This window comes from Bidens hawaiensis, unplaced genomic scaffold (genome assembly GCF_021521415.1).
Source record: "Bidens hawaiensis isolate Kalapana, Puna unplaced genomic scaffold, B.hawaiensis_p1.1 tig00009196_1, whole genome shotgun sequence".
Classification (NCBI taxonomy): domain Eukaryota; kingdom Viridiplantae; phylum Streptophyta; class Magnoliopsida; order Asterales; family Asteraceae; genus Bidens; species Bidens hawaiensis.
The window spans coordinates 91494-163582 of NW_027491680.1; the positions used below are offsets into that span (position 1 = coordinate 91494).

The window sequence follows — 72089 nt, forward strand, 5'->3', positions numbered from 1 at the left end:
AATTTAATAATATACTTAGGATTTGATGAAGAAAGGGTTACACAATTAAATAAGATGTTATAACTCGGTTTAAAAGTTATCTGGGTTTGGTGAGATACATGACCTGTTTTTTTTAACTATTTTCTCCGTCCAATTATAAGTGTCATGGTTTAAAAAACATAAAGTTTTAGGTAGACTGAATGGTTACTTTTTTTGCTTACCAAATGACAATAATGTCATTGAAAATTGGGTCCATCAATATTGTTTATTAATGTTAGTTGTGTGTGTTTAAATGTAAACTTTGAAATTGACTAATAAATTCTGAAAGTGAATTTTTGGGACAAATAAAAAAAGAAATATGTACACTTTTAATGGGACGGAGAGAGTATAAAGTTGTTTCTTAATTATAAATAATTTTTTAATAAGATATTAATTTTTAGTATATTATTATTTTATTGGATTTTCATATCAAATATTTGATGATATTATATTTTAATATAACGAGATGTTGTAACCCATTTAAGGGTTATCTGGGTTTGGTGAGACACATACCTGTAAATGCATGAGAAACAAACAATTTGGTGGTTTGAGAGAATTTAGAGATGTTTCGTTCACACACACACACACACACACACATATATATATATATATATATATATATGATTAAGATTAATTAAATAAGGGCTAGATCTTTGATGTTATAATTAAATTATTTAAAAATGGCTTGACGTTTGAAAATCTTTCATCAGACTAATATTGAAGTGAGGGAGATATGCTAGCCATTGTCTATAGTTACAACTTAAAAACTGATGGAAATACTTCAGTCGACACAACATAGATTAGTTGGATGTTCAACATACGAGGAACCTTATTTCCTTTTTTAAAGAGCTACCCGGTGTAGTGTACAGGGAAATTTTCAAATATTGTATTAGCCTTTGCTGGAAAATCCTAAATCTACTTAAAGCAATGATAGTGAGAGAGATCTTTACTGGAAAAAATGACACTTCATGATGCAAAAGGTAAAGCAAAACTGACTGCGCATGAAGATGAACAAGGGAGGGAGGGAGGACGGACTGCTGGTCCAGACCCTCTTCTTCAAATGGCGAAGGAGATGCAAGCATAGTGTTGATGATGATTTCACGCAAGTTTCAATAATGAAAACGCTCAAGGACTGACTGACTCACTCACACGTTCGGAATCCGAACGTTTCACTGTAAATAGTGGAACCGCTTTGGTCCTTTATTGGTTAATGTACTCCTTTGATCCTAAATTTCTTGATAATCATATATTAGTTGCTATCAATCTTAGTTGAATTCAAGTCGGTTAGCTTGTTATGTTCTAAGGGAATATTTCTTGTTATGATTTACCATGGATATTGATTATGTTTTGGGATCGGGTCTCGTGATTGAGTTGCATTTTTAATTGAAAAATAGACAGAATTACAGAAATTGCCATTTATGTTCGTATTCAATTTCATTCACTGTTCTTTATTTTAAAAATTGATTTGTTTTTATACTTTATGTTTAAAAATCCAACGATGTTTGTCCTTTGATATTAAAATATACGTGTTATATTCATCTTTTGGTATTTTGGTTGGTTGTAAATGTGTATTCAGTTAGAGGCTTTTCTCTTTTATTTAAGCTACCAACCTTAATTGCAACTAATTATCTGCTAAGATTTTTGTGGGTCAATTACAAAAACCCATCAAGGTAAGCATCAAAACATATGACCGCCCAAAGGGTCAATAGACTCCCTTGACTCACTTGTAGTTTTGCCCCTGCTCTTAATAAAACATGAAATATTCTAAATAGGTACCGAGTATTGAAATACCCGTATATGTAAGTACCGAATTCCCAAATCTTACCTTTACCCGGTCAAATACCCGAAATCATTTTCTACCTGACCCGATTTTTAATTTTATTGACCATTAAAAATCCTACACATCTAACCCAAATAACCCACTTTAGTTTTTATTTTTACATGACTCCAACACATGAGCCCAAAACGTCCACCACTCAACCCCTTTATTTAGATATTGACTACCCTATATATACACATAGGGTATGTTTGGTAAAACTAGCTGGTGGTTGTTAGCTAAAAGCTGGAAGCTGATGGCTGGAAACTGGAAACTGGTAGCTATTAGCTGTAACTTTTTAAATATTTTTAGATGTTTGGCAGAGTAGCAGAAACTTTTAATAAAACTTGTTGGGTATCCACGTGGTGCGGCGGAATGGTGTAACATCCTACTTTCAGTTATTATAATAAAAATAAATTTCGTTATTTCATACTGGGTCGTTATAGGTTTAGATACATAGAATACGAGTTGGGCCAGTGCTGGGTAAATGAATATGGGTTATGGACTTGGGTTAGGAAAGAAAGAAGGAAAGACCATGGGCTTAAGCCCATGATCCATAAATATATAAACCCTTAATATCCATTTAATCCCCATTCACACATATTCCATACACCACCCAAAACACACACTTAAGATTTCTCTCTAGTTCTTCCTTATCTCTATCCGAAATCAAGAAGGAAACCGAGCACCGATCCGAGGTAACGATAGTTTAATATTGTATGAGCTTAACCCGTTAGATAAAGTTGCGAAACAACGAGCCGACACCGTTAAACCGTTTAAATCACGAGATCCGGGTGGAATCGGGTATAAACCGAACCTATGATGAGCTTAGGGATCACCCTAGCTCAGATCCTTGATCGAACGGGGCGAAAAACGGTGAAAAACGAGTTAAGAATCGTTTTTCCGGTGAGTTCGCGTTTTTCCGGCGGCTTTCCGGCAATGACGGCGCCGGAAAGGCGGCGCCGGAAAAGTAATACGAGGTTAAGGGTAAGTCAGGGAATGTTCTGACATTCCCTGACCTAACCCTAGTTCGCTAACGGGAATTTAGCGAATTAAGGGTGATTCGTTAAGTAGATTCGCTGAGGAAAGATAACGAACTAGCCTTAGTTCGTGTCCTGATTCGTTAAGTAGATTCGCTGAGGAAAGATAAAGAACTAGCCTTAGTTCGTGTCCTGATTCGTTAAGGAAAAGATAACGAATTAACCCCCCCCCCATTTCGTTATAGCCATTCGTTAAAGGAGATAACGAATTAAAAGGTCCAATTCGTTACTTGAACTGATTCGCTATGTGGACTGGTTCGTACAAGGACGGATTCGTCAGAGGTCCAGTTCGTTAGAGGGTTCAGTTCGTTACAAATGACCAGTTCGCTAAGATAAGTCAATTCGTTAAAGACTGAATAACGAACTAGAAAGTTTAATAAAATGACAGAACAGTCCCTGGACTTAGAAAAAGAATGAATTAATTACAATTCATCCCTTGAACTTTTAAGTAACATATTATTCAATGATTCAAAATGCTAATGGAAAATGTGTTAAGACAGTTAATGGAAATAAAATTTTTCCAAGCTGACCTGGTAGCTCGACCCTAGCCAGGGGCTCTGCCCCTTGGACCCTGCTAGGGTCTGCCGCCCCTAGACCCCGCTGCCAGGGGCGCTGCCCCCAGACCCCCGTTCGTTGTGGGTTATATAAAAATAGATATACAACATGAGTAGTAGTAGTTAATTGATACATGTAAATATTATACAGTTAGCCTGCACAGCTCAAGAAGGGAATAACGATTAACGGAGAGCGTAACAGGATTCAGGTGAGTTTCTAGCCCTATTTATGTGTTATGTTTTTGGGGCTGTGTGCATACTCAATATGTTTGTTAATACGCTTATCCTAAGAGATAAGTGTATTTCTTATGTGAATAATGTGAAATGTATGAATGATTGCTTGATGGTACGTGAACGATCTTCGGATATTGCACGTACTATCGGGTTGTAACGCTATGTATGAGGTAAGTATGATATGTATGTTTATATGTATGAACGTGATAAAGTTAATAAAAGAAGGAAATGATGGCTGTATGGTTGTATGGTTACGAAAAGGGTACCGAGCCCTAATAATGCTCGAGGTATGATGTATGGTTGTATGGTAACGAAGAGGGAATCGAACCCTACTAATATTCGAGAACTAGGGAACCGAACCCTACTAATATTCGAGGAAAGAGGGTACCGAGCCCTAATAATACTCGAGGAAAGAGGGTACCGAACCCTAATAATACTCGAGGAAGGAGGGTACCGAGCCCTAATAATACTCGAGGAAGGAGGTACCGAGCCCTAATAATACTCGAGGAATGTAGGGCGTAATGCTCTTTATAACGTAAGATATGAAAGTAAGTTAATATAAAAGAAAGTATGAAAGTATGAAAGTATGAATGAAAAAATATAAGTTTATGTGTATTGTATAATGTATGATTAACTAGAACTCACTCAGCGTAGCTGACTTTTAGTATGCACGCAGGTGAGTAGGATGAGGCAGCTCGCTTAAGGAGACACGTGGCATTGAATAAGAGGCTGGCATCGGAAGACTCAAGACGTTTAAGTTTAATGTTTTGTTTATTTTGAAAGACAAGATGATGTTTTAAGACAAGATGTGTTTTGTTATGAAATGTTTTATGAAAGCTTTTATATTCCGCGAATGTTTTAATTAACTCTGATATTTAGAACTGCGTTTATGAGTAAATCCAACAGGAAAGTTGGGCTACCGGTAACGGGGCCTTACAAGTTGGTATCAGAGCAAAGTTCGAGAGATTTAAGCATCCTACATGCTTAGACTCGAATAGAGAATGGGATTTAAGTAAGAAAAGAAAGAAGATGCCAGTTCAAGAATGTCATGTGTCGCTCAAGCAAGATCAGTAAAGGTAAAGTGTATGATTAAATGATATATGTTAATGAGAAAGAAAAGAATATGTGAATGATAGGGATAGGATTAATTGATCATCTTGATTGACTAACTGTTTAAGTAGAACCAGCACAAATAGACTCATAAAGGGGAGTGTATAGGACACGGAAAGTAACGTGATCAGCTAATCACAGTTGGCCACTGTTATTACCTGTTAGCCTTACTATCCTTGTACTAAATAGTTCCTTGAGTGATGATGTTTGTGTTTTCCCTTTTAGAATACGATGGCTGGAGCTGGAGACATTGCTGGAGCTGGAGGTCGCACTGGACGACGCGGCAGGCCTCGTCGTGTCCAGCAACCTTCGGTTGAGACAGCTTCCAACACCGAAGATGAGGGGAGTGCAGCTAGAGGAGGTCCGGTCAACAACGAAGGGGTTCAACTGGATCCCGCAATTCAAGCAGCTATTGTTCAAGCTGTAGCCACTGCTGTGAAGAATATTAATCCGGGAGGGTCTGCTGGGAGCCGTGAAAGAACTGCTGGAGGGGAAAAAGGTGAGGGTAGGAGAGATGAGGAAGAAGAGAGGGAGGCCTCGAGTGTGGTTAAGTCTGGGAAAGCTGGTGACAGGAAGAGAAGCCGAGGTGGGTGCAACTATAAGTCCTTCAAAGGATGCGACCCACCGAAGCTGACTGGGTTGGAAGACGCAATCGCTACTCTTCAGTGGATAACCGCCATGGATAAAATTATCCGCATTAGCGAGTGCCGTCCCGATCAAGCTATCGGTTATGCCACCCAATCGTTAGAAGATGAGGCGATGTATTGGTTGGAATCGATTGAGCAAAGAAGGAGTCGAGAGGAAATCAAGGTCTTGAAGTGGGAGGATCTGAAGGAATTAGTGATGAAGAGGTTCTGTGCTGAAGCAGAAGTTGAAAGGGCGGAGATGAAGTTCCTGAACTTGAAAGCTGGGACGATGACACATCGTGAGTACACCACTGAGTTCAACCGAATGTCTAGGTTGGTGCCCGATATGGTCAACACTGAGGCTAAGAGAATCAAGTGTTACGTGAGGGGATTACCACAGAGAGTCCGCATGTTAGTCAGGACAAGTAAACCTGCTACTTTTGATTCTGCAGTCGAACTCGCAGAGATGGTCTATGCAGACCTGGCTGCAGATGATGTGGTGGTGGTAGACGAGAAGAAAGAGAAGAAATGAGTCGCTCCTGCTAAGCGACCCGGTACCCAGATGTGGAACCCTGTAAGGCCCCGTTACCGGTAACCCTACTTTCGTGTTGGATTTACTCATAAACACAGTTCTAAATATCAGAGTTAATTAAAACATTTATGCGGAATATAAAACTTTCATAAAACATTACAATATTTATAACTTGTCTCAAAACATTTATTGTCTTTCACATTAAAGCATTAAAATTAACACATCAGGGGTCTTCAGATGCCAGATTCTTCTTCAGTGCCATTGTCTCCTCAAGCGAGTTGCCTCATCCTACTCACCTGCGTGCATACTAAAAGTCAGCTACGCTGAGTGAGTTCTAGTTAATCACATAATCATACAATACATTCTTACATTCCATACTTAATCTCTTAACTTTCTTTCATATACACCTAAGTGCTTTTACTTTCATTTTTACTCTCATACTTTCTTTACATACATAATCATACGTTCATTCTTACCTTCATACTTTCCTTACATACATAATCATACTTCTTAAAGAGCCTTTCGCCCTATAACCTCACAGATATTATAAGGGTCTGGTCCCTAGTTTTCGAATATTAGAAGGGTTCGATTCCCTAACATCACAGATATTATAAGGGTCTGGTCCCTATCATCACAGATATTATAAGGGTCTGGTCCCTAGTTTTCGAATATTAGAAGGGTTCGATTCCCTAACATCACAGATATTATAAGGGTCTGGTCCCTATCATCACAGATATTATAAGGGTCTGGTCCCTAGTTTTCGAATATTAGAAGGGTTCGATTCCCTAACATCACAGATATTATAAGGGTCTGGTCCCTATCGTCACAGATATTATAAGGGTCTGGTCCCTAGTTTTCGAATATTAGAAGGGTTCGATTCCCTCTTCGTTACCATACAACCATACATCATACCTCGAGTATTAGTAGGGCTCGGTACCCTTTTCGTAACCATACATTATCATTTCTTTCTTCTATTATCTCTATCATATTCATACACATAAACATACATAACATACTTACCTTATACATAGCGTTACAACCTGACAGTACGTGCAATATCCGAAGATCGTTCACGTACTATCAAGCAATCATTCATACATTTCACATTATCCACATAAGGCATACACTTATCTTTTAGGATAAGTGCATTAACAAACATATTGAGTATGCACACAGCCCCGAAAACGTAACACATAAATGGGGCTAGAAACTCACCTGAACACGGTTACGTTCTCCGTTGATCGTAATCCCTTTCTTCAGTTGTGCACGGCTGACTGTATAACAAGTATACATATCAATTTAACTATCACTACTTATAATGTATTTCTATCTTTATATGACCCACAACGAACGGGGGTCCGGGGGCAGCGCCCCTGGCAGCGGGGTCTAGGGGCGGCAGCCCCTAGCAGGGTCCAAGGGGCAGAGCCCCTGGCTGGGGTCGAGCTGCCAGGTCAGCTTGGAAAAATTTTATTTCCATTAACTGTCTTAACACATTTTTCATTAGATTTTTAATTTATTTTCTAAACGAACTTGGCTTTAGGCGAAGTTAAACCTCAGGCGAACTTGTCATCAGGCGAAGTTAAACCTCAGGCGAACTTAGCTTTAGGCGAAGTTAAACCTCAGGCGAACTTAGCTTTAGGCGAAGTTAAACCTCAGGCGAACTTGTCATCAGGCGAACTTAAACCTCAGGCGAACTTGTCATCAGGCGAACTTAGCTTGCAGGCGAAGTTCATCTGGCGAACTTAGCTTGCAGGCGAAGTTTATCGCTTGAAGGCGAAGTTGCCCAGATGAAGGCGAAGTTGCCCAGACAGCCTGCTGTTTGGTTTCTGTCCAACATTTCGAGCGATTTTAACACCCCCGCTATGGTTCAATATCACTCACTACGCTTCCCGACCATTTCCGGTCACTTAACACTAAAAAGCTTGGATCTTTAAACTTCAAAGTTCAAGAATCTTACCTTTTTGAGCTTGTTGGATCTTGTTTCCTTGCTTAATCACAACCAACCGCTCTCTCTTCTCTCTCGGATCTTGGTCTCTCTCTCTACGGCTCTCGGCCTCTCTCTCTCTCTCTTCGAATCTCAGCCGCCGGTCGGCTTGTGTATGGGGTGTGTGTGTGTTTTGGAAGTGTGAAGGAATAGAAGTAAATGAAGACATTTTTGGGTTTAGGGGATATTTATATCCCTTAAATCCCATTCTCATTTAACCCATCTCAATTAATCCAAGTCCCTGATCCACTCCTACTCGATATTAATAATTAAAAACGCGAAATCACTAACATAACTTTCTTTATTCAACATTATAAATTTTAGGATGTTACAAACCCCAAGAACAAGCAGCCGAGAGTTTGGGAGAACAGGTCGTGCAAGACTTGTGGCAAGGCACACAGTGGTGAGTGTAGGTGGGGAAAGGGTTCGGATACATGTCATAAGTGTGGAAAGATGCATGCTGGAGAGTGTAGAGTTGGGTCGAATGTTTGCTACAAGTGTGGGAAGGAAAGTCATTATGCTCATGAGTGCAGTTCTAAGCCTGCATGCTACAAGTGTGGTAAGACATGTCACTTTGCTAGAGAATGCACCGAGGGTGAAGCTGGAGGTAGTGGAAGGAAGGATGCCGATCAAGCTAGGCCAAGAACTAGAGCCTACATGCTGACCCAAGAACAAGCCAAGCAGATTCCGGATGTCGTCACAGGTACGTTTCTAGTGAACGGTGTTTCCGCTTCTGTATTATTTGATTCGGGCGCAAACAAAAGTTTCGTAGCCACACCATTTAGTAAACTAGCTAAAATGAAATGTTGCCGAGTGTCTGAAACTCTTATAGTAGAAACCGCTAGCGACACTTCGGTTGAAATAATAAAAATGGTTAACAACGCTAAGATAGAACTAGAGGGACATGAGTTCCCTGTTACCTTGTACGTTATGACCTTGGGAGGGTTCGATGTGGTTTTGGGGATGGATTGGTTGTCTGAGTTTGAGGCTCAGATAGTATGTAAGAGTAGGATAATAAGGTTAAAGTCCTTGGATGGTAGTGCAGTGACGGTTTATGGTGATAAGGAAAGTTCTGGGCTTAATGTCATTTCGATGATAAAAGCCGAGGGTTTGCTAAGGCAAGGGTGTTGTGCCTACCTGGCGTATGTCGTCAACGCTACAGCCGAGACGAAAGAAATGAAAGATGTTCCTATTGTGTGTGACTACCCAGAAGTGTTCCCTGAGGATCTTCCGGGGTTGCCACCAGAGCGAGAGATAGAATTTCAGATAGATTTAGTACCAGGAGCCCAACCTGTCGCGAAAGCACCTTACCGTCTAGCACCGTCCGAAATGAAAGAATTGATGTCCCAACTGCAAGAACTCCTCGACAAAGGTTTCATAAGACCAAGTGTTTCCCCGTGGGGCGCACCAGTGTTGTTCGTGAAGAAAAATGATGGAAGTATGAGAATGTGCATAGACTATCGTGAGTTGAATAAGCTTACGGTGAAGAATAGATATCCTTTGCCAAGGATTGATGATCTGTTTGACCAACTGCAAGGTTCAAGTTGGTTCTCACGGATAGATCTCAGATCAGGCTATCATCAACTTAAGGTGAAAGAGGCAGACATCCCTAAAACAGCGTTCCGAACGTGGTATGGACACTACGAGTTCCTCGTAATGTCATTCGGTCTAACGAATGCTCCCGCAGCATTTATGGACATGATGAATAGGGTTGTCGGCCAATGTTGGATAAGTCGGTTATCGTCTTCATTGATGATATATTGATTTATTCAAAGAGCGAGTCTGACCATGCTGAGCATCTGAAAGAGGTATTGGAGACTCTGAAGAAAGAGAAATTGTATGCTAAGTTCTCGAAGTGCGCGTTCTGGTTAAGAGAAGTGCAATTTCTAGGTCACGTGATTAATCCGGAAGGGATTACCGTGGACCCAGCTAAGATTGAAGCGATAACGAATTGGAAGACTCCACAGAATCTGACTGATATACGAAGCTTCCTAGGGTTAGCTGGCTACTATAGGAGATTCATCGAAGGTTTCTTCAGGATAGCCGCACCGCTGACCGGTATGACCCGAAAATCGATAGTATTCAATTGGGAAAAGTTTCAAGAAGAATCCTTTGAGGAATTAAAGAAGAGACTCACGCAAGCTCCAATCCTTGCTCTACCTGATGGTGACGAGGATTTAGTTGTTTGTGCTGATGCCTCGCATCAAGGGCTGGGTTGCGTTTTGATGCAACGAGGGAAGGTTATAGCATATGCGTCCAGACAGTTGAAAGTCCATGAGAGTACTTATCCGACGCATGATCTAGAACTAGCAACTGTAGTGCACGCTCTCAAGATATGGAGACATTATCTATATGTACTAAGTGTACTATCTATACAGATCATAAGAGTTTAAAGTACTTCTTCGAGCAGAAAGAATTGAACATGAGGCAGAGAAGATGGTTGGAGTTGATTAAGGATTATGACTGCGACATTAAGTACTATCCCGGTAAAGCTAATGTAGTCGCTGACGCGTTAAGTCGTAAGAATGAGGAAGTCCTTGCAACAGTGAAGTCATACAAGTTGATCATGAACCCAAGTCTTTTTGAAGAAATCGTCAAGGTGCAGTCAGAGGTGTTAGTAGATGAAGGGTTAGTAAAGAAAGAAAGGATTTATGGCCAGCAAGATGAGTTGATGGAAAACACTCATGGAGTTAAGACTAGGTTCGACCGTATGTGGATCCCACGCCATGGTGATATTAGAAGTCGAATCTTAGACGAAGCTCATAAGTCAAGGTACTTAATCCATCCTGGAGCTACAAAGATGTATCAAGATTTGAAAAGAGACTACTGGTGGCCTGGAATGAAGAATGGTGTAGTGGATTATGTTAGTAAGTGCTTAACTTGTTTACAAGTCAAAGCCGAACATCAAAAGCCTTATGGGAAGATGCAACCGCTAGAGATACCTGAGTGGAAATGGGAATACATCACCATGGATTTCATAACTAAGCTACCTCGTACAGCTAAGCATCATGATACCATCTGGGTGATAGTGGACCGTTTGACCAAGAGTGCTCACTTTCTGCTTATACGAGAGGCCATCTCGTCAGAAACGTTAGCAAGCTTGTTCATTAAAGAAGTTGTAACCAAGCATGGAGTACCGTTATCGATCGTGTCTGATAGAGATACACGGTTTACTTCGAGGTTCTGGAAGAAGTTCCATGAAGCTATGGGGACGAGGTTGAACATCAGTACGGCGTATCATCCTCAAACCGATGGACAGTCTGAAAGAACGATCCAAACCCTTGAGGATATGCTGCGTGCTTGTGTTTTAGATTTTGGTGGGAATTGGGATGATCATCTGCACCTGGCAGAGTTCTCCTATAACAACAGTTACCATTAAAGTATTGGTATGCCACCGTTTGAGATGCTTTACGGTAGACGATGTAGAACCCCGGTGTGTTGGGGTGAGATTGGTCAGAAAGAAATGGGAAGCCTAGAAGTGGTTCAAGAAATGTCTTCAAGGTTCGATCAGATCAAAGCAAGAATGAAAGCCGCTCAAGACAGACAGAATTCGTATGCGGATAAGCGGCGACGACCAATTGAGTTTAACGTTGGCGACAATGTGATGCTTAAGGTCTCGCCTTGGAAAGGGATTATCCGTTTTAGGAAAAGAGGGAAGTTGAGTCCAATGTAAATTGGACCGTTTAAGATTGTAGATCGTGTGGGTGAAGTGGCTTATAAACTAGACTTGCCAGAAGAGTTAGAAGGAATTCATTCAACCTTCCATGTTTCGCATCTGAGAAAATGTCTAGCTGATGACACGTCCCACGTGCCATTAATGGACATTGAGGTTGATGAACAGTTGAACTACATTGAGCAACCGATCGAGATAGTTGACCGCAAGGAGAAGCAGCTTCGTCACAAGGTTATACCTTTAGTGAAGGTGATATGGAAGCATCGCAAGGGTTCAGATGCTACTTGGGAAGCGGAGGATGAGATGCGCAAGTTTTACCCAAATTTGTTTATGTAATAGTTAGGTTTCGGGGACGAAACCTCTTTAAGGAGGGAAGACTTGTAACATCCTACTTTCAGTTATTATAATAAAAATAAATTTCGTTATTTCATAGTGGGTCGTTATCGGTTTAGATAAATAGAATACGAGTTGGGCCAGTGCTGGGTAAATGAATATGGGTTATGGACTTGGGTTAGGAAAGAAAGAAGGAAAGACCATGGGCTTAAGCCCATGATCCATAAATATATAAACCCTTAATATCCATTTAATCCTCATTCACACATATTCCATACACCACCCAAAATACACACTTAAGATTTCTCTCTAGTTCTTCCTTATCTCTATCCGAAATCAAGAAGGAAACCGAGCACCGATCCGAGGTAACGATAGTTTAATATTGTATGAGCTTAACCCGTTAGATAAAGTTGCGAAACAACGAGCCGACACCGTTAAACCGTTTAAATCACGAGATCCGGGTGGAATCGGGTATAAATCGAACCTATGATGAGCTTAGGGATCACCCTAGCTCAGATCCGGATCGAACGGGGCGAAAAACAGTGAAAAACGAGTTAAGAATCGTTTTTCCGGTGAGTTCGCGTTTTTCCGGTGGCTTTCCGGCAATGACGGCGCCGGAAAGGCGGCGCCGGAAAAGTAATACGAGGTTAAGGGTATGTCAGGGAATGTTCTGACATTCCCTGACCTAACCCTAGTTCGCTAACGGGAATTTAGCGAATTAAGGGTGATTCGTTAAGTAGATTCGCTGAGGAAAGATAACGAACTAGCCTTAGTTCGTGTCCTGATTCGTTAAGTAGATTCGCTGAGGAAAGATAACGAACTAGCCTTAGTTCGTGTCCTGATTCGTTAAGGAAAAGATAACGAATTAACCCCCCCCCATTTCGTTATAGCCATTCGTTAAAGGAGATAACGAATTAGAAGGTTCAATTCGTTACTTGAACTGATTCGCTATGTGGACTGGTTCGTACAAGGACGGATTCGTCAGAGGTCCAGTTCGTTAGAGGGTTCAGTTCGTTACAAATGACCAGTTCGCTAAGATAAGTCAATTCGTAAAAGACTGAATAACGAACTAGAAAGTTTAATAAAATGACAGAACAGTCCCTGGACTTAGAAAAAGAATGAATTAATTACAATTCATCCCTTGAACTTTTAAGTAACATATTATTCAATGATTCAAAATGCTAATGGAAAATGTGTTAAGACAGTTAATGGAAATAAAATTTTTCCAAGCTGACCTGGTAGCTCGACCCCAGCCAGGGGCTCTGCCCCTTGGACCCTGCTAGGGGCTGCCGCCCCTAGACCCCGCTGCCAGGGGCGCTGCCCCCAGACCCCCGTTCGTTGTGGGTTATATAAAGATAGATATACAACATAAGTAGTAGTAGTTAATTGATACATGTAAATATTATACAGTTAGCCGTGCACAGCTCAAGAAGGGAATAACGATTAACGGAGAGCGTAACAGGTTTCAGGTGAGTTTCTAGCCCCATTTATGTGTTATGTTTTTGGGGCTGTGTGCATACTCAATATGTTTGTTAATACGCTTATCCTAAGAGATAAGTGTATGTCTTATGTGAATAATGTGAAATGTATGAATGATTGCTTGATGGTACGTGAACGATCTTCGGATATTGCACGTACTGTCGGGTTGTAACGCTATGTATGAGGTAAGTATGATATGTATGCTTATATGTATGAACGTGATAAAGTTAATAAAAGAAGGAAATGATGGTTGTATGGTTGTATGGTTACGAAAAGGGTACCGAGCCCTAATAATGCTCGAGGTATGATGTATGGTTGTATGGTAACGAAGAGGGAATCGAACCCTACTAATATTCGAGAACTAGGGAACCGAACCCTACTAATATTCGAGGAAAGAAGGTACCGAGCCCTAATAATACTCGAGGAATGTAGGGCGTAATGCTCTTTATAACGTAAGATATGAAAGTAAGTTAATATAAAAGAAAGTATGAAAGTATGAATGAAAGAATATAAGTTTATGTGTATTGTATAATGTATGATTAACTAGAACTCACTCAGCGTAGCTGACTTTTAGTATGCACGCAAGTGAGTAGGATGAGGCAGCTCGCTTGAGGAGACACGTGGCATTGAATAAGAGGCTGGCATCGGAAGACTCAAGACGTTTAAGTTTAATGTTTTGTTTATTTTGAAAGACAAGATGACGTTTTAAGACAAGATGTGTTTTGTTATGAAATGTTTTATGAAAGCTTTTATATTCCGCGAATGTTTTAATTAACTCTGATATTTAGAACTGCGTTTATGAGTAAATCCAACAGGAAAGTAGGGCTACCGGTAACGGGGCCTTACAAATGGGCTCACAACCTAACATCAACCGCATAATCAGTGTTGATACATGATTCACTTGATGACAGTGCATACATAACCCGAATGTAGACGTGTAATTCATGGAAAGGCAGTAAGCGTGTAACTGATGTCGAAAATCAAGAAACAAAGCTGAAATATACAGTAATTTCAAATAGATAATTTTTTAAACCAACCTATTTTGATCTGAATCTCATTCTAAACAGACAACAGACACTGTTTCAATCTAAAACATGTTTTGACATGACCTCTTTCGACTCAAAGGCGCACCGACATGAACCGAACTAATTTAACCCTTTTTGTATTAACTCGTTCTGACCCTAATTTGGTCTTACACATGACTCGAGCTCACCTGACTCGACTTGTTACCGATCCTAACCGATAATCACGTAGTATGTTAATTTTTTAAAGTTAAAGAAGTATAACAATATCATACTCAAATTAAAGAGAATAAAATGCTCGTTTTTATGATGTAATTTGTTTAAAATATTGTTAGCGTGTGAAAAAGTTACGACCCCTAAAAAAGTCGTGGGGGTAGTTAGTTTTGAATAAGGGTTAAATGTGTAACTATTATATAAATTAACAAAAGTTGATAGAAGTTCAAGTACCAATCTTGTAAATTCAAATGTAAAAGCTTGTAGCTAGCTTTTTCTCAAACGCTAGTAATAGTAGCGTTCAAATGTGGAGCTTTTTCTATCAACCTAAAAGCTTGAAGCTACCTTAACCAAACAAAGTTTTTTATTAAATATGAGTTTTTTTCTTAAAAGCTTGAAGCTTTTAAAAGCTCCTAAAAACTCCTTGCCAAACATACCCTATTTTAACCATCTATCTTCTATTATTATATTTTGAACTTAGCGTCGGCCAGTTACGAATTCAATTGAAGTCATTATATGTATAATTCATATTTATACAACACTGTTTGTAATTCATATTCAGTTGAAGTCATTATATTTATAGCTAATTGGGCTTGGATATTATTAAGCAGCCTTGGGCTTACATGGATAATGGTTTTGATTTGGGAACACAAACTTCAAAAACCGTATTATTAAGCAGCCTTGGGCTTACATGGATAATGGTTTTGATTTGGGAACACAAACTTCAAAAACCGGCCAACCGTAGACGTGCACAGATCGGGTACACTTGGAAAACCTGAATCGGTCGGAACCGGTTTTTTTCTCACCGGGTAGGAAATGGCACCGGTTCCAGTCAGGAACCGGTTCGGTTCCCGACCCGAACTGATGCCCCGAAATGCCAACTTTTAGGAACCGGGACCGGTTATTACATAAAAACCGGTTCCACCGGTTTTTTTTGAATTTCAAATAATATAGCCGTTACAAACCGGTTCCAATTGCTATATAGCCGTTTTTGACCGTTGGAACCAGTTTTTTTTACTAAAAATAGGTTATTTACCTTCTATAAATAGCAAGGTATGATGTGTACTTGTTAAACCACTTCCAAAACTATAAAAACACACTCCAAAACACAATTAAGCTTAAACCGACAACAAATGGCAACTAACGACGACGTTGTTATGGTGATCGAAACAACACGATGCCCCGATGTTTGGGTTCATTACGATTTGTGTCTTATGACCGACTCACAAGAGATGGCTCGTTGCAAATATTGCTCGAAGTTTCTTAAAGCAGGGTCCAACTCGACATTACGAAAACATACGAATAAGTATTGTCGAGAGAAAAGAAGTTTGGATGCTAAAAAAGCGGAAGTGGGAGAGTCGTCCAGCTCTACAACCCAAGCATCTACCGCCGGTGACAACGCTTAATCGTTGTAGAACGTCGGATTAAAACGACGGACTTTTTTTTAGTTTAAGTTGTTATGTTTAGTATCGTTTATGTTTTAATAATGTTTGTAGTAGTTATAGTTTGAATAAATAAAATGTTCTTCGTTATTAAAAAAGTAACAAAAAAATTAATCATGACTAACAAAAGTAGTTATTATTAAACAAATCATAACTAAATATCTGTTGAACTTGTTACAAATAATTTTACTAAAACAAATACCAAACACAAATTACTACTCTTCTTCGTCTTCACCCCCGTCTTCATTCTCGTCTTCACCCTTATCTTCGTTATCGGAAGAAAGGCCGTCCTCCGCCTCCTCATCATGAATATGACGCTCTATTGGTATTTCGTCTTCAAAGTTCGCCTTGTGTTGTACCTGATCCACCGCATCCAAATGGTCCTTTAGGCAAATGCAAACCTCTAAAGACTCGGGAGTTAATTTTGTTCTTCGCATTGATAATACCCTCCCACTAAGAGAAAAACCGATTCAGAAGCAACCGTTGAGGCTTGTACGGCAAGCAAATCACGAGCCATGGCGGATAGAATAGGAAATTCGTTTTGTTTTCCTTTCCACCAAGCCAACAAATCAATATTGCGAACATCGTCGACCGTTGCACCCTCAACATAGTTTGCTCCACTATATCGACCAAGTTCGCTAGTTGGTATGTTTCCTCTTTGCCTCTTAGATGCCGATTCACGAATCCCATTCATCAAGTTTATAAGTAGGTCCTTGCTCGGCCTACTAGTCGTTGTTTTTTTTAATAAAAGACGATCTCGTGCTTGGACCATATAGTTGAAAATAATGGTCATAAAGGTCTTGAAGGTTTTTGTTAAACTTTTCACACGCTTCCGTCGACAACTTCGGGTCGATCTCGTGCATACCCATGTTGTCGAGTATTTCTTCGATCGTTCTCTCAACCCCATTAACATTCCAATATGGGTTTAAAGCGGCGGCACAAGTGAAGACCGGCGGTATGTTTTCAAAATATTTTAAGAACTTTTCCTTCATACCCCCAACAATATTCTTGAATAGTGTGTTCTTCTCCTCAAACTCTTTAAAAGTACAAGACATGTAGTATAATTCTTGCAAAACCCAACAACTAGTAGGGTAATAGACTCCCGATAACTTTGTTGTTGAGTTTTTGAACACGTCAAGATACCCCAACAAATAACCGACATTGACCCAAACACTTTCCGGAAGCATATTGGCCTCTCGAACGTCAACAAGATTGTTATGAAAACTTTGTAGAGTTTGCCGTTGGGCGAAAGCACACTTGAGTATATGACAAGTTGAGTTCCAACGGGTTGGAACATCCCAATTCGGCCCCAAATACTTTCTTTCAACCGACTTGTAATAATTCTTATATTCAAGATGTCTTCTTTTATCACTTTTGAAGACATCTTGTAACATAAGTCTAAAAAATTTTTAATCGTCACAAATGTTTTCATTTTCGAGACCTTTTTGAACAACCAAGTTGATGATATGTGCAACACATCGAACATGAAAAAAATCCCCAAAACAAGGTGGTGAATAGTTAATGATAAATTTTTTGGCCGCCTTAGTATTGTTTGATGCGTTGTCAAACGAAATCGAAAATATTTTCTCTCTCAAATTGTAAGTCGTTATAACTTCATCAAGCAAGTCAAACAATTTTTCGGCGGTATGTGGGTACGGGAAGTTTTCAAAAGCTATGGTTCGTTTCTTCAATTGCCATGTCACCGGATCAACCCAATGAGCGGTGACACATATGTATGATTCGGGCAACCCGTGTGGTGCCGACCAAACATCGTAGTTAAACTAACCATCGCTAGTAAAGAATGAAAAAACTCGATTAACTCTTTTTTAGCACACTCCCACAACTTGATAAAATGACGTCTTAAGGTAGTACGACTTACATGTGTGTATCGCGGTTGTAGAGTTTCTCGAATCAACGACGTCAAATCCGGGTCATCAAAGTGGTTAAACGACAAACCTCGTTGAATAACGAACTTTGCCATTCTATCTTGAACATGAGTCGTGTTGTAACGAAATAGCGTACCATCTTTACCCATGTCAACTTGATCGGCCGCGCCAATCCCTTTCAAGGCCGGGCAATATGAATTCTCGATGTGCTTTCTCAAAGTCGAGTTGGAATCGTGTTTTAATTGTTTTCCACATAGTTTGCAACGAGCCTTTTGATCACCTTCGGCATTGACAACCAAATCCCAATTCTTCCATACGTCTTGGTTTCGGGTATGGGTGACGACCACAAGAACATTTGGGTCCTCCATAGCACGAACGGGTTCAATAAAAACATTCTTCTTAGCCTTCTTGTTAGTTTTTTTATGGGTGCCATAATAATATTTAGTTGAATGGTCGGGTTTGCTAAATGAGAAGTTTTTTTGTTTGTTTTTGAGTTTGATGGTGAAACAAGTAATGGAAAACAACTTATATATAGGTTTTGGGCTACAAGAACCGGTTCCAACGGCTATATTACCGTTGGAACCGGTTACAACGGCTCTTTTGTTTCTCAAAAACCGGTTCCAACGGCTATATTACCGTTGGAACCGGTTCCAACGGCTAGTTTGACCAGTGTTTGACCTTTTTAAGAAAAACCCGCCGGAACCGGGTATTTCGGGTAGGAACCGGACCGGGTACACTTAGGAACCGGGTTGGAACCGACTGGGAAATACAAATAGGGGAACCGGGTATGATATTCGAGTACAATAATACCCAAACCGGGTATTTGCTCCATCGGGTAGGCACGGTTCCACCGGTTCGGTTCCGAAACCGGTTTTTTTGTGCACGTCTAGCCAACCGTGGACCCAACCAGTGACGGATCAAGAAAATTCAGCCAATGGGTGCAAAAAAAAGTTACCTAGAACTCGTCAATTCAAACTAACACAAGTCAAACCAAAATGGGTCGGGTCAAACCGAAGCAGGTCAAGTAAAAAATTTATATTAAACAAACTACGTATAGAAATGTAAACAATAAATTTCATTAAAGATAAACAAATCACATATTACAATTGACCACTACGTGATTTCATCTTTTGAAAAAATTACAGCTTCATTCGTAACACTTAAAAGTATTTCATTTCAACACTACAAATTACACAAGCATTTACCATAAGACAACAAAGATCACATGCCTTTTGAATTTGAAGAAAAGCGCATTATTTTTTTTAAAAGTATATCGAAACTGGTTACCGTACTTGTAGTTGCATAATTCAAATACAAAAGAAATAAATTAACAAGTGATGAACTACGAATCATGAATGGTTGTTTTATATTAGAATAAAATCAAGAATTCAAATCACAATTTACAAAATAAATATAACCTTAGATGTCACATGTGAAGCCGCCATACCCTAATCTGGTCGTCTCCCCTAATTCCAAATTTTCAATTAAAGTGGTTGAGCAATTAACTAATACGTGCTTAATTGTTAATGTTCATGAAACTAAATTTGGGCTTAAAATTTTTTGCTTAATATTTAAAAACTTAAGTCTGGGGCACTAAAAAAACTATGAATGAGTCACTAAATTTGTTTTGGATGAGTCACTTGGGTCTTTGGACCAAATATATAACATTTTTATAAAGGAAACTATGAACTTGAGTCGGTGAAACGCTCCCTAACTGACCGAACACTAGACCGCCACCGGATCCAACATAAACAAACGGTTTTAAGATAAAAACCGCCAACGCAAGACTTCCGACCGCCACACACTGTCGTGGCGATGGCAATGGGTATCATCAACTGCAACCACCATGCGCTTGACGCGTCCTATGTGAAACGCGCTGCCGATTTATCCGACAAGTCCGCGTGTTTCACCTTGCCGCACCCTAACTTCGGTTGCGTGATAGCCACCACCACCTGTAACAACGGTAAGGTGTTCGGAGAAGGATACCTTTACGCGCAAGGTACGAAGGCGGCGGAGGTTCAGGCGGTGGAGGCTGCCGGAGAGTATTGCCGTGGCGCCACTGCGTATGTTAATATGGAACCTGGAGACTGCCATGGCGATTACACTGCTGTATCGGCTTTTATAAAGGTTTGCATTCATTACTTTTGTTATAATCATAGCTTTGCTTTGTAATACATTTTAGAAATTGTTAATTGGATCTCAACTATATATACTCTATGCAGTCACTTGAACCACCTGGAATTTATTCTAAATGATTTTTATTATTCTTGCTTATATTCTGAATATGATCTTGAATTTGAGGAATCATTTCTTAATAATTTTAGGTGTTGTAATGTTAATGAAACTTTGCCTTCTAAAGTGTAATAAATGATTTTTCAGTTTTAAGTTGAAGTAGAAAGTTAAATCCACAGAAATAATTGATTATACACAAGTTATTATGGTTTGAAAGTTGAAACAGGGCCTTTTCATGGCTTGTATTATCATTCTGGAATAACCTTAACTTTGGCAATGTGAAATAGCATATTAGTTCTTTTACTTAATAGATGTATGACTGTATGATGATTATTGTTACCTGATTGATATCTTTGCTTTCTTTCTATTATAAAATGAAATCATACTTAATTTTAAACAACAATTTTATTTCAAGTTTACATGGATCTGAGGCTTAATCCTTAGGCAGGAATCACTAGAGTTGTTATCGGGATCAGACATCCTTTACAACATCTTCGGGGAAAAGCTATTCAGACATTAAGAACTGAAGGACTGCAGGTTGATGTTCTTGGGGAAGATATACGAAGTGTTTCCATCGAGGTATGCTTAGGTGGCAAGATGGGTAGGCCAGTTACCCTGGGTAACTGGTCCAAACCGGTTCAGGTTGAAACATGTGAAAATTTAGCAAGGGCTAAAACTTATCACTCGGGTTGACTTTTTTTTATATTTTTCTAGGAAGCTCTAAAATCATGTCTCGCTGTCAATGCACCTTTGCTATACAGATCAGCTTGTCGGGTTCCATTCTCGGTTCTCAAATATGCAATGACCCTTGACGGTTAGTAATATTACCACTCGTTTATAAAAATATTAAATTTCACCTTAAACTAAAAATATTTATCATTTTTTTAATATTCCATCAGGTAAAATTGCTGCTAGTAGCGGGCACGCATCATGGATAAGTAGCAAAGAGTTAAGATCCCGTGTTTTTGAATTACGTGGTAGAAGTGATGCAGTTATTGTAGGCGGAAATACTGTACGCAAAGATAGTATGCAACTTTATTATCTACTAACTTTATAGTATGATTAATATCTGCATGTTCTCTATTTATTTTTTAATGAATTTTGTTTAATTTTTAACATAGACCCGCGTTTAACTCCAAGACATGGATGCGGACATTTACCTATGAGAATTGTCATGTCACAAACTCTCGATCTTCCCGAGGTTGCAAATCTATGGGATGTGAGAGAAGTGCCTACGATAGTGGCCACTCAGAGAGGTGCAAGAAAACGCTTCCAGAAGTTTCTAGCATCTAAAGGTGTTGAAGTGGTGGAGTTTGATATCTTGAATCCCAAAGATGTGGTGGATTACCTTTATGATCGTGGGTATCTATCACTTTTATGGGAGTGTGGCGGGACATTATCTGCATCTGCTATTTCCTCGGGCGTGATACATAACTTTTGTTGCTCCTAAAATAATTGGTGGAAAAAGCGCGCCTTCGCCAGTTGGAGAACTTGGAATGGTGGAAATGACACAGGCTTTGGAGTTGAGTGATGTTTCTTATGAGCAGGTTGGTATTAAGATAATTATTATTAGAAAAAGTTACACTTTTGATCTTTATGGTTTTGGCCTGTTTAACCCTTTCAGTTGAAAGTAATCTTTTGACATATCATGCCCTGAGGCTTAAATTTTGTAACCCTTTCAGCCCCTTGTGCTAAGTCATCCATTTTTTCCGGTTAATTTTGATCAGAGCGTAGCCGAACTTGAACCAAGCCGATAGTTCATTTTTTTATATATGTAAAGGCTTATCTTTTATATAAACCACAGGGACCAAAAGCATAATTTACTCTTATTATTATTTATTATGATTATTATTATCAATTCAGTTTATATTCATGTCTTAAATGTAAACTAAAATGCAGATAGGTTCTGATGTGCTAATAAGTGGTTATCTGCAACCTATTCCTGATATGACACCTGTCATTCCATCGGTTGATGAAACCTCAGCCATTGACCCATCCTTATCTCCTTACGATTCACCAATCATATTCTTCTATAAGACGTGGGACCCGTACGGGAGTTTTTCCAACTTTTCTCCTCATCCAATTAAACTTCCTGACGAAAACGGTGATTATGTTACGTGGTCGAGTGTAGAGCACTATTATCAGGTGATTATATAATCATTTAAATATTTTATCAGCCTTGTTCGTGTTCGTTCATTTAACTTTTACTGAACGACTGAACGAGTGTGAACACTTAAGCGAACGAAATTTATTGTCTGTGTTTGTTCGTTAAAAAAAAATAAACATATTCGTGTCCCTTTATGTTTGTTTGCTAATATTCTGAACGAGCGGTTCACGGACATAAGCGAACACAAACGGACATAAATGAACATAAACAAACATAAATGAACGACTATAAACAAGCATGAGTTAAAATTAAAAAATGTGAATATCCAAATTAAGGTCTAATGTATCTTCATCATGACATGTAACATTTGAAAATTAAACAAATACATTTAAGCTAATTTCAAATATAGTAGTAATAAATAAATTTGAATGATTATGTAAATGAACATAAACGAATGAACAAAATATAAAGGAACGTAAGTGAACAAACATAAACGTATGGAGACAAATGAATAAACGAGGCATTTGTTCATGTTCGTCCATGTAATTAAATGAAGACAAAGTTATGTTCATGTTCGTTTGTTTATCAAGTAAACAAACATAAACAAACTTCCCGTCAAACAGCTCATGAACCATTCACCAGTGCACGCACACAAGTTTGTTGGCTCAAGCAATCCTAATGCAAAAGGTTACATTGAAGCCATACATGCTGCAAAAAGCCCCGAAGAAGCCGCACGTATGGGAAGAAGAGCACAAAGGGAGCACCCGGATATGGTATACCCTTTACTTAATAATGTTATATGAGTTTTCTAAAACATTTAAGAATAATATTAGTTGGTAACAAAAAAGGTCTAATATGCAGGTAAGGGCAGATTGGGACAACATAAAAACAGAGGTGATGTACAAAGCATTAAAATGCAAATTCTCGATTTACCCGCATTTGAATTCAATGCTTTTGTCAACGTCGGGTTGTATACTCGTTGAAGCTTCGCCTCATGATCTGTTCTGGGGCGGGGGGCGTGATGGTGAAGGTCTTAATTATTTAGGGCGGTTGCTTATGAAGTTAAGATCCGAATTTCTTGGTGATGATGATGTTGATGACACACATAATAAACCTGAGATATCTGCGGGTTACAGTCAGTTTTGATCATGTATACATTAAAATTGGTATTGTTGCTTGTGTTGTTAACATAAGTTGTTAATCTTCATACATTTTATATTTCCTTATAGTTAGAAATATGAACAGAAGAAATGGTAGGATTACAAACATGTGTGCCTGTCTTGCATACAAATTAAGGCTGGAAAAATTAATTGTTGTTGATAGTTATTTTGTAGGGTCCTACTAGAAACTACCACCCAAAAATGAGAACACCCACCCATTACGCGGCTTATCGCTCGATCCGCCGAGGATCACCCTCTTCTGTCCTATTATGTCAACAACTTTTGTCTTATTATGTTTGTACCAAATACGCGGCTTAGTGGTCGATCTGCCGCTTATCGAGTACAAGTCAACATCGGTAGCTCAAATCTGTCATAAATCGTACCTAATACGCCGAGGATCGATCGATCCACCGCTGATCAAGGCAATAATTTAATTTTGGCACATTCGTCTCCCTTTCTCTACATATATCATCGACCCTTCTTTTTCTTAGTTGTGAAAATATAGAAAGTATTTGTGTTTGCTAAAATATAATGGACTTATATGATATTTTGTTTGGTGACGGGAACGACGAGCAGTCGGGCTACGCATACAACGATCAGCCGGAGCAGTCGAGCTTGCCAGATTTGAATGAACTTCCCGACTTGAACCATGAGCCGGAGTATGGAAATATCGAGCAATACGACTTACCAAATCCTGACCAGGTTATTTAGTGTGTTTATATAGTACAACAGCGCGTTAGTTATTTTTTAAATATTATACGTTGTCTTGCCAAATATTTTTTATCAGGGGTATATCATATACGGAGGTAGTCACCCTTCGTGGCCGGAGGATAATAGGACATCGTCGAATACTTATGAGGCCAGAGTCGATGAGTCTTATGGTCAATCTTCGCAGCAGTTACATGTAGACGGTCCGTATTACGGAACCCAGAATTCGTACCAGTTACCTTTAGGAGAGCAACCATACGTGGCAAGACCAGTCACGAGCAACGTCGTTGATGGTATTCAAGAGGCTCACGGCGAAGGAGGCGATGGCGATGTTGATGTTGATGATGATGATGATGATGATGATGATGATCGTTACATACGGGAGACGACATTTTCTTATGTAACTAATAATGTATGACCTTTTTTTAAAAAAATAATAATTATTATTCTTTTTCAACACGTTACTAAATATTACTTTATTTACATTATTTGATATCAGTATTTTGATTCTGTTGCTGAGTTGATGGATTGGGTTAAGAAGACAGGACGTGAGCATGGTTGTGTTATCTCAGTGCACCGTTCAAGGGAGAGACGTGTTGAACTTGTATGCAATCGAGGTGGGGAACCAAAACTCAAGGGAACGGTGAGGCATACCGGGAGTATTAAAAGGGGCTGTCCATTTAAACTTGTCGGGAGGTACCACGCGCCAGGTGGTTGTTGGAAGCTAGAGGTTCTCAACGAGACGCACAACCACGAACCTGTTTTGTTTGAGGAGGGGCACCCGGTACTAAGGAAACTGACCGATGAGGAAATTGATATGGTTGCGACGTTGCATAGGCAGGGTCTGAGGGCTGCTCAAATTAAGTCAGCCATAAAGAAAATGTTTCCCGGTAACAAATGTATTACTAGGGATATATACAACGTCGTGAAACTTATTGATGACCAAGATAAAATTGGTGAAACCCCCATGCAGGTACTTGTTTTCATAATATTATTATTTTGTAAGTGTCTTTTTAATATATATTATTTAGAATATATATTGTTTTGTTTTACCATATATAATATATATATATGTTCTCTAAGATTTAATAAGTATAATATCATTTAATTATAATAATGACGTTTAATAAGAATATTTGTAATATTTATTAATTTTTTGTTAAACCCAACGTAGGTACTTGAAAACTTTCTTCAAACCCATGGGTTTACCTTTTACACATGGGAGAATCCTTCCACCAATAGGACGGGGAATGTTTTCTTTTGTCACGAGAAGTCGCATACCATGTGGCGGGCGTTCCCAGATTTGTTGTTGATTGACACGACGTACAACACCAACATGTACAAGTGGCCGTTCGTTCAGTTTGTTGGTGTGACGTCGACATCAAAGTCTTTTTGTATTGCGCACGCAGTTATCTTTAGGGAGCAAGAGTGTAACTTCACATGGGCCCTGAAACGCCTTAAAGACATGCTCGTCGATTGTAGGGAGCCGCGTGTCATCCTGACTGACAAGGACCAAGTCTTGATGAATGCCTGTGAAACAGTCTTTCCCAATGCTACCAAAAACCTTTGTAGGTGGCACATCATGCAGAACATACAGAGAAAACATAAGAGTCTTTTTCAGATAGATATCTTTAAATCATTCAATTACTGGTGGAAAGTACTGTATGAGTCGCCAACAAAATCTATGTACGACTACAACTGCGGTCAAATGGAAGCAGCGTTAGCTGGACACGACAAACGTGGTAAGTCTTTGTCCTTTATGTACACATGATTTTAGATTCTAGTTGTACATTGCCTAAATTATTTATTTTTTATTATTTGTTTGTAGAGGCTTGGTATTATATTCGCGACAACTGGTTGGTACCCTACAAAGAGAAGTTCGTGTCGTGCTGGATTGACGACCGACTAAATTTCGGCGAGCATACAACAAACAGAGTAGAGGGTCAGCACGCGAACTTGAAGAGATACCTTCCGGGTCCGAACAATTCGCTAGACTCTATTGCGGCGTTTGCCCTTGAAGTCGTGAATTCCCAAATGGAAGAAATCAGTGCGACCCTTGAAGACTCTCGTGTTAGGATCAAGAAGTACCATAAGTTGACTTTGTTTGACAAGCTACATAACAGGGTGTCACTTTTTGCTATCGCTAAACTTGACAAAGAGCTGACCTTGCTTGACACATTGCAAGATACGGGGGTGGAGTGCGACCACCGGTTACAAACATCATGGGGCTTGCCGTGTGATTGTAAGCTTAACTGGTACACTATTAACAATATACGCATTCCATTAAAAGACATAAACCCCTTTTGGAGGAAGCTCGATTTCAGTCTGGCGTCTGTTGGACACGAAGAACCAGACTATGAAGCGGAACTGAAAGATGTGAAAAAACAAGTTCTAGGACTAAACAACCGAATGTAAAAATAAAGTCTATTCTCAAAGATAATGTCTGTTCTTCCTGGGAAATCAAACAAGGAGGAGCCTGAGAAACGAGAGGACCATAGGGGGCGTCCAAATCTAAACCAACAAGCCAAGAAAAGAGATAACCCTATACAGAGCTCGTACTCCCCGTCCCCGTCAACTGATACCCACAGACACAGGTCGTACTCTCCGTCCCCGTCAACTGATCCCCACAGACACAGATCCTACGCCCCCTCCCCGTCATTTGATCCCCACATACACAGCTCCTACGCCCCCTCCATGTCTTTTGATCCCCACAGACACAACTCCTATGCCCCCTCTCTGTCACGGGAACCAACACCCGAAGCCCCCACCCATTCGTTGTCGCGTTCACACTCTCAGTCTCAGGCCCGGTTTAAGATACCTAAACCACCGAAACGCTCATCTAAAAAGCAAGAGACTCCAACCGACCTTGGTTTTCCATTACTGCGTGACCCAAAGGGGGTCCCAATCATAGAAAGTTATAGGCACCTCATTCCCACCTGGGCATACCCGTTCATTTCAGGTATAAAAGATGTAAAGCCAGATGGTAATTGCGGTTTCAGAGCAATCGCAGTCGGCTTAGGCATGCGTCAAATGAACTGGAAGGAGGTCAGAGCAAGCATGAGGAATGAGATGGACACTAACAAATTGTGGTGGATGCACAGGTTGAACTACAAGATAAACGGCAATTATGGCACGGTTCGTGATTCGCTGGACTACTCAAAGTCTGCTTTATTCCAGTAAAAGAGTAAGTGGTTTAAGTTACCAGGGCAACGTAGTGGCTCAGACGTATGACTGTGTTTTAATCAATCTTCATCTGACCTCCAGTGAGAGTTACTTCCCAATGAGAATGGGTTTGGAACCACTATCTCAGATCCCGGTAATAGGAGTCTTAAATGTGGCTGATAATGATTGGCTCAACATACAATTAGAAGGGAATTTCCCCGTGCCGCTACCGGCACGTCAATGGGAAGGATACACCAATGAAGCGGCGCACGAATGGAGGTCTTTGTACGAAGATCGTATAAAAGAGTATATGCGAATAAGGGAAACTTGGCGATGCAAACTGAAGAAGCAGTTTATTTAGGATGAATCAATAAAATGTTTTGTATTATTATGAATAATTACGAATAAAATGTTTGTGTTATCATCAAATTTTAAATACAAATAACTTGATAAAATGTATAATTTAAAGATAATATATTTTTTAAACAAATATATTTGAAAATATATTTGTTTAAAAAAATAAAACATGATAAAAAATTATTTAAAAATAAAACATTATAAAAAATTATTTAAAAATGATATTTAGTTTAAAAGATTTGTGTTGTTATTAGTTTAAATCCATTTTTAGTGGGAGTAACATTAAAATATATTGTTATTAGTTTAAAATAGTACCAGTAATATTAAAATAATAAAACAATATAAAAACTTAAAAATAATATGTTTATTTATAAAAATAAAACATGATAAAAACTTAAAAATAATATATTTTATAAATAAATATATCTGATAATATGTTTATTTAAAAAAATAAAACATGATACAATATATAACTTTAAAATAATATATTTTTAACAAGTTTTAATTTCGATATTTAAAAATATAAAACATGATAAAAAATTATTTCAAAAATATAAGAAATGATATTTAAAAAAATTCTTTCGATAATATATATATTTTAAATAATTAAATATATCATGTTAAAATATATATTTTTAAAAAAAATATAAAAAAGTACCAGAAATATTAAAATGTTAATAAATATCTTCAAAAAGTAGATCGAATCCGCCGCTTAGGCAGCGGATCCGCGGCTTATCGACTTTATTTTTTGAAGATGTTAAATACCCACGGGTTCTAACCGTTCAAATCGCCAAAATCAAAATAAACGCTCAACCTTTCACTCAAAACATCCCCCAGATTATACCACCAAAACCACCACCACCAGAAAATAATGACGACGGGGTCCGAAAATAGCATCTATACAGCCATAATAGTTTCGTTCAGAAATAGTGGTGGCTGTGTGAATGTTATTTTGGAGTCCGTTATTATTACAAAATAACAATAATATATATATAATAGATTTTAAAAGCATATATAAAATAGATTTTAAAAATATATATAAAAATATATATTTATTAATAATATATATATAATAGATTTTAAAAATATATTTATTAGTAATATATATAAAATAGATTTTAAAAAAATATATATTTATTAATAATATATATAAAATAGATTTTAAATATATATATATATACATTAATAATATATATAAAATAGATTTTAAAAATATATATTTTTCAACATTGTTTTTTTTGCATTCGGTTGTTTACATATATTTTAAAAATAATAGTGGTGACTGTGTAGATGCTATTTTGACCTTATGTGCTACCAGTGCAGCTGTCGAGAGATGGCGGAACACTTTAGTAGTCCCCCTCATAAATCCCAACACTGTCTTTTACTTAAGATTTTGGTGATTGTGTCGGGAAGCATTGGTAGCTCTATAATAATAAAGTCACGTATCAAGCTCCGTGGGGTGGGTTTCCAATGTAACAAGGAAAATGGCACCGATCTTTGATGAATTCGGTGTCCCCACAAACAGTCGCCTTGCATGATAAATCGCAAGGGCTAGCTGATATCGGAGATATGCGGGCATAACGGTACCTGTATACGGTACCAGTTCCGGTGTATCTAGGAGTGCTCCGGAATTGACATTCCGGGTGGCTGGGGAGCTGCTGTCGGCCAAGATACCCGGGCGTAATGATTGATTATTCCCCATTTCTAGTGGGGCAAACCTGTAGCCGTGGGCCGACACAGATTCCGGTGACTTGCTAACCGGGGAGTGGAGGGCCACTGCAAAAAACTGTTGTGTTGATGCTATTTTGGGAGTACTTATCATAAGATGATCTTAGAAATTAGTCTCTGTATAGAATTTCACGCAAGTTTCAATAATGAACACGGTCAAGAAGATGAAGCCTTAGACAAGGGAGGGAGGACGGGCTGCTGGTCCAGACCCTCTTCTTCAAATGGCGGAGGAGATGCAAGAACAGTGTTGATGATTTCACGCAAGTTTCAATAATGAACACGGTCAAGAAAATGAATGATCGAATCACACGTTTGGAATCCGAAAGTTCTCACTGTAAATTTGGAACCGCTTTGATCCTTTATTGGTTAATGTACTCCTTCCATCCTAAATTTTTTGATGATCATATGCTAGTTGCTATCAATCTTGGTTGAATTCATGTCGGTTAGCTTGTTATTTTCTAAGGGAATATTTCTTGTTATGCTTTACTTTGAAAATTGATTATGTTTTAGGATCGGGTATCTTGATTTAGTTATAATTTTTAATTGAAAAATAGACAGAATTACCGAAATTGTTATTTATGTTTGTAGCAGAAATGAGAATGCTACGTTGGATGTGTGGATGTGTGGGCAGAAATGAGAATGCTACGTTGGATGTGTGGAGGTAGCAGAAATGAGAACGTCAAAATTATGTTTTAGGTCAAGAAGGCACAAGTGCGGAAGATGGAGGTAGCAGAAATGAGAATGCTACGTTGGATGTGTGGGCACACAAGACTAGACCGAATAAGAAACGTTGTGTTTCGCGAGAGATTAGGGGTGGCGAACATAGCAGACAAGATAAGAGAGTGGAGGTTGAGATGGTTTGGACATGTAAAGAGAAGACAGACGACGAATCCTGTTAGATCCGTAGAAAACATTACTATAGAGGGGAGGAGGGGTAGAGGACGACCGAAATTGACTTGGGATGAGAGGATTAGGCATGATTTGATAGACCTAAACCTCTCCGAGGACATGGTTGAGGATAGGAATTCGTGGAGAAGTAGAATTAAAGTTAAGGATTTTTAGAGAGATTTGAATACCTTAGGGCTTAGACTTAACTTATTTAGGTCACATACCATAATGGTATTTCCCTTACATATATTATTATTATAATTATTATTAGCTTTTATATAGCTGTTAAACTGTGATCTTATTATTAATATTATTATAATTAGTAGTTGTTTTTATATAACTGTTAAACTTTGATTTCCTTTATTTTGCTTCATACACATGTACTTAGAGCCGAGGGTCTCTCTAGAAGCCACCTCTTTATTCCTTTGGATAGAGGTACGGTGTGCCTACATCCCACCCTCCCCAGACCCTACTTATAGCTTTGCTTTCGGTGGGATTTTACTGGACATGATTGATTGATTGATTGATGTTATTTATGTTTGTAATCAATTTTACTCATTGTTCTTTATTTTTAAAATTGACTTGTTTTTATACTTTATGTATAAAATTCCAACAATGTTTGTTCTTTGATATTAAAATATACGCGCTATATTCATCTTTTGGTTGGTTGTAAATGTGTAGTCAGTTGAGGCTTTAGAAAACTTTTTATTTTATTATTGTGTGTAGTGTTTTAAAAAAAAGGTTCAAACCGGCTGGTTAAACCGAATTTCGCACAACAGGCCGGTATTTTGAGTATGATATTTTTGGCCGGTTTGTTAGAATAATGTACCGGCGGTTTTTGTCTAAAATACCGGTTTTATGTCTGGTAAATTTTTGATATTTGCGACCCATATTTTTTCAAAATTACTTTTAACCCAACAATTAATATTCAAACGTGTAAACATTTGGACTATTTTTTTAAAATTGAGTGCTTTTGCATTATTTTTTTTAATATGGATTAACTTTTTTATTATTAATTTTTTTTTAAAGTTTACCTTGTAATCAGTTATAAGAAATTAAAAGATAATTTATTCAACCGGTTGAATATTCTGGCATAAACATGCTTAACTGGTTGTACCATTTAATAGCCCAATTTGATACAATTAAAATACCGGTTTTTAAAACATTAATTGTGTGATTGATTATATAATACTTCTCTACGTCCGTATCCAACAATTTACTCTGGCTATAAATGATATTTTTAACTATTAATTAGGCAATTTAACAAATATATATACGGTCAGTTTACTAAAGTAGTTATTAAATCTACCAAATATATTATGCTATAATCCAAATCTTTAAAACGTTATATATCAACAGAAAAATGTTTATTCATTATAATTTAATTGATGATACATGATATGTGATTTAGTAAACCGTATTAAACATAAACTAGTTGGTGTACCCAGTACCCGCGCTATAAGGCGCAGGCATGGAGTTGCGAGTTATTTTTTATGTTAGTGCATGCAGATGGTTGCATTATGTCTAGAAGAAGCATTCATGTCTTCATTTATCATAGCATCTACATGAGTTTGCACAGTTGTTTTGTAGAAAGTGGACACAGCTGCAAATATTTAACTCAAGTTACACACTTGTTGCCTAAAATTTGCATACATGGTAGATGAAGCATACATGCCTTCATTTTAAAATATGTATATGAAGAGGTATGTACCCGCCTCAACACCGAGCAAGGCGGGTCAACCCACAAGATATAGACAAGAGGCTTGAAATCAAGACATTACGAAGGCACAAAGCCAAAACCTATGCGCATGGCGCATATCACATATGCTCAGGCATCATATGCCCAGGCACCACACATGCTCAGGCATCATATGCCCAGGCACCACACATGCTCAGGCATCATATGCTCAGGCATCACATATGCTCACGCATATCACATATGCGCGTGGCGCATCCGCGCGTGGCGCATATCACATGCTCGTGCATATCACATCTGCGCATGAAACATCTGCGTGTGAGAATAAAGAGAAGACCTCGCGCATCCTCAGGATAGGCGCGTATCACACATGCACATAATCAACCTCATCCTTATCCAAATCAGGATTAGGGCAACCTTGATTGTGCACGTCAGACAACCTTTCAGAAGGTATCTTTTTAAGGAATAAGAATATGCTGATGTTGACAGCTGCCAAATGAAAGGTGGACAACTCAGCATAACCCATGTGCTACCACGTGATTATAACCAATGAGAAAGCACCAGGTGTCCCAGAGGACACGTGGCGCAGAGCAATTGGAGGAGGCCAACAAGGCTGAGCCCAATCAGTGGAAACCCTAGCACTATAAATACAGCATCAACTCCACAAGGAGAGACATTCAATCATATTCAATTACATTCAATCACAGACAGTTACAGCCAGTAACATACACAATCATATTCAATTACAGAGTATTCAGTTATTAAGCAATACTCTCCAGATTTCCCTACTCTCATAACATTATCTTCTCCTACAAATACTTATTCTCACACCGGAGGGTTACCCCAAAGAGGACCCCTCTGTCCCTTTCTGAGGGGTAAGTTGACGGTGCTGTTCATTTTGTAGGTGGAAGAGCCCAGATCCAAGAAAACCATCGGTGAAGAAGCATAATCACACCCGAGGAAAGTAGATCGTCTACCAGTGAGTCGATCCACGTTTCTTCATTGGCGCCATCCACTGTTACAACGGCAACAAGATCTCATCAGATCTATAAAAAAAAAAATTTCACCATGGTTTCTGGCGTTCATAACGTTGATCAAGTTCTGGAGGATATTGAACGTGAGGATGTTAATGAGGGACAACAGTTTCTGAGGGTGCCGCGTGATTCTACGCGCACCACCAGTAACCGTCCCTTCATCACAACTCCTCATGGCCAGACTGAAACTCCTCTAGACGATCTCACGTTACAAAATCTTGCCGGCGCGAAACAAAAAGGGCCAATGGGTCCAGAAGATGAAACAAATGACCCTAAAGAATGGCTCATAAACGAGCAGCGGCGTCTAATGGACAAGTATAATGAGATGGTCAAACAGAAAAGTTAGCCGACTTAACACAAAGGCAAGCGTTTGATAAGCAAACTGTTCATGGAACAAAAAGGGCGCGCGCGCCGGAAGAAGGACATTCTGTTCACACTGCACACACTGAGTTCAGTGATGAAGAAGTGCACAGCATGAGGAAGACGCGAGATACTCATGCAGGAGGCTCACAGCTCCGCGCGCCTGTGAACATGGCGCCTGGAGCCATAGCCGATCTGGATCTGCACATGCCGTACAGCCCACCAGTTAGAGGGCAAGTGGACGTAACCACACCGTATAGACCAGCCATCTTGGTGAAACATTCAAAGTTCACTGAGCGCATCGCGAAGGCTCCCATCCAGCACAAAACCAAGATGCCAAGTGGTTTGGGCAAATATGACGGCACAACAGATCCAGACGATTTCTTGCAAGGTTTTACAACATGGGAAACCTAGAGAGCTGGACGATACCAACATGCTGTCACATGTTTGCTCGCTGCCTCACGGGCGCGGCGCGTGTCTGGTTCGAGAGCTTGCCGACGGGGCAAATCGATGGGTTCGAGGAACTATTGGAAAAATTCCAAGCCCACTTCGTACAGCAGCGCAGACACACGCGCGACCCTGATGACATCATGCACTGCGTGCGCAGGAATGATGAAACGATTGAAGACTACATCACTCGTTTCAATCAGGAGTCTCTGGCAATCGGAGGGATCACTGAGCAACTATTGCGCGTGGCCTTTATACAAGGCGCGCGCAGTGATCAACTCCGCCGAGCTCTCGTAAGCAGAGATGGCATGCCCACCACGTGGGCCAAGTTAATGGAAGCATCGCGAGTTTTCGCGAGAAATGAAAAACAAATTGCCCAAGATAGGGCAAGAGAAAGAGCGCATCAAGCTGAATCACCGCGCAGCAGAGAGAAAAGGGGCAAACAGAACTCTGTATGGTCCAGGTTGCAACCAACTAGTTTTTCTTCCGCAGAAAAGCAGGCGCAACCAAGCTCACCCCAGCCCCAAAAAGATGTTCGTAATCGCGGGGAGGGTGACAAGAGGGAAGGCGGCAGAGATCCTAACAGACCTCTGCCAAGAATATGGACTCCCCTCACTAAAACGCCTTCACAGGTGTTAAGCACTGAGAACGTCCAATTCAAAAGCCCCAAGCCACTACACTACAAGGGACCATCAGACAGTGGCAAGTACTGTGAGTTTCACAAGTCCACAGGACACAACACTGATGCATGCCACCACTTGAAGGATGCAATTGAAAAGGATGTGAAATCAGGCAAGCTGGCTCACCTGGTAAAAAACTCAAGACCAGAAAATGAACAACCAGAAGGAGCCTCTGCCAGCAAAAAGTACAAAAGAATCTGTGTAGCCGAGGGAGGAAGACAAGGGCAAACATCAAGAAAGAGAAGCGCGCAAATCCAAGGAGATTGGCGCGAGCAACAAGTAATCTTCCCAAGAATCAGGGGAGGCCCTTCTATCAGCAGTCCTCTTGTCATCACTACACACATTGCTCATTACGAAGTGTCAAAAGTCCTGGTGGACACTGGCAGCGAATCAGACATCATGTATGAGCAATGTTTCAGAAAACTGGATCCGGCAGACCAAGCAAGGCTTGAAATTGTGAATGCACCAATCTCTGGTGTTTCAAATGAAATCATTCATCCCCTAGGTCAAATACAATTTGAACTAACCATGGGGGATGAGAAACACAAGCGAGCCGAAGTTGTTAACTTCTTGGTCTTGCCCACCACTTCTTGCCACAATATGATCTTGGGTAGGGGAACGATTGCCCAATTCAACGCCATACCGTCGCCAGCGCACGGCGCGTTGGGGTTCCCAACACCAACAGGTGTAACTTTTGTATACCGGGATCATTTGTGTGCAGTGACAAGTACTCCGCGGGAGGGGAGAATGAAACTTCCAATGGCAGACAGCGCGCCAGAGGAATGGATTCTCAACCCAAAATTCCCGGAGCAGAAGATCACAATTGGCGCAACGATATCAGACGACACGAGGGTGAGAATGAAAAGATTGCTCACAGCATATATGTCGGTCTTCGCGTGGCAACACTCTGATATGACTGGGGTTCCGCGAGACCTGGCACAACATTCTCTCAACACCTTCAAGTCTGTAGAGCCAATTGCTCAAAAGAAGAGAGTCATGGGGGATGAAAAGGCGAGGGCCATGAATGAGCAGGTTGAGGATCTACTGCGCGCAAACATCATCCGCCCGATACGATACCAGACGTGGGTAGCCAATCCTGTGATGGTAAAGAAAAGTAACGGGTCGTGGAGGATGTGCATTGACTTCAAGGACCTCAACAAAGCGTGCCCAAAGGATTGTTACCCCCCTCCCAAACATCGACGCAAAGGTGGACTCCGTGACGCCATTCAAGCTAAAATGTTTCCTGGATGCCTACAAAGGCTATCACCAGATTCAAATGGCACCACAAGATGAGGACAAGACCGCCTTCAGAACCGACAAGGGTGTTTTTTTGTTACACAAAAATGCCCTTTGGTTTGAAGAATGCGGGCGCCACCTACCAAAGACTTATGGATGCCGTTTTCAGCGAGCAAATCGGAAGAAACCTAGAAGTCTATGTGGATGATTTGGTGATCAAGAGCAGGGAGGAAAAGCAAATGCTCAAAGACATCGAAGAAACCCTTGGGCGCCTAAAGGAAGTTAACATGAAGCTCAATCCGAGCAAATGCACTTTCGGCGTACTAGAGGGAAAATTTCTAGGTGTAATGGTCACCAAGGATGGTTTCAAGGTGAACCCTGAGAAGGTGGAGGCCATCCTTGACATGCCCTCGCCATCCACCATGAAAGAAGTTCAGAAGCTGAATGGTAGATTGGTATCAATCAACAGGTTCCTAGCGAACCATGCAAGCAAATCTACCCCATTTGTCAATACATTGAGAAACTGCTTAAAGAAAAGCCAGTTCAAATGGACTCCTGAGGCCGAGCAAGCTTTCAGTGAGATAAAAGAATGTTTGATAAATCTGCTCGCGCTCACAGCTCCACTTCCTGGTGAAACTTTGACGTTGTACCTATCAGCAGGAGAGCGCGCCATCGGCGCAGTATTATTGGTGGATCGCAAGGGAATCCAAACGCCAATATACTATGTGAGTCGGGTGCTGACAAATCCTGAGACGCGCTACTCCATCATGGAAAAGTTAGTTTTATCACTAACACACGCGTCGCGCAAGCTTCATAGATATTTCAATGGTCATCCCATTGAAGTTCTGACTGGTTACAACATCCAGCAACTCTTGCGGCGTCCCGCGCTCTCAGGAAGGCTGACAAAGTGGGCGCTGGAATTAGGTAAGCACACGATCGCCTATAAGCCCCGTCCAGCAATAAAGGGACAAGTCTTGGCTGATTTCATCGCAGAAGTCCCTGAAGGAAGAGTTGAAGAGGCTCAGCGCGAGGTAGACCCTCCGCGAGCCAATGATCAAGAAAATGTTTGGAGATTGTTCACTGACGGAGCTTCAAACAACGAAGGGTCAGGCGCAGGTCTCAAGCTGGTGGATCCAGAGAATCATGAATATACTTACGCCATCAGGTTGGACTTCAAGAGCACCAACAATGAGGCTGAGTATGAAGCCCTGCTGGCTGGCCTGCGCATCGCGCACAAATTCGGAGTTAAAAAGCTAGAGGCCCATGTTGATTCATACTTGGTAGCAGCACAGGTCAATGGCCTTTATGATGCCAAGGAGAACACCATGCCTCTATATCTAGAGCAGGCGAAAAAGCTCATCGAGCAATTTGACAGCTTCAGAATCATTCATATTCCGCGCAGTGAAAACAAATCTGCAGACGCGCTGAGTAAGATGGCATCAACCAGTTTTGATCACTTTGGCAAAGATGTCAGGGTAGAAGTAATGAGCAACCCGTCGGTGGTAGCGAAGTCTGTCCTGGTAACTCATACAACCCCTTCATCATGGATAACTCCAATAATGGAATTCTTGAAGGAGGGAAAGGTACCAGATGATCGCGCACAAGCGAGGAAGATAAGACACAAGGCGCAGAACTATGAACTGCTTGATGGTACATTATATCGACGCTCTTATCTTGGGCCGCTCATGAAATGCCTAGATGCTGAGGAAGCAAGCTATGTGATCAGAGAGATACACGAAGGAATCTGTGGAGTTCAATCTGGCCCGCGCATGGTGGTTGCCAAGGCAATGAGCGCAGGCTACTATTGGCCAGGCATGTACTTGGACGCTTTAAAAGAGATCCAAAAATGCAAAGCATGTCAGAGCTATGCGCCAAACACCATGCGGCCAAAGAACAACTTGATTCCGGTGACCTCCGCATGGCCTTTCCATAAATGGGCAATTGATATTGTGGGTCCCCTACCGCAAGCGCCTGGGCGAGTAAAATTTTTGGTATTGGCAGTAGACTATTTCACAAAATGGGTTGAAGCCAAGCCACTAGCAAAAATCACAGCCGAAGTGATGAAGCAGTTTATCTGGAGCCACATCATATGCCGTTTTGGCTTGCCCATGGAAATTGTGAGCGATAATGGCAAGCAATTCACTGACAAGAAGATATCCAGCTGGCTCAAGGAATTGCGCATCAACCAAATTTTCACTTCAGTTTATCACCCTCAGGGGAATGGACAAGTGGAACGCGCGAACCAAAGTTTGTTAAATGGGCTGAAGAAAAGGTTGGAGGGAGAATCCCATTCTTGGGTTGAAGAGCTACCTAATGTCCTGTGGGCACACAGGACATTAAGCAAAACCAGCAACGGCGAATCCCCGTTCAGCCTAACCTATGGAACAGAGGCAATGATTCCAGCAGAAGTTGGATGCCCATCCCATAGAGTGCTCATGATGAGCAAGATTGATAACGAGCGCGAAAGAAGGTTGGATCTCAACTTACTTGAAGGGCGCAGAGAGGCGGCTATCATCAGTGAAGCCAAATACAAGAAAAAACTGGAAAAATATTACAACCAGCGCGTGAAAGAATGCCACTTCAAGAAAAATGATTTTGTCCTTCGAAACAATGAAGCTAGCCGCGCGATACCCCCGGGAAAATTGTCCCCCAATTGGGAGGGACCATATCAAGTCTTGGAAGAATTGGGAAAAGGCGCATACGCCTTAAAAGATTTGAATGGAAAGAAGATCCCGCGCGCATGGAACGCGGCACAGCTTAGAAAATGTTTCATGTAAAAATTGTCAAGTTTGTAATCAAGGCTTGATAAGCCATTATGAATAATGCTACGCGCTATCTTCTCTTAATGTGGATTCTATTACCTTTTGCATACATGTTTCACACTTCCCTTTATTAATTTTGAGCAATATGACAACATTGTATTGACATCAAAACGAAATAAAAACGAAGTAAAACATACATGCGCGAGCTTCAAGCTCAAACGCGTTAACGAGTCTTAACTCTAAAACGTCAGGGCCTTAGCCCAATTCTATTACCTTTTGCATACATGTTTCACACTTCTCTTTATTAATTTTGAGCAATATGACAACATGGTATTGACATCAAAACGAAATAAAACGAAGTAAAACATACATGCGCGAGCTTCAAGCTCAAACACGTTAATGAGTCTTAACTCTAAAACGCCAGGGCCTTAGCCCAATAATGTGAGCCTTAGCTCAAATCACTCACAACATCCATCTTACATGCTGCGCAGCCTGACCATAAAACACCTAAACACAACTAAGGCAAAGCAAATGCCAAAACATAGTTGTTAAGGTCTCAGGTTGGGGTCGCGCATGAAATTGCAGTGGATATCTGAGTAACACATTGACGCGTAAAGGCTAAAAAACTCATAATTCCATAAACGCGCGATAACGTCGCGCAAAAGAGGAATAATGAAAGCGCCAAGACACGTGTCAACATAATCAAGATATGGCAAAATCACTTACAATATAACAAGGGTTAAGTATAATAAATTCCTTACAACCTTGTTCTTATTCCAACGTGCAAGCATATCTTATATTCAACAAGCAAACATTCAATATAAAGAGATGAATGGGGAATGCGCAAGATGCGAAGAAGGGAAAAACAAAATTTCATTCCAAAGCATTGAAATTTACAAGTTTACAAGATGAGATACAAACTACAAATAAAAATAAAAAACATGAAGGGCTTCTCAAGTCTCCACGTTGACATCAGCCTCTTCATCATCCTCATCATCGCCCTCGGCATCTGGCGCAGCCTGCTCCTCGTCATCTCCAAACTGACCATAGTCAAGTTGTTCATCTTGAATGGAGTCTTCTATCACAACAGTGTCAGGAGCGGATCCTTTGGCCACGCCAGAGCCGCTTGCAGGAGCAGCAGTCCCCGCGCCATCATCGCCGCCACCAGCCCCTTCGCACTCGTCAAGTAATTTCTTTAGCGCGCCGAGGTCGGGCTGGTCAGCAAGCGCGGATATCTGCAAATCATAAGCAAAAATATGAGTACAAAAAGACTTAGAAAATAAGTCAAGGTAATCTCATTAAGGTTAAAATACCTGCGCAAGGATGGGAATGGGAGTATTCATATACTTCTCCCCCATCGCGGCCATGTCCTCGCAGGCAACGTCGCTCTAATAAGGGTACTCGGATGGGTTCTTCTTCAACATGCCATATTCATAGCCATCCGTAAACCCTTCAGCTCGACCCACCAAGCGCGCGGCAGCGTTGCAGTCCATCACAAGGGCCTGAAACTCGTCTGAGTATTTCATCGCGAAAGCGCAACGAGTCATGCCCTGTGAGATTAGCCATTGGCGATCCTGCGCGAGGCCAGCAACAGACGTCTCGAGGGCAGGAACCTGAGAGTTTAATAACTCAACAGTTTCCTTAGTCTTTTTCAGCTCCTCTTTGTCGGACGCTGCTGCCGCCAAGGTTTCTTCTTTTTCCGCCCGCGCAGCATCAAGTGCTTCCTGGCTAGACGCTGCCGTCGCCAAGGCTTCATCTTTATCGGCCTGCGCGGCCGCCAGCTCCTTCTTCAGGCGCGCAACCTCACTCTCCAGTGATGATTTTTCAGTGATAGACTGGACAAGAGCTTGGTCACGCGCCTCCGCCTCCAGCTCCAAGTCGCGCGCTCTGCGCGCGTACTTGGCCGCGTCCGCCTCCGCCGCCTGCAGCTTCTCCCGCGCAGCCTGAAGCTCATGACCGCACTTCACGAAGGCGCTGTTGGCGCTTGCCCTGTTCTCACTGAGCTCTGCTTGGAGCTTCTCAGCTCTCTCTCGAGCATCAGAAAGATGCCAAGCAGACACCTTAGCCTCTTGCTTGGCTTCCGCAAGAGCGTCACGTACTTTTACGTAATCATTGCGAAGCTCTTGGGAGGCAGCAAAGAAGGCCGACCCAGCAAACATATGATCATTGAGCAAGTCGTCGCGAGCGCGGTCCTCCTGGAACCTCCTTTCAGATGGAGGCACAGCATGAGCCCAGAATTCCGCACACACACCCATGGACTGAAATGTGCTGTCTTCAGTTATATTCCATCTCGGGCGGTAAATGTGATCGGCTTCCTGCAAAAGCAAAGTAATTATCTAAGTTATCAAAACATTAAGATGGAAGTCCGCGCAGCGGAGCAAAAAAGAAACTATACCTGCGGGGATGAAGCAGAAAAGTCAGCGCCAGCCCCACGAGAAGGCTCCGCCGCGAAGCCTCGTGGCGCAGCAGGACTGGCGCGACCGCGGTCGGAGTCTTCAACTTCAAATTCCTCATCCTCCTCGGAAACAGGCCTTTTCTCCTGCGACCTAGAGCCAAAATCGGTCTCGCGAGGAGGGCTGTGCGCAGGAGGAGGTGAGGGAGGTCTCGACGCCGCCAGGTCGGCGCGCAAAACGGCCTCCTGCTCCTTAGTAATCCCGATGAGGGGAGATTCATCGCTTGCAGGAGCAGGAGCAGAGCCAACGGCGCTGGCACCGGCGCCAGGAGTGCCGCCAGCAGCTTGTACGCCAGCTACGGCTTCTATGAAAAAATCAACAAAAAGAAATGGTTCATGACTTGATCTAAAAGAAAGTCAGAAAATAAGAGCGCAGTACGTACCTTGGCGCAACTCCGTTCGCGAAGCAAACATCGCCATGAAGTCCATTCTACCCTTCTTTGAGGGTAAAACAGGGGACTTCGAAGCGACCTCCGGCGCAGCCTCGGCATCTTGTTGCGCTGTCGCCGGCTCTACAAACATTTGAGTGAGCAATGATTCATTAGTAATTCTATCAGAATCGCGCTCATAGAACCATAAAAGATAAGCAAAGGATAAGCAAAGTATACCTGTCGAAGGCGCAACACCGCTTCCCTTTTCCGCCGCGCGAAGGGAGGAGGTAGCGCCACCATACCTCAAGTAGACAGGAGGTCTGCCCACTTTTTGAGGCAGGGAAGCCAAGGAAACCTTGGTGGTAAACTCCTGGGTTTTCCCAAATCCCCCCGCCTGAGTAGGAGGATCCTGAACAACAGGGGCAACATCTTTCTTCTGTTTCTTACTGGCCCCTGCGCCAGTTTTCCCCTTAGCTTTACGCTTTAGTTGGGGCGCCTCCTCCTCCTCCTCCTCTTCCGCGAGCTCCAGCTCATAGTTTTCGAGCGCATCTACAATACACGCAACAGAAGTGTTAGCAAAATTTGGTATTATAAGGGAAAATGCATAAGTACAAAGCCTTACCAGGCGCATCGCTGTCGAAGACAAATCCCAAATCAACAGGGATGAACATGTCATCAAAGCGATCGGGGAAACCAACCTCCCCAGCGCCGAGCGCGACGGAGCCACCCTCCATATGCTCATCATATGCGGCGTGGATATACTCCTTGGTGACTACACAAAACAAGTCAAATGATATCAGCAAAAAGAATTATATTCGCGCAGAAGTAAAGCAATGAGATAAACTTACACAAGCCGTCGACTTGGATAACGGGCTCAGTCGCGCTGTCCGCCCACCGCCTGCTCATACCAACCCCCACCAGCGCCTCCTCACAAATGTTCTTGGGGGGGGGGGATGGTTCAGCGGTCAACTTATTAACCCAGGCGCCAGTTGGGTTCTTGAGGACACCCACATCCGCAGGCGCAGAAGTGATCGCGCGCATGGTCATACGGATGGGGATCACGCCAGCCCTTATATAAAAAAACCTCTCAGACCAGTCATGAAGGCTCTTGAATGAAACAGTGGAGCATTTGACCTTCTGACTGCGAGGAATAAAGGAGAACCAAGAATCTTGGATCTTGGGCTTATAAAAAAACTGAAAGCGCCGAGGGGTGGGCTCCTCGCGCTGGGATTTGCACATGAACTCAAAGTGAGTCATGCGCACAAGTCCAAACGGATGGACTTGGGATATATGAATCCCATAAAACTTAAGCAGTGCACCCACAAACCTTGTCATCGGGAGACGAAGGTTGCAGTGGGTGAAAAAATGGCTATAAAGGGATATATAGCCGGTGGGCGGGTCCGCTGCCGTTTGCCCGGCCCCAGGCAACATGCAGCCAAACACAGGGAGAAACCCCTGAGAGGCGATAAGGCTGTCAAGATCAGCCTGCCTCAGTTTGCAGGGGATTTTATTCCACCTCTTCACGGCCTTGGTCCTCCCTACCTCCTCCGATGAGACCTCAGCAGCCTTCTTCCCCTTGCCGGTCTTCTTCAATGTAGACATTACTAACGATTTTCTACGGCAATGGATGGGGGAGATTGTGTTGTCTGAGCTATCAGACATACAACTGTGACAACGAACGAAGGTTGTTTCTGAATAACAGATATTTGGGAAGCAGAACAAAGGTAATCAGAAGACAAAGAAAGAAAAGCTCTGAATAATAAACAAGAAGATGAAGGATAAAAAAACTCTAAGGGCTGGCTTTTATAGGCCCAGGAGAGAGAAAAATTGGTGCTGATCGGACTTCACGCGCCCCCACTCGTAGGTGTAAGCCAACGGAAGCGCGACACGTGTCAATCACACTGTGTGAGGGGACACGAAAAGAAATAATACAGCTGTTGCCAGAGTTCACGCGCCACCACTCGCAGGAACGGACCAATGCGAGCGCGACACGTGTTCCTGACACTCTGTGAGGGGACACGAAAGGCAACTGTAGCACCTCGAGCACACGAAAGGTCTGACACGTCTCCATCACGTATAGGGACGATTCGTTTTCAACTAAAAGGATAGAATTTCGCGCAACGATGAATAATAAGAAGAAAAAGACAAAACCCCTACTAAAAGAGCAAACTACTTAGTCTAACATCTATCTTACCTCGCTCGCGCGAGACAAGACACACATTAGACTGGGGGGGCTTGAAGAGGTATGTACCTGCCTCAACACCGAGCAAGGCGGGTCAACCCACAAGATATAGACAAGAGGCTTGAAATCAAGACATTACGAAGGCACAAAGCCAAAACCTATGCGCATGGCGCATATCACATATGCTCAGGCATCATATGCCCAGGCACCACACATGCTCAGGCATCATATGCTCACGCATCACATATGCTCACGCATCACATATGCTCACGCATATCACATATGCGCGTGGCGCATCCGCGCGTGGCGCATATCACATGCTCGTGCATATCACATCTGCGCATGAAACATCTGCGCATGAGAATAAAGAGAAGACCTCGCGCATCCTCAGGATAGGCGCGTATCACACATGCACATAATCAACCTCATCCTTATCCAAATCAGGATTAGGGCAACCTTGATTGTGCACGTCAGACAACCTTCCAGAAGGTATCTTTTTAAGGAATAAGAATATGCTGATGTTGACAGCTGCCAAATGAAAGGTGGACAACTCAGCATAACCCATGTGCTACCACGTGATTATAACCAATGAGAAAGCACCAGGTGTCCCAGAGGACACGTGGCGCAGAGCAATTGGAGGAGGCCAACAAGGCTGAGCCCAATCAGTGGAAACCCTAGCACTATAAATACAGCATCAACTCCACAAGGAGAGACATTCAATCATATTCAATTACATTCAATCACAGACAGTTACAGCCAGTAACATACACAATCATATTCAATTACAGAGTATTCAGCTATTAAGCAATACTCTCCAGATTTCCCTACTCTCATAACATTATCTTCTCCTACAAATACTTATTCTCACACCGGAGGGTTACCCCAAAGAGGACCCCTCTGTCCCTTTCTGAGGGGTAAGTTGACGGTGCTGTTCATTTTGTAGGTGGAAGAGCCCAGATCCAAGAAAACCATCGGTGAAGAAGCATAATCACACCCGAGGAAAGTAGATCGTCTACCAGTGAGTCGATCCACGTTTCTTCAGTATATGTAACTGTTGACTGATGTCAACTGTTTAGGCTGCCATTGCTGTTAACGAAGTATAGGTAGCTTCATTACAAAAAAATGTGACTGGATCCTTTTTTGCAGCTTGATTACGGGCTTGTGGATGTCCAAAGAGTGTGTAGGTCCGATGTGTTTTAATTGCTACACCTTAGTTTCTTTTTCTTAAGGCGTTCGGTGTCTATCGAATATATGTTTGCAATTAGTATGTGACATGTTTAAGGGTCTTAGTATGAGGTTTGATTTATTTATACTTGGAGAGTCATCTAGTGTCCTTTTAAGCGCTGCTATTTTGGCAACGTCTACGAACAATCATAAAGAAGTAACCCGCAAACAGCAAAGATGATTACGAAGATGTTACTAATTGAGCAACCTAATACAACAAAAAGATTCTAGTTTATGTGCGAATTGCAGCAAAAAAACAATTGGGTAGCACGATCGAATCAAGAAGCAAAGAAATTGTTACATATTCACCGAATTAACTGCTATCGAAAGAGGCAGAGACGAAGTACACAACGCATATAAATTTAGACTCGTATTCACCCGCCTTACAAAATGAACTTCAATATAATTTTCATTCGGGGTTTGGATCTATGTTAAAGTTACCGATTTGACTGGTATATAAAAAATAGGGAAAATTCCCAAAATAGCTAATTTATAGAATGTGGTTCCAAGTTGTCCCCCCCCCCCCACCCCCCAAATTCAAGTTTCCAACTTTGTCTCTTTGGTATTTCGTCGCCGGCGACATGTTAGCGAACACCGACGATGTGTTAACATAACATAGGGTTGACAATGTGCATAAGGTAGCAGCGATGTGTTAATGTATAAAGCAAGGGTTCCACGATGCGTTAGTTGATAACGCGTCGCTGCTACCCTATGTTAGCAACATAAACGCATCGTCAACCCTATGTTATGTTAGCAACATAAACGCATCGTCGGCGACTTGTTGACATAACATAGGGTTGACGATGCGTTTATGTTGCTAACATAGGGTACGTAGCAGTGATGTGTTATCAACTAACGCATCGTGGAACCCCTGCTTTAAACATTAACGCATCGTTGCTACCCTATGTTAGCAACATAACGCATTGTCAACCCTATGTTATGTTAACACATCGTCGGTGTTCGCTAACATGTCGCCGGCGACGAGATACCAAAGGGACAAATTTTGAAACTTAAATTTGAGGGGATAAACTTAGAACCACATTATATAAATGGACCATTTTGGGATTTTTCCCTAAAAAATAGCCTGCAGAACAAAATGATCAAACCGTATACTGCAAAAACATTGATAACCATATAGTGACCAGCAGTATTAATCACATTCACTATCAATAGTAAAGTCAATTGTAATTGTAAGGTAAGTAATAAGATAAAAGGGTAAATACGTACATTATAGGTGAGAGAGAAAACCCATTTGCTTAATCAACAACAATTATCACTTGCTTTCGCAAAAACTCACCTACATCAAAAGTTTCTGTAATAACAAAAAAACCTATCATCCTGTTTACAACATTAAGCATACTAAACGACCCAGAGTCATGGCCGCATCCGGTTTCTTGTTTCAAGCCATCACAAATGCCACGCCAAGAATATGACATCATCATCGTCAATTTATTAATCCCAAATCAGTTTCAAGATCTAAATTAACATTAAATCAATTAACATAGCGAACTTAGAAAGGGTATATGTATTGCAAATTTGCAACCAATGCAATTCTCATATGAGTGTACACGTCATCATTGAAACCCACATAAAAATGAACTGAATACCATCACCAAACAAATGCAAATCTCACATGAGTGTACACTCGTCATCATTGAAACCCACATAAAATGGAACTGAATAACATCACCAAACAATGGCAACCGGCGGGCATACCGATCGACAATGGCGATTAAACCGGCCATCCAAAACTTTACAAATTGAACAACGACGGAGGAGGGGACAACCGCCCCTGTCAATCGTCATGTAAGCATTGTTGTTATCAAACGAGTCATCCAAAGTTTGTATCATACGGCTAAAACACTCACCTAGTATTTTACTTACACGAGTTTGGAGTAAAATTAAACGAGAGCAATTAGGATTGATTGGTTATACGGTGACACAAAAGTACAAGACTAGAAAAGTTTTTATTATTGCCAATCACTTTCCATCTTTAACCTTCTTAAATTACAAAGAATAAGTATAAAACCATAAACCTGAAAAACCAATCTTCTAACTCACATTTGTTCATTATTCCCAATCCTCTTCAGTAGCTAATTATTCATTCTCATTACCTTCTCTTGGTGGTCTAACAACTATAAGTATAACCACACTACCAAGACTCTCACTTTTACGTCCTTTCTCCTTCAATTCACCTTCACTCAATATTAAATAAAATCCATCATCAACTACTTGTTTCGGCTTGCCATTCACCACAACCAAAATAGGCTCTTCCTTATACCATTGCTTAACCCGCCACGGCAACACCTGAAAATGCCACCACTACCCCGCCCCGCTTCACCTTCATCACGGGCTCCCACGTGGGCAACACCACCCATCTCGCCCAATGTTGTTTCTCCGCTTCCACCATACCAAACTCTCCTGTACCCGTGTAATCCCATGCCACCCCCGGGGCCCAGTCCAGCACTCCACTAGGCCCGATTTAAAAAAAAAATTATATATATTATTAAGAAAAACAATATGTATACAATATGTATATTTAATGTATAAAACTCAATTATACGATCACTAGTTTGTTTGGTCTAGTGACAAATGAACATGCTTTCCAGCCAAAATATTGAGTTTTCTAGTCTCACTTGTGGCACGTTATGTTTATGTTTAAGCTTATTTAAAGTAAGCTTATTTAAAAATTTATTTGTTTAAACTAAAAAAAAATTGTTCTAAGGCTTAAAACTTTTTTTTTGAACGGCGAATTTCACAGTTAAGTTATACGCAACCTCTAAAGAGGCACCCTATCGCCCACTCGGGCCAAGACTATATTGTCTTAACCGGGCCCACGTTTGGAATCCGAGTTTGGCAAGACGTTCCTCGAGAAAATTTCCAGTCACCTGCCACTTGACAGATGTTGTACGCCCACAAGAGCAACCTGCGACCTCAAAGATGTGAGTTTCTTATCCTTCATCAACCTGACCACTCCGCCAAGGTGGAATGGTTGCTTAAAACTTTGGCCTCAAATATTATAACAATTCTCAAAGACAGGCCCTTCCGACACCTCTTTACCCTGATCACCCCGGCAAAATTACCACCACCGGCAGTCGAAGCTTTGAATCGTTACATGAAACATAACATTAAACATGGAACCCTTACTAGCCTTTAACCAAACAATTCAACTTAAATGGCCAATTTACTAGTTAAAACACAAAAAAATTGAAGATGAGAAGCGAGTAATTTAAGAAATTTTGTCCATAACATACAATTAAACAGTTACACCGGTAAACACACGAACACTAAACATGAGTGACATTAAAGATGGAACCACAATACAAATCCATTAATCAACCTCAACCAGATATGTGAATGGACTTGACATCCGGTTTCTTGTTGACTTCAAGTTTGGGCACAGTAACAGTCAACACACCGTTCTCCATGGCCGCCTTGACCTGGTCCACCCTGGCGTTCTCAGGCAGCCTAAACCTCCTCACAAACTTCCCACTGCTTCTCTCCACACGGTGCCACGTCTCACCCTTGTCCTCTGTCTCCTTGTTCCTCTCTCCGCTTATCTGGAGCACTCGCTCGTCTTCCACTTCCACTTTAACCTCCTCCTTTTTCAACCCAGGCACGTCTGCTTTGAACACGTGTTCGTCCGCTGTTTCTTTCCAGTCGATGTTTGTGTTCACCAACGACGAGGACGATGTTTCGGAGTTGAAGGGGAAGCCGTCTAGTGAGAATGGGTCGAAGACGTTGGTTCGTCTGCGGCCGAAGAAACTTGGAATGATCGACATGGATATGGATGGTTTGTTGTTAAGAAATGAAAGGGAAAGTTAATAATATTATTATGTGGTGGGATTGAACGGTTATGGTGGTTTAGATTATATAGCGGTTTTTGGATGGTGTCTTGAAGGGTCTAGATTAATCCATGGGGTCTCATGTTTTTGTTTTTGTTTTTGTCTTCTGGAGTCTTCCTTTCTTTCTTTACCATTCAACCAACTTATTTGTCTTCCTTATTATCGATTTTGTGGTTAGAACATGTGTTTTACACTATTCTCGTTATTCTCAGTTAATGACATGTCAGTGTTAGGTTAAGTTAAGTTACCTTTTCTTCTATCATTCAACCGTATTACTCGAATAATGTTATACTATATTCTCTATTATTTTCCACCATTCCATTTTATTTAATAACAAAATATAAAGGAAAAAAAAAACGAAAAACTTAATAGGATGAGGAGCCAAAGGACCCGCGTGACCACCCTCATCGGCACCGCGTCACTAGTGACGGGGAGGGGGCGCAGTGTTCCATGTCCATCATTCTCCTCATCGCCAACCATGTAGAACTCTTCTCTGATCCAAACTGGTGTATAACACACCATCTTAACTATTGTGTTTTCTATTATTTAGTAAGTATAACTGTGTTTGTGTTCGTCGTCTCTTTCCGTTTTTGCAACAGGTACTTAAGGGGAATTGTGGGAACGTGCGATGAGAATAATAGGTATCTAGAATGTGGAAAAAGAGGAAACTAATAAATATTTAGTTGTGGGTTATTTAAGACATCAAGTATTTATTTCATTTTCAACACTAGCCGGGTTGGGGTATTACAACCAAACATGTGTTTTAAATTAAGCGTCAGTATCTCCATCGCCATAACTCTAGCTGGGTTGGGACGTCACCTTGTAAATATATGGAACCGCGGAAAATATGTAACATCATTATAACGGATCACACATTAGGTCACATAAAGTAAAAACAAGCACATGGTTGGTAGTAGTAAGCACATATGAGAGACAACCTAGGAGAAATCGATCACGCTAGCAACAAAATGCAAGATACGCACATGGTATGGAGTAATTCAACATCAACAATCACTACGTGTGCTCTCAGTACAATTTACCCCTACTCATAATCAATTAATCATAATGCACTCCCTCCACACAAACAATCCTCCTTGCGCCTAGGCCAACGATGTTTTAGTTTTTATAATCAAAACATGCTAATCCCGTAACGTCCTTGTCATATGAGCACCGCCGCTACCTGTTGTAGCAACATGGTCCAAACGAGTCATCCGGAAATTGTATCATACGGCTAAAACACTTTCAATGGTAATTTACCTAGTCATTTTGCTTATGTAGATTGCCCTTTGAAGCACTCGTATGTATTTGATTATAACTCATCCAATAAATCAAGAAAGTGAAGTTCTTTGGAATGCAAACATAACATATTGTTTTGTTGAAGCCACAAATAGCAAAACTTTAGTCCCAACACTAATATTGAATATATGGTGACACAAAAGTATAGAACTACAAAAGTTTCTATAATTGCTAATCACTTTTCCACCTTTACCCATATCTCAAATTACAAAGAATAATAATATGTAAAACCATAAACATGAAAAATCAATCTTCTAACTCACATTTGTTCATTATTCCCAATCCTCTTCAGCAAATTCATTCTCAGTATCTTCTCTTGGTGGTCTAACAACTATAACCACACTTCCAAGACTCTCTATTTTACCTTTCTCCTTCAATGCCACACCTCTCTCAACCTTCAACTCATCTTCACTCAATACTAAATAAAATCCATCATCAGCAACCACCTCTTTCCGCTCTCTATCCACCACTACCAATATAGGTTCCTCCTTATACCACCGCTTAACCCGCCACGGCAACGCTCTCGCGTCCGAAAACGCCACCACTACCCCGCCCCGTTTCACCTTCACCACGGGCTCCCACGCGGGCAACACCACCCATCTCGCCCAATCTTTCTCCGCCTCCACCATACCAAAATCCCCTTTACCCGCGTACTCCCAAGGCGCCTCCGCCACCTCTTTACCCCGATCACCCGCCCCACAAACCGGCAAAACCGCCACCACCGTCGCCTCCGCAATCTCGCCTAAATTTAATCTAACTACCGGAACTTTAACCCCGTCAACAATGCCCCCGTCTCTCCCTTGCCCTTCCGCATCACCTTCATTTCCGTCTAACTCTTTCGTAATCCACGCTTTCGCATTGTCGGATTCCGCCACCGATAAAGCCTTTTCCAATGCCGCTACTCTCAACTCCGAATCACGATTTTCCAACGCTTGTCTGTAGTACATAAACGCGAGGCAATCAGTTGGGAGTGTGTAGTCGAAGCTATCCCACCCACGATCGCCACGTCGGCGTGGGAAGTCCTTAATCGATCTAGCAAGCTCGTTTGCCTCACCCGGTTCGAACCTATTTTCGGCCATGTACTTTGCAGCCGCGGCACGCTGGGTAGCACTCAGTAACCTAATCTCGTACAGTAATTCGGCACCACCATTTTCATAAAACGCTAGTGTTTCGTCGTCCACACCTATTATGCACTATGTAATTAGTACAATGATGATAGAGATAGTCTAATGTAATTATGTAAATATGTGCAGTGTGAAACAATTACGATTAATACAAACATCATTTACGCTAAGAGTGAGCAAAAACCAAACCAAAAACCGATGAAACATAACCGAAATTAACTGGAAACCGAAGATCGGTTATCGGTTTTTTTTGTCCTCGGTTAACCGGAATTAATCAAATTGAACCATTGATAATTTCATCTCTCTATTTCATGATTAATACATATGTTGTAATTGGATCCTTTTATTTTCTATTAATTCATATTTAGTTAATCCATAAAAGAAATACATATATTTTATGTTTTACACATTTATTTTATGTAGTTATATCTTCATTTTATATTTTATACTTTTATGTATTACAAAAAATTTTAGCCCTTGGTTTTGGCTAATAACCAAAACTATCCACCCCTCATTATTAAATATTAAACCAAACTGATTAATTCAACCTGAGTGTTCAATAAAATAGATTATTAAATATTAAACAATTAATTTGGTTTCAGTTTTCTGTAATAACCGAACTGAACAGAACAGTACACCCCCTAATGTCCACACATTTACATTTAAGAGGTTAACTACAACTAAACAACAACCAATTAACCGAAACCCGATTGGTTATTAAAACAGATTAACCAATTGCTTGGGTTTCAGTTATTTACTGAAACAGATTAACCAATTGCTTGGGTTTCAGTTATAGCTAATAACCAAACCAAACCAAACCAAACCAAACCATGCACACCCGTAATTTACGCACATTTAATTTAAGAGAGTTAAAACTCTACCTGATTGAACTAAGGACTCCCTGACCTGAGCTCCGACAACAAGCCGATTCTGCTCAGCACCCGAGATACCAGTGATCTCATCAAGAGCAGACGGGTCGAGTCCTTCTTGAATTAGTGGAGGTATAAGTGGCGCGTACTCGTACCACAACCCGAGTCGATTGGTAAGAACATCGAGGCGTTCGGCGGTGTCAAGGTTGCGGTATTGAGGTGGTATTGGGGATTGAGAAGGTGGTGGTCGGAAAGGTTGGTAGAGTTTTTGGGGGGGTTTTGGTTCTTTGGGGATGATGGCGGATGAGATGGGTTTACGGTGGAGTTTGATGGTGGTGGTGTGGTGGTGGTGGTTGGGAAGTGGGGATGATAGGAAAGTGGATGTGGGTGTTGATGAGTTGAGGGTTAAAGAGAGCATGGTGATGATAGATGAAGTGAAGTGAAGTGGGAGGTTGAAGAGGATGTTATCCTGTTTATGGGTAGAGAATATACCTTTCCTATTTTATAAATATCTTCACAATCCAAGTTGCAGCATTATGGACTCAGGACTCTAGATTGGAAATGACACTATCTCCCTTAGTCAAATTCTTTTCAAAATTTTGTTTTGGGGTGAATTTAATGTTGTAAAAGCCCATTGGTCTGCATCAGTAAACTAAGCCCAGCCTAACACTTAATTTGAACCTTTTTTTTTCATTAGGATTTGAACCCGATGCATTTGGAAAGACAAAATTATATAACCAATGAGTTTTAAGTCAACTGGTATGGAAGGAGAAATGAATATTTGGGTTAGAAACCGCAATGTTTCAAGTTCAAATTCAATACCAACCGAGCTTTACTACAATGGGTCTTCAAGCAGTGGGTTTTCACTAGAACAGAAAATGATGGGCTTTGACCACCCAACGCTGTTTGTGATCACGAGCATATATGGTCATGTTTTACCATTGTGTTACCCTAGATAACTAGCTTTATTCGTTGGTCGTTTGAAAAAAATAAAATACAAAACTTTATTAAATTTTTATCATTTAGCTCAAGGCCATTTGGTTGACAATAAATATGAGTGACATTATTTAAAAATATTTTTTTCTATAAAATGAAACTTTTAATCTTTCAAGAGCCGATAGGGGTTTCCACTTCCTTCAAGCTTCTCCATCTTATCTCACACTTATAACTTAATTTCTCATTAATTTCATCTTATGTTACCCGAGACTTCGGTCTCGACACCCCTTATGACACTTCATTTTGGTGCTTAGAGCTAGAAATTGGGTTTGGGAAAATAATGAGATGACATACACGCTTTGAGAATATCTTTTAAGGACGATATTTGCAACAAATAAATAGTATCGGATATAATGTTGGCGTCTATCATATGTGATTACAAGAAACACCATAAACCGAAAGATTTTTCTTTGAAGCACTATTACCAGGATCCAAATTGGTAGCAATAGTAGTCAGCAGAAGATAATTGTCATATTTATGTAATAAACATTTGTGGTATAGTGAAAATTCTACTAACAACCTCTAATAGGATCGTCGAAGAGCCTATACAAGCTCGCACGATTCACTATCTATAAATATTATACACCTTGTACAACTTTATATGTACATAATAACATCACATGACACGAAACATGAACATTTATGCTACAAGTCCCCGAAACTGTTGGAATCGATCGCCACAATCTTAGGAACACCAAATCTAGATGAATTCCCCCGGATTTTAGAGGCAAACCTAGCACTTTCAATGAACATGTCACCACTCTTGGTCTGAACAATCAGTTGATCGTCCTCCTTCTTCAAGTCACTCGGTGGCAAAAAGCAATCCATCGAAAGACCCTTTATGTTAAAATCCACTTCCTCAATGGTCCAAACCTCTTCCATTTTTGTATGTGAATGGCTTTCGGAGTCCTCCCCAAATCTAAACAACGAGACACTGGTTTGACCACCGTGAGCGATGTTAACCCCATCGATGGTCCGGTAATCTTGAATCAAAGACTCCATGGTTGTCTCCCAAAATACACCATCACTTCCATGAGTGTTTATTCTTATTAGATGTGAGTCTTTAAGCTGGTACAAAAGACCTGTTCTTTGACTAAAATACCCCCAAATTGCGTGCTTCATTACTTCCACATTGTTACTACTTCTTAACTTTAATGTTTGAACCTCTGGTTCAAGCTTCAACACAAAACAGTCTTCACCATTAATTGTCTTCTCACCAATGCAAATTGCATTTGTGAACAAATTAGCTGTTGACTTTGGATCAAGACCCTGTCAAATAAAAAAGTTGACTATTAAACTTCACTTGACTTTTGTAACCAACATATTTAAACAATTATCAGCTAAGACATAAGACGTGCTACACTTGAAGATATGTTAGGCTGATTGAAATGGGACCCACTTCTTAAAATTTAGACTACACAATATGTTATTGGGGCCCACTTTTTAGAAATTTAGACAAAATTTACAATTGGGTATCAAAGACTTTGTAACCTTCTTTAGTCTTTACTTAAAAGTCAAAAGTTAACCAAACCCAAATGTTGACTATTTACTAATCAAACTAGTACAACATTTTTTAATTACTCTACTACTACTAACTTTTAAATTAATAAAACTAGTACCTGTAAAGAACGACGAAGAGGTCTAGGCGGACCTCTAGATGCATGGGAATTATGCCACGGTGTCTGGCGCCATGCCACCTTCCCATCGCTGCCAGCCGTGATCTTGTGACTAGAAACAACCAGTTCTAAAGACCAAAGGTCTGGTCTTTTTTGCCATAACACAAACCCACCCATCTCACCAACACCACCGTTTTTAACGCTTTTGGCCTTCATCGCCTTACCACCACCGCAGCTCATGGTTACTCTGTCACCGGCGGTAAACTCAGACGCCACCATCTTTACCTTCCCTACCGCGTACATGCTGTCGACTAAATTAAACGCCTTTTCTCCTCCGGCAGCTGCTATGTATTGTTGCACGATGTATTTAGCCATTGAAGACTCCTACATAAGTCAAATTTAATTACCACTTAGTAAGTTAATATACAACAATATTAAACGTAACAAGCTTATAACATTAACACTACTAGAGAACAAGGTTTTTGCTAATAAATTTCATATAGTTTAATTTTGATAATTTTATAATTGTAAAAGAATAAATTTCATACCAGGACATGCTTTGTCACTAATTCATTATCTTAACGGAAGATAATGAATGAAGTTAGTCTAACGACCAAAACCACAATAAAATTTAAGCATATGGGTTCATTCGTCTAAAAGTTTTATTTTGGGCTAAAAAGACATGAACCAAAAAAGCAATTTACTCTTAATTATTAATAATAAATTTTCAACGTTTATTTCAAGCTAAATTTGCGACCGAAACTGAAAGGTCGCAAAATTTGTGACCGTTTTGCAACTCGAGCCTAATTTTGCTACTTTTAATTTCGGTCTCAAATTTTGCGACCATTTCTTTTGCAAAAATTGAATAGTTTTCTAGTGGTGTTACACTAACGAAATTAAACTTACGATAGGATGATCTTGGATAGACGGTTTGATCAACGTGGAATGATCGGTAGAGACAGAAAGAGGAACAAGCGGAGCTCCTACAACTCCAAGCAAGAGTTGAATTTCGGCATTTCGTCCACCGTAGTCAGGAAATTGGCGTAACTTATCATTGGAATAAGGTTTCACCCAAGACTTCATGGTTTGCCAAGAGGTGATCATGTTGTTGTTCAACTTGGTGTCATTAAAGCTTTCCTCCGGTATCGGGACTTCGAGGACGGTTTCGAGACCGTCTTCGTTGTCTAAGTTCGGGCATAAGGTCCTCATTGTTTTAGATAGATAGAGAGAAAATGAATGAATGAATGAATGTGAATATAAGAAGTGAGAAATGGGAAATGAAGAGTGTCTTGTATAATTCAAAGAGAAAGATAAAGCAAGGGGGGAGTGACCAGCCGACCATGGGCCGTCTTATAACGTGCCAACTCTTTGAGTAATGTACTAATGTCGTGTCCGCACGCTCACACTTTTTCTCTCTCTCTTCTTGTTATCTTATAATAAATCAATCTTTATAAGATTGATGTCTTGATTGAATGTTATATAAATTATTATTAACAAGCAAGTAATATGATGAATTATTTTAGTGATTGTTGACTGGCATTTTTTTTACCCGACAACATAGGACTTGGTTGTAAAAAAACCCCCCTTTGAGAGAACAAAATTATACATTCACTCACTTTTCAAGAGTTTTGTTGGATTTTCATAGGTTTATGTTAGAAAATTAAGAATTTATAGGGGCTTTGGAGATTTACTAAGTGCTTCTAAGCAAATAAATAGAAATACAAGTGAGTACATTTTTTATTAAAAGCATATAAGTTTTAGCACTATGTCAAATAGTGACAACTTGAAGGGTCATTCACCTTTGATTAAGTGAAAATGTTATACATCGGTTATTTGTTACATCACTAAAGGTTGATTTGTGTGAATTCAATAGTGAGCGATACTTCGTTTATTTTGTGAAGACCGCTTAGAATATATGTTGGTTGTCACATGTGTTTTTTATAAGCGAGGAATAGGAAGACGCAGTGTTATGAATGATTTACGGGTGCCAATGGACATAGGCGATTTGTATTGACATGAATTGTTCCTTGGATCGAAATCTTGTACCCCTTGGATTGAACCTACCCTTGAAATCCATACAATTAACCGAACCAAGACGAAGCGTCGCAACTCTTCGAGCAAACCAACACAAGCAGTTTACGACTATTCCAAAAGCCATATTATGACCATCACCACACATTCATGATCACTACGTGCACACGTAAGGGTGCTTAGCACCCTTTAGAGTTCCTCACCGCTCTCATTAATTATGGAAACAACAATCATCGTTCTTTTGTACAAGATTGGAGGGAAAAAAACTATTCACATGACCCGACCTAAATTATATAGATTTACTTGTATCATATCACTTTCAAAATATTTCTAGCTAACATCTTTAATATTTTTTTTATTCAAAGTTTAATGTGAAGTTGTATAATTGCAAATTTACTTTGTTCTGATGGACATATTTGCATGGGACCAGTGTCTTGTTTGGTGCCAATGAGGAACAACATTCATGATCCGGTTAAGGAAATGGGGGGGTGGCAGTGGGTCGGAATACATTCGTATAATCCAGTTTTTTGTCTTTTTGGTTGTTTAATCGCCGATTGGTTTGGCAGTTTGCATGGTTTTAATATACGTTCAATTATGTAATGCACGTTCTCATGATATTTTGTAGATTCAGGTAATGGAGGTTAAGCTTCCATCCAAAAATATATGACCAGGTGAATCGCCTTTTCATATTTATGTTTATTCCTCATCATTATCAAAGGCTTTTTTAAGTTATTGAATAATAAAAATCACCACAATTATTTTAATAGAATGCACACAAATCTCATAAAAATACTATGTAAACCAAATAGAGAAAATATATTAATCACCCTATAATTTTACTATAAAAAGGTTGTAACCTAATGGTATTAAGGTGTACGTTCAGTAAAGGTGTTCATCCTACATTAGTTGAAGACTTGAAGGTTATATTTTTTTTTACCTTAACGAATATTGGTACAGAAATTAGGGTTAGATTTTCCTAAACTTAATGTGGACTTTAAGTGTGATTGTGTTTATATATTTATGTCTACTTTTTATCTTTGGTTTTTGTATGCTGCTTGTTTTGAAACCAGGATCTTTGGACGTAATCTCTCTATCCTTATGATTATAGGTAAAGACTAGCCTACATTCCACATTTTTTAAATCTATCAATAAGAGCATCCACAATGGGGTGCAATACCCTAGGTTTGGATGATGTGTCAAGAAAGGAAAACAAGTGTGGACTTAATTTGTTGTTGTGGGAGTAAAGTTTGATTGGTGAAGTTTGTTTATGCAAACTTGCAACAAACAAGGGGTGGTGGGTCCATTTTTGCACCCTCTCACATGGACGTATACATATATATTATATATATGGTTTTAATAATATTTTAATAAGGTTTGTTGTTGTGACAGAAAGTTGGGGTTTTTGTAAAAAGTTTGGAATCTGATGTGGCGTTGATGTGTCGGTTTGTGAAGGTTTGTTGATGTGGATGCTCTAACTAGCTGTTAGTGTGATTTACTTGATATGATTGTTGTTATTGTTGTTGGTAGAGGTGTAGAGTTAGAAGTAGGCTTAAAGAATGTGTGGCCGGGTTCATTGTTTTCTTAAATAGGGTTAAGGGGCATGCATTTGAAATTTTGAATGCACGTTGATTTATTTTTCAGCATTTAGCTTACATTTAAGTTTTCCTTTCTTATTTGGTGATTTGAAAGATAAATATAAATGGTAATCACGTACGTTAATATTTTTTTTATCAGTTACAAATGTTGTCTAAAGTGTTTACCGATGTGCACATGTTTAGTTCTTTTTAATAATAAATGATAAAAAATTGTTTCAATTATACTTGAAATAATTAAAAAAGTTGAGAAGGTGATCGATGATCTACTCATCTACCTTTTCTTTTTTCTTTCGGAAAGGAACGGTTGCTATAAAAAGGTAAATTTATCATTTCATACGGATTTTTAACAGACTTTTATATATATTTTAAATTGGCTAAAAATATTTCAATCGCCTATGAATAGAATATATGTAAATTGTGGTCAACTTAAAGTTAGAGCAATGTTCACATGATACTTCACTTAGACCATTAGGTTTTCTTAGTATGTAAGTCTTGGGTTCAGTTTGATTAAAAAACTATAAATTTAATATCATGTTTATTACTTTATTATTACGTACCCAATAAATTACCGAAATGCATATTTAGTTCAATATTGAAAATTAAACCTTATTGGATTTTGATGGATACTAAGCAAATAACGTTTCACCATACTACAATTCTTGGAGTAGAAACTATATCTCTTACAATGATGTTAGTTAGAGCGTTTTTGTCAAATATTTACACTATCTGAACTAACAAAGGTAAATGGTATTATTAAATTGAATGGAAATGACAATTAAGATGATTATGTCCGACTTGTTTATTATAGTTGGACTTTGTTAAATTTTACTCTTTTTGAGATATTTTAACGGCTTATTTTTGTTTTGTTATTGGTTTATTCACATTACGAGTAAAGAAGAATGTGTTACATTTAAATTTAGCAATGCAGTTTTCTCCCCTATGATACTCGAAACTCGATTAACCCAACCTGAAAAAACCTGAACAAAAAGAAACCGTGAAAGATTTGGGTTGGGTTTCGGGTTTGGATTTACAACTTTGAAACCCGAAGAACCCGATCCGAAAAACCCAAAAATCTAACCTGAAGAACTCTCATATTTCATACTAACTTAACAACTAACAGAGTCAGTGATTTATACTCAAATGACAAGAAAATAAAACCACAAGGACAAAAAAATACAAAAGTGAGCACACCACGTAAACTATTTTTTACAAAATTAACAACTTCTAGCTAGACAACTGATAATTGTTTATTTAATGTAACGTAGGAGTGAAATAATTTGAATAATACGTCAAAACATAATATTATGTCATCACTGGCATATTTTGTTGTCTAATAAAACCAGATTAATAAAAGCTAAAGCAAAATATTATTTTGTCTAGATTTTCACTTTGATTTTGTGAATCTGAATTCTGAACCAAAGAAATTTGTTAGATTCATTGGTCTCGATAATGATTAAGCCATTAAACACAACCTGGAACATAAATTAAACAATTGTGTATTGGCCTTCTGAAATCAGAATTGCATTATTCTTCAAAACGATATTGAAATTTAATTTTCCTTTTCTTTTAGTTATAGAAAGCCGATGTATATTAGAAACAAAAGCGGACATCTTACAAGTAACAAGAGGCTTAACAAGTACATACCAAAACAAATAGAACAAACGACAATACATACGATGTACTACACCTAACATGGGAAAACTAACAAAGTTAATTTCGCACCACCTCTTTTGTTCCAATGAAATTAGATAAGAAAATCATTGGTTAGATAATCTTTTTTTTAACGACCAACTAAGTAACGCCGGGTACTCCGTACTTGGCTCCCATTGGCTAAAGGTAGCCCAAGCCGGCCACTAGTCCGGACGGACGGAGCCTCTAGCGGTCCACCATTGAGGGATTCACCGGATAAAACCCGACCCCCACGCCCGCCAAATGGCACGACAGCGAGGAGCCGGTAAAACCGGGTGAGATCAGGACTCGAACCCTGGCAAGCCAGGGTCATCTCTCATATCTACCATATAAATTGGTGATTGTGAGGTTTGAACCTCCTACCTCTCACTTGTAAAATAAGTGCTATACCATTGAGCCACAACCAATTTATCATTGGTTAGATAATCAATTAGCATAAATGCTTACTTCTTTAATTCTTTTAGTTAGCTTATTAACTTTTCGACATAAATACTTTTCCGAGTTTGAGAGTTTAACTTCCTTTCCCAGTAATGAAATCATAGGAGTAGTAGTACTGTTTGTTTTGATCTTGAAAGAAATGCTGGAAAGTTAGGTAGTCAATTCAATGTCGGCTTCTTCAAAACCCTTTTTCTGCTAGTGAGCTTTTCTTTGAAACCATCTCGGAGTAGTTCAAAGGAAGTAGCAGCTCAAAGCTGAAGTTAGGGCTGGAGCCTGAGTTGGTGTTGATGTCCTAGAGTAGCAAAACTACAAGTGAAGGGGCGCTATCCGGCAGTATTGTAAATCAAAGTTATGGCGGTGTCCTTATGAAATAACATGTTTTGAACCATTTTTCGGCCTTGTGGCATAAAAAAATTGGATAAAATTTTGCTTTTTTAACAACTAAGGGATCAAATCTTGTTGGTTACAAATAAAAAAATAATAAAAAAATGTTGTTATAAAGGTATTAAAAAAATTAGATGAAATGTTATAAAAGACACTTATGAACAAGGAAATGTCACGCCAAAAATTATAAACTTTATCATAAATCACAAATGTCCCTTTTATCATAACCCTATTAGATTATCAAACTTTCTAAAAAAATCCAAAGTGGATATGTTAAAAATATAATTAAAAGGCATAAAAGGAAAAAGTGATTGGTCCAGTTGGACATTCCATGTGATTTTATCGCCGTATGAAACGTCATGAGTCATGACTTGGAACTTGAATGTAAACAAAATCCAACCACAACTAGGAAAATAAACGCTAAGCGTCCAACAACCAAATTGCAATCCAAACAAAATTCTTAAAACTTATTTTTGAAAATAAAAATAAAATATATAAAAATTAAGTTGCCTTATTCAAGCATAGCCGGTTTATGCTGGCATTGTAAAAAGTAAAAAATATTACGTGACAAAAAAAATAGTTTACTACTGCAATTTTAGATTAGTCGAACTTTATTTATGTACAGACTGCAGACAATTCGTGTCATTGAACTTATTAGTAAAAAAAATACACTAACATAAAATCTTGTAAAGTACCTATATAATTATCGGACTTACTAAAGCCTAAGACTATATTTGTCTTATAAAAACATATACATTTTACTAGTTTAGCACCTTATAAATTGAAAAAAATCTAGTTAACTATACAACCATTATGGTTATCATGACGTTCTTAAGCACTCTTTGTAGTTTGTAGTGATATAGACAATCTTGTTAAGTAACTAACTCTTCTCAATTCCAACGCCGTATTATTTCAACTTTCAGTAACTAACATACCTTGATCGGTACAATTGATATGCTAATTTCGCTCAAGATATTCCTTCATTTTGATTGCACTTGATGGACGGTACGATCTCTTGCTTCACTTTCTTACACAAAACAGTTACACACTCGTTTTAAAAAATTAACGGCACTTTCTTGCACAAACACATATCTTTGCCAACGTCACTTCTTCTTGGTAGTTCCACGCTCGCGTCCTACTTCGACCGGTCCATTTGGGAACAAGTTCCATGCTTTTATCTTTGCAGAGAAAAAGTGTGTAGCATGTTTAAATTACTTGTAAAATATGTGTAAAAAGGGAGTGGAGAATAGTGTTTAACTATTTATGATAGTTTAAAAAAATAATAGGGATTTTTAAACTGATGTATTTTTTATTTATTTATGTATTTATTTATTTATTTTGAAAAGCCGCCCAACTTAAATAAAAAAAAGTGAATTTGTTATTTATACTAGTATTACTACGTTGTTAAAATTTGTTATTATTCACAGGTAAAAAAAAGGGAGCGACTTATGAACAGATTTCTATAAATTTACAAGTTCTCTTTATAAGTTGTCTAGAGTTCAACAAAGGTGTGATACAGACATACAGTCGAATATACAAATTTATACAGGGAAAGTCTTATAATATTGAAAAGGAAAATTCCAACATTTAATATAAGGTTGTTATTTTGTTTGCAACGGCGTGATTGGCGAAAATTAACTTTTAATCAACACCACCATTTTGGTCCCACTATTTGATATTGAAAGAAGCCATTAACAAAGTGACAATACATCAAATATTCATATACATCAAATATTCATATACAAAGTAGTTAATTTATGTACATTTTTAATTAATTTTATACATTTTGAGAAAACCCTTAAACGAGCCTAAGCTCGACTCAAGCTCATGTAGTACCATAAACAAGTCAAAGCTTGGCTCGAGCTCAGTTGTGTAGTGTAGAAGTCCGAAAGAGAGAACACCTAAAAAACACAAGGCTCGATGAGTCTAAACGAGCTTCTCATGTAGCTCAAGACTAATAACTAAGTGAGCTTTGTTTGAAGCTCAGTCTCAGCTCAAGCTTGAAAAAGATCTGCTCATTTCAAGTTTTTTATCGATTCAATCACAAGTAACTCGCAAGAGATACCGATTGTACCCCTAAGCTCAAACCTCATAATATAATATATGTATGACAAAAACGCGTATTAACTGTCATTACAAGACTTTATGAGGTTTGGCTATATTATAAAACAGTTCAATTATGTTTCTTTATTTATAGTAATATTGACTTGAGCTAATAAAACGACAACGTATTTGTAAAAAAATAATGGATGCAAATGTGGATGGAAACATATAAAGTTAGGGGAGTGGAGGTGTGTTTATGGGCGTTGGAATATAAATAAAAAAGGTCAGAATAAAATTTCAAAGAGTTTGAATTTGAGCAACAAAAGGGTCATAACACATTAGTGAATTACAGATCAAGTCTGTCATGCACCCAAATGATAAAAGCAAGCATTGGCCTTTTTCATACCAATCAGTCAAGACACTTTCCAAATATTCAATTATCCATATAAAATAGATGGTCCCATTTGTTTAGGTAGAGTTTTATACATTTGAAAACAAATATTTAATTGCCCATTTTTGTATTTTTTTTTTTAAATTCGTAAATAGTTCTCCTGATACGTCAAAATTATAACTTTCGTGCTTAGGTGTCATAAATTTCGGCTATGGTACTTAATGTTCGGATAAGTTTCGGCTATGGCACTTAATGTTTGTTAAACATACGCTTTCGTCCCGAACATGAATGCTCATTCCCTTTTCATCGTTAAACTTATCACAAAGACTAATTTACCCACCCATATAAGGAGAATAACACAATAAAAGTATAAATTTTACTCCCTCTCTTCATAGTTGACGATAACAACCACACGCAAGCCACTCCCCTAACTCCAAAAAAGACATTGTTCCCGGTTCATGTATAAGGTAATGATTATTTGAATTCGGGTGTTATTTTAAAGATGGCCAAGTTGCTTATGTTATTTGGCATGTTTATCTATAACTGGGAGAAGAAGAAGTTGGTACATCTAATTAGAGCTGGGATTGGATATGGATATGAAGATACAAGAAAAATGGATATACTTTTTGAAGGTGTTTCGGAACTTGATAAGTTTTAATTTTGGTTATACATCATAGTTTGTTTGGGAATGTGTTTTGAAACTCTCGGCTTTCATTAATATTGCTATGTCTTTTTTCTTTTTCTTATTTTGAACAAATGTGTTAATTTTGTTTGTATCTATGGTTATGTGACACATGCACGCATTTGGTTCTATGCTTATACCTATAAATACATGACCCAACCCAAAACCTGAATACCCGAAATATAGTGTAGTTAAGGTACCGTACTACCATGTACACCTTCAGACAAAAATTACCTCTTTAATCTAATCCGGTTAATCTGAAACCCAAAAATTTAACCGAACAACACTCTAACATCCAACGATGATTGACGCCGGCCATAGGAGGAAAAGTAGAAAGAAGCTGGGTGGGACTGCAAATGTGTGAGGGAGCACATCATCAAACCTCATAAGACTTGCAGGTAGGGTTAGAGTACTTGGTTTTTAATTTTTATTTTAAAACAATAAGTTTATAAAGGTAATATAAAAACCACTTGGATAAGTTTTTTTAGGAGACAACAAGCCCAACAAACAAAATCATTATAACGGCCGAGTAAACAACTAAAACCAAAAACTTAACTTCGAATATCTAAGGACGAAAACTGAAATTTTGACGTATCACGTGGATGATTTTACTCTTCATTATAAGATCCTAACACGACTCTTTTTTTTTTCTTCTAAAATCGACAAAAATTTAAGAATAATAATAGCTATAAACGTATTCTCTTGAATATATATAAAACTATAAAAGTGCTAAGAAATAATTATGTTACGAAAATAATAAAACTCAAATAGGAAAAATAGAATCCCAAAAGAAGCAAACGAAACCCAATTAAAAAGAATGAAGCCCAAAATACGCAAACAAGCCCGTTTATAGTAGAATAACGCCCAAGATTAGAGAAGCAAACAAGCCCAATTAGAGGACCACGTATAAACCAAGTTACCAAGGTATGCAAAAGTGGTTTAACACTCAACCAAACCAAAACCAATATTACCAACAATACCGAACCAAATTAACCGACCAAACTGATAACTGTTAGTTATTTTTTTTATACCTAAAACAATAGTTCGTTTTCGATTACACCTCGCTCCAAAACCGAACAACGCCTAACTTTTTAGTTTCTTTGTTACTGTATTTATGATCATTAAAATACATTTTAACAGATTTTCCTCAAAGTCATTTGACATATTCTTTCTCAACAGTTATTTTCTATTTCATTCATCTATCCACACAATACAACTAGAGATGTTCAAAACGGTTTGGGACTAGGAACCGGAACCGGTTCCTAACCGGTTCCTATATTCAAAACCTCCTTTGAAACCGGTTCCAGGCTCGAACCGGTTAGGGAACCGAACCGGTTCTCCCACCCTCGGACCCCTAACCTATGGAACCGGTTCTTACCAGTTCCTAACCCGGTTCCTGTACCGTAACCGGTCAAAAAACGGCTATTTTTGACCTCAACGGTCAAAAAACGGCCAAAAATGCAAGAATCGGTTCCGGTTCGGTTCCAGAATCGGTTCCGGTTCGGTTCCGGTTCCTACCCGCCCCCACTCAGAAATGCAAGAACCGGTCACGGATCATCGGGTTGAATCAGATAGGGTCCGGTTCCTACAAAAAACGGGTAGGAACCGGTTCAGTTCCGGTTCGGTTCCACCAGTTCGGTTCCAGGAACCGGTTTTTTTGATCATCTCTAAATACAACCCTAATAAATATGCTTTTCTTTGAAAGAGTTCAAGCTCTAAAAGATAACCTAACATAACCCAACTAAAAAGCCCAAGAAAGCCACTCAACAAAGGCCCAAGTACGAAAAGAAAAAAAACCCGATGAGGCAATGACCCACAAGAGATCTGAAAACCTAGAGGTGCACAAACCGAGTATTCTCAAGAATCGGAACAGGGTTCGAGTATGGTAAAAAAAAAGTCAAAACCGGGTCGGGTAGGAACCGGTTATATGTATAGTCGGGTATTTGACCGGGTTTTCCGGGTTATTATCTGGTTTCGGGTAGGTTTTGACCAGGTATTTCTGGTTCCACCAAGTTCGGGTCGCTTCCGGGTGCGAATTTGGAGAGAAATCATATATCAGGTCCTACCCGCGGGTCTGGTGCGGCTAGGAACCGATTCCGGGTTCCTAAAACTAGAAGAAATGGGGCTAAAGTATATAAAAAAACTAACATTTCATAGTCATACACATCTTAAGATTGCACACTCTAATGAGTCCCACATGAATGGCAACACCATCAATAATTAGCAATAAAAACAAGAAAGAATCATTTAACTTGTTCAAACAGAGATTCAAACAATAGCTCATCGAATGTGTTTCCTCAGACAGAATCTACCCGTCCTCATGAAGGGACGTTGAAATGAAACAACCAGGAAATCACAAAGGCAAAAACCATACAAGCTAGCAAGAAGTTGAGGAACCGATGGCCTTGCCAGAAGGTACGGTTATCCGATGTGGCGGTTGTGGTCCCACCATGCGCTGTACCCGACGACATGGCATCATTAGATTCGTTCCATTGTTCCATTAGTTCAGCCTCGTTTGCACCAGCAACATTATGTGCAATTGATCCACAAATCTCACATGTCCTGAGGTTGTACCAAGTCAAACTAGTCAAACAAGATCTTGGTTTTTATTTTTCATTTACATGTTGACTTTTACTAATTTGTATTTTTGTAGTATTTATTTAATGAGTGATTTACAAACTAAAACATGAAAAAGTTAGGTAAAAGAATATCAATTACACAATGACAGTTAGATTTTCTTGTTTGGAAAGTAACCATATGACTTAACTTACAAATCATCCAAGATTTAGACAGATTTTGATAGGAACTTACTCTAAACATGATCTACCTAAATTCAAAGGAAAAAACAGTAACAACAATGTATTATGTATAGCAAGAACCATAATAAGAAGTGACAGATTTCAAATTAAAAAAAAAAAGTAAATAAAGGAAAGTATTTGTGCATGATTCACATATTGATTTAAAAATAAGTAAGTGCTACATAGCACCTGATGCAAAGAAATTGTATAAAAAGTTTCATGAAAATGAAACAAACAAACAAAATATGTCCATGAAACCAGGATCCAAACACTAGAAAAGATGTCATCTTTAAGGATAAATGCAAGAATCATATGTCATATCATACGACGAATAAGCGGAACCGATCGAGTGCATAAGCTTTTAAAAGTGCTTCGTGTTGATTTGAGTCAAAAGGGCACTTGATATAACTAAAGACAAACCGAAAAGTAAAGGAAGAAAGCGAATTCAAGCACGATTAAAAGACGAATAAACCGATTCCATGTTTGCATACATTAAACATCATAGGATTATTAGTTGGCAGCTTCTTTTTGGCTATTAGAATCTTTTCATTTCATTTCATTTAAACAGCTTTTTTTCAACTTTATTTCTGAAATTATTCCCTCCTTTTCTTAGACAATTTTTTCACCAAGATTTGTCACTGTTCCTCTTTGCCTGCTATAATTTATAAATATCAACATTTTATCCCTTAATAATAGACATGACAAAGACTGTTTTATATGCACACAAAGGTAAACTAGATTCAACAATCAAGAACCCCTAAAAATTTCAAGAATCACATAATTTCTAAAACAGAACAAAAACCCTAATCAATTGGATGTTGACTAGCCAACAAAAACTGCAACTTGAGTCAAGAAACACAAGTTTTGATCAAGAAGGATTGCAATATTAAAATGGGTATGCAAAAAAAAGTAATAAAAATCAAATCTTGAGTCCACAAACACAAGTTTTGATCAAGAAAAATAAAAAGATTCAACTGGGTATGTTCAAAAACTTAAAAAAATCAAATCTTTAGTCTACAAACACAACTTTAAGCCAATAAAGATATGTTTAAAACTAATAAAAATTAAATCTTGAGTCAAAAACACTAGTTTTAACCAAGAAAGACATAAAGATTCATCTGGCTATGTTCAAAAAGCAATAAAAATCAAATATTGAGTCCACAAACACAAGTTTTAACCAAGAAAGACATAAAGATTCATCTGGGCATGTTCAAAAACTAACAAAAATCAAATCTTTAAAGATGGATACTATACAACTTACTTGTTACCCTTAATCTTGAACCAAGCTTCAGCACAGTGTTTATGAGCAGCAGCCAAATCATCTTTACAAGAACAGCCTAACTCAATAGGAATCCCATTCCCATTCTCATTCTCATTCTCAGAATCTTGATTGGTTAAATCAAGACTCAAGTGACAAATCCTACAATCCCTTTCAATTATTGACAAATGTACCTTATTATTAATAATATTACCACCATGGGTCCCACCACCACCGCTTTCCAGATCCACCACCGAGCACTCTGACACACTGGATGCTCTTCCTCCTACAAGCTCAATACCAGCTGTTGACTGTGAACCATGGGACTCCAAATCTTCTTGATGTGTTGTTTCTTGTAAAGTTGCCATTTTTTCATGTGAGTTAGTGAAGGTGGTGGTAGTACCATGAATGCTTGAAAGCACCCTTGAATTTGATTGATCTTCTTGTGAGAATAATAATATTAATATTATTGTGTGGAGTAGAGATCAGTCTACAGCCATGGGTGAAAAGAAGAGCTTGAAAAGAAATGGTGAATCTATGTGTGAATTAAATAGTAGTAGCTAGCACAGAGCACGGGTATAGATAAGTGAAAAAGAAAGGTTTAATTTACTTGTGATTTTTGCCTCCTATAATTTTATTTATTTTCTTGTTAATTTAGCATCCACTAAAAACGTCGTTTTTGCTTTAACCGAATGGGGCTAGTAGCGACTGTTGGGATTTTGTTTTTATCGAACGAGGCTATTCGGGACTCGTTGGATGATTAAGGATGTGCGTCCCTCATTCTAGTCTTCTTTTACTCGTAGTTTCCATTTGTTCATTTGGACTTCCATTTATTCGTCTGAAAAGTGTCGCTCTTGTTTTCATTGAGCAGAGGTAGACGCGACTGATGAACTTTTGTTTTCATTGCACGGGGATATAAAGGACTGATGAAATGATTAAGAAGCTAATCCCACATTCTAGTATTTTTTTTACACATTGTGGTTTCCATTTGTTCGTTTGAAATATGTACCGTGTTTTTCATTGAACGGGGCAATCAGCGATTAGTGGACTTTTGTTTTCACAGAATGGGGATATCATGGAGTTGTTGGATGATCAAGGAGGGGAGTCCCACATTCTAGTCTCCTTTTGCTCGTTAAGATTTCCATTTGTTCGTTTGGGCTTTCATTTGTTCGTTTGAAAAACGTCGCTTTCGTTTTCACTAAATTGGCCTCGCTGTGACTCGTGGCCTTTTGTTTTCACTGAACGGGGTTGTAAGGAACTCGTGGGATGATTAAAGAGGTGAGACCCTCATCCTAGTCTTATTTTACTCATTTTGGTTTCCATTTGTTAATTTGGTTTTCCATTTGTTCATTTGATAAATTTTCACTTCTGTTTACACTAAATGGGGTTTGCACCAACTAGTGGACTTTTGTTTCACTTAACGGGGCTATCAGGGACTCACAGAAGGATTAAAGAGGCGAGTCCCGCATTCTAGTCTTACTTTTCTCTTCTTGGGTTCCATTTGTTCGTTTCGGCTTCCATTTATTCGTTTGAAAAGTGTAGCTTCTTATTTTCACTATACGGGGTTAGCAGCGTCTGGTAGATTTTTGCTTTCACTGAAAAGGGCTGTTAGGGACTTATGAAATGATTAAGGAGTTTAAATCCGCATTCGAGTTATGTTTTACTCGTCACGGTTTCCATTTGTTCGTTCGAGCCACCATTTGTTCGTTTGAAAAGTGTAGTTTTGTTTTTCACTGAAAGGGGCTAGGAGCGACATGTGGAATTTTGTTTTCACTAAACGGGGCTACCAGGGAGTATTAGGTGATCAAGGAGGGGGAGTCCATCATTCTATTCTTCTTTTGCTTGTTGTGGTTTCCATTGTTTGTTTGGGCTTTAATTTGTTTGTTTGAAACTGTTGCTTTTGTTTTCAATGAACTATGCTAGCAGCGACTTGTGAAATTTTGTTTTCACTGAACATGACTATTAAGGGCTCATGGGATGATTAAGTAGGTGAGTCCCTCATTCTATTCTTGGTTTACTCGTTGTGGTTTCCATTTGTTTGGTATTCCATCTGTTCGTTGTTTTACTAAACGGGCTTATATGGGACTCATGATATGATTAAGGAGGTTAGTCCCTCATTCTAATATTCTTTTACTCCTTACGGTTCCCATTTATTCGTTTGAAAAATATCATTTATGTTTTCACTGTACTGGCTAGCTGCAGTGAGTGGGCTTTTGTTTTCACTGGATGGGGCTGTGAGGGATTCTCGAGATAATTAAGGAGGTGAGTCCATCTTTCTAGTCTTCTTTACTAGTTGTGGTTTTCATTTGTTCGTTTAGAGTTCCATTTGTTCGTTTGAAAAGTGTCACTTTCTGTTGGTGCATAATGTCAGTAGTTCAATATCTAGTGTTTTGTATGTGTCTGTAATCATGTTAGATTGGTTGTTTTGGTTTTAGATATGGTGTCACACAAGTTCACCTGATGTAGGCGAACTTGTAGACAAGCGAAGTTAAGACAACTTCGCCTAGTCTGTTCGGCGAAGTTGTCGAGGCCTATATATGCCTAACTTCGGCTTGTTTAGAAAAAAGTTTTTTGGGCAGTACGTGTAAGTGATATTCAAGATCACGTGTTGAAGAGTTGCAATACAACGTGTTTATTAGTATTGTAACGTGTGTTTGTGTATCGTCTCAACGTATTATATATCTTACGCTCGTATCGTATTACGTGAGGATTTCGCACCCTCGTGTTACGAGATACTCCTGTGTAGATCCGGCTAGGAACCTACAATTGGTATCAGAGCTTTTGCTCGTGATTGTGTGGTTCGGGATTATCACACGGGTGTTAAGATCGTTCCGTTTGACTATTCGCGGAACGAGTTTACGTTGAAATACCTAGTTTTTGTGTCTTACCCATCTCCCACCATCAAATATAACCCATTACGCCCTCGCATACCTCGCAATACGTCCAATTAAAACCTGCAAAAACCTTATGTTCATCAGGCGAAGTTGCCGTCACTGTTTGTAGGGTTTAAGCGAAGTTATAGAGAAGGCGAAGTTAAGAGCAGGCGAAGTTGTAAGCAGCGAAGTAAGGAGGTTTAAGCGAAGTTAAGTTGTCAAGCGAGGTTGAGTATAAGCGAAGTTGAGTACAAGCGTAGTTAGGATCAGGCGAAATTAACAAGTGAAGTTGTCACAACTTCGCTGTCTGGTCACTGTTTAAATATTAAATACTTTCTTGTTATTTCGAGTCGTGTTTCTTTCAACTATGACTTCAATAGACATTACAGAACTGGTAAAAATGGAGGTTGAAGCCGGTTCAGCTACTAAGGCTCCAAAAATGCTTAAGGGTACCGATTTCGTTGCATGGAAAGATCAGTTTGAACAGTACGTGAAGTATCAAGACGCTAAGATGTGGGTTTGCATTCAAGATGGATACATTCCACCAACATCCTTGTTTGAAGGTCGTGATCAAATTAAGAAGTACAGTAAGATGGAAGAGTAGGAAAAGAAAATGTATGAGGCAGAGAGTAAAGCTCATGCAGCAATAACCATGGCTCTTCCACAAGAGATTCTTCATACCTTCAAGAAGTACAAAACTGCTAGAGAGCTATGGGAAGCACTAGAAAATCGTTATGAATGTAATGTGGGGATACGTGCCTCTAAGACAAAGCTACTAAAAACCCAATTCTCTGTATTCAAGTATTTGAAAAATGAATCACTTGACGATATCATCACCAGATATTACCACTTGATGACCGAACTTAGTAATTACTCCATTGAATACAAGGAAGAAGAGATAGTAGAGAAACTCCTTGATGCTCTTCCACCGAAATGGGAAATGTACACGGTTTTGATGAGAGAGGATAAAGACTTTGCCAATATTGATTTGGAAACAGAAGTCAACAAGTTACGAAATTTTGAACTTAACATGGTTCGGAAGGAGACACCAACTGATCAGGTTCAGGATCCGGGAATGTATGGTGCGAAAGTCACTTCAAGTTCAAGTTCAAAGTCAGAATCCTCTGCCTACTACTCAAAGGGAGAATCAAATTCAAACTCAACTCGTGATGGTCATGTGATTCTCAATATGGATGGCGACGTATGTTTCGTAGCTGGAGGTAGTAATCCTTCAAAACCTCAAGCCACAACTGGAAATTTCTCGTCAAATGTTTCGAGTTACAACTACTCACAGATGCCCATGAGTGTTAAATCAGCTGAACAACAATTTGATTTTTATGCATCCTTCATTGCATCTTATGAGAACTACATTAAAGGTAAAATAGTCGACCCTGCAACTTTGGATGAAGACTA

General features: G+C 39.4%; 4 protein-coding genes and 1 pseudogene across 5 annotated transcripts; 1 reads left to right on the top strand and 4 right to left on the bottom strand.

Moving 5' to 3' along the window:
• Nucleotides 1–19771: 19771 nt before the first annotated feature.
• LOC143531659 (riboflavin biosynthesis protein PYRR, chloroplastic-like) lies at nucleotides 19772–23492 on the top strand (annotated as a pseudogene). Its single transcript, XR_013135057.1, has 8 exons — nucleotides 19772–20089; nucleotides 20639–20773; nucleotides 20909–21008; nucleotides 21094–21219; nucleotides 21316–21741; nucleotides 22094–22339; nucleotides 22949–23074; nucleotides 23163–23492. The product of XR_013135057.1 is annotated as a riboflavin biosynthesis protein PYRR, chloroplastic-like (transcript).
• Nucleotides 23493–48006: 24514 nt separating this feature from the next.
• LOC143531597 (17.3 kDa class I heat shock protein-like) lies at nucleotides 48007–48542 on the bottom strand. Its single transcript, XM_077026858.1, has one exon. The coding sequence runs from the start codon at nucleotides 48528–48530 to the stop codon at nucleotides 48090–48092; it is 441 nt and encodes a 146-aa protein (XP_076882973.1). The 5' UTR covers nucleotides 48531–48542; the 3' UTR covers nucleotides 48007–48089.
• A 1403-nt stretch (nucleotides 48543–49945) lies between these two features.
• Nucleotides 49946–52368, bottom strand: LOC143531660 (rubisco accumulation factor 1.1, chloroplastic-like). Its single transcript, XM_077026908.1, has 2 exons — nucleotides 51895–52368; nucleotides 49946–51072 (listed from the first exon to the last, which is right to left on the bottom strand). Exons 1-2 carry the CDS (start codon nucleotides 52298–52300, stop codon nucleotides 50162–50164), a joined length of 1317 nt encoding a protein of 438 aa, XP_076883023.1. The 5' UTR covers nucleotides 52301–52368; the 3' UTR covers nucleotides 49946–50161.
• Nucleotides 52369–53523: 1155 nt separating this feature from the next.
• Nucleotides 53524–56082, bottom strand: LOC143531625 (uncharacterized). Its single transcript, XM_077026881.1, has 3 exons — nucleotides 55401–56082; nucleotides 54498–54878; nucleotides 53524–54147 (listed from the first exon to the last, which is right to left on the bottom strand). The coding sequence occupies exons 1-3, from the start codon at nucleotides 55701–55703 to the stop codon at nucleotides 53524–53526; spliced, it is 1308 nt and encodes a 435-aa protein (XP_076882996.1). The 5' UTR covers nucleotides 55704–56082.
• A 9928-nt stretch (nucleotides 56083–66010) lies between these two features.
• LOC143531598 (uncharacterized) lies at nucleotides 66011–68416 on the bottom strand. Its single transcript, XM_077026859.1, has 2 exons — nucleotides 67807–68416; nucleotides 66011–66309 (listed from the first exon to the last, which is right to left on the bottom strand). The coding sequence occupies exons 1-2, from the start codon at nucleotides 68169–68171 to the stop codon at nucleotides 66066–66068; spliced, it is 609 nt and encodes a 202-aa protein (XP_076882974.1). The 5' UTR covers nucleotides 68172–68416; the 3' UTR covers nucleotides 66011–66065.
• Nucleotides 68417–72089: the final 3673 nt, after the last annotated feature.

Coding starts and splice junctions, on each gene's coding strand:
- LOC143531597 (XM_077026858.1), bottom strand. CDS start 48,530: ATGTCGATCATTCCAAGTTTCTTCGGCCGCAGACGAACCAACGTCTTC.
- LOC143531660 (XM_077026908.1), bottom strand. CDS start 52,300: ATGCTCTCTTTAACCCTCAACTCATCAACACCCACATCCACTTTCCTA. Junction 51,073..51,894: donor GGAGTCCTTAGTTCAATCAG/GTAGAGTTTTAA, acceptor AGTGCATAATAG/GTGTGGACGACGAAACACTA.
- LOC143531625 (XM_077026881.1), bottom strand. CDS start 55,703: ATGAGGACCTTATGCCCGAACTTAGACAACGAAGACGGTCTCGAAACC. Junction 54,879..55,400: donor CTATCCAAGATCATCCTATC/GTAAGTTTAATT, acceptor TGACTTATGTAG/GAGTCTTCAATGGCTAAATA. Junction 54,148..54,497: donor CTCTTCGTCGTTCTTTACAG/GTACTAGTTTTA, acceptor TTTATTTGACAG/GGTCTTGATCCAAAGTCAAC.
- LOC143531598 (XM_077026859.1), bottom strand. CDS start 68,171: ATGGCAACTTTACAAGAAACAACACATCAAGAAGATTTGGAGTCCCAT. Junction 66,310..67,806: donor TTCAAGATTAAGGGTAACAA/GTAAGTTGTATA, acceptor GTACAACCTCAG/GACATGTGAGATTTGTGGAT.